The sequence below is a fragment of the Triturus cristatus genome, chromosome 12 (genome assembly GCF_964204655.1).
Source record: "Triturus cristatus chromosome 12, aTriCri1.1, whole genome shotgun sequence".
Lineage (NCBI taxonomy): Eukaryota > Metazoa > Chordata > Amphibia > Caudata > Salamandridae > Triturus > Triturus cristatus.
This window is the reverse complement of record NC_140595.1, coordinates 143,710,005-143,782,093: the sequence shown is the minus strand read 5'-3', so window position 1 is coordinate 143,782,093 and position 72,089 is coordinate 143,710,005. Positions and strand designations below refer to the sequence as shown.

Below are 72,089 nucleotides of genomic sequence, written 5' to 3'. Positions count from 1 at the left end.
CATCTGAAAAAAAATCACGCAATCCAGTGGGAGGAGCACCTTCGGCGCATAAAAACTGGAACCATTGCTGTTGGTGGGGATAAACCAGTAGAAAGTCCACTCACGGTGGAACAGGAAGAAGAAGAAGAGGGAGACATTCTCTGTGGTAGTGGTACACAAAGTAGCCCTGTCCCCAGCACTGCAGTGGTAACGCCCACATCCTCAGCAACATCTCAGTGGCACAAGAGTAAGAGTCAGCCTGAGACACCAAGGAGTACTGCTTTTAAAAAAGTGTGACGTTGAGCGCAGGAAGGAATACCATGCAGCCTACCATTCTTAGCATGTTTACTAGGCTGGAGGGGCAGTACGAACGCAACCACCCAATAGCACGTTTGTACAATGCGAAGCTGGCTAAAATGTTAGCACTGGACCTTCTCCCTTTTTCTTTTGTTGAAGGGGTGGGTTTTCTAGAATTTGTGACCACCATCTGCCCAAAATGGAAGATTCCCAGCCGCTACTATTTCGCAAGAGTTGCTGTTCCAGCACTACATCACGACGTGCTGGAATTGCTTGGAAAAGTCTTAAAACAGAGTGCTGTTCAGAGTATCCACCTGACAACAGACATGTGGACCAGTTGCCAAGCCACTGGTTACATGTGCATCACTGCACACTGGGTCTCTTTTTCGGGTGTTAAAGATAAGATATCTGAAGGTGTTGTTGACACCGCTGAGATTTTTAAAGACACTCGCAAACGCGCAACTGTAGCCATGTTTGCTATGGAGAAATCTCATACTGCTGCAAACATTTTGGATGAGTTTAACAGCAAGGTGTTTGAGTGGCTGCGACCAAGAGGGCTTAACATTGGTTTTGATGCCACGGACAATGGCAGTAATGTAGTTAGGGCCATGAAAGATGGTGGCTATTTCAGGGTCCCGTGTTTAGCACACTGCATTAACAGTGTTGTTCAAGACTTTCTGAAAAATGAAAGCAAAGTCAGCAACTTACTGACCACCTGCAGAAGAATATGCACCCATTTCAACCATTCTTTTAAAGCCCGGAAGCAGCTGAGGGTCATTCAACGTGAGCATAAAATGCCAGTCAAAGCACTCATCCAAGAGGTGCCAACACGTTGGAACTCAACTTATTACATGCTTGAGCGTCTGTTTGAGCAGTACATACCACTCAATGCTTATGTCATGAAAAGGTCAGGAGATCCTACTGTGAAAGGCATGACCGTTGAGATGGCCCAATGGGACCTCGTTAAATGCCTAACAGAGATGCTACTTCCTTTTGAGGTCTTCACACGTGAAGTCAGCAGGGAGGACTGTACTATGGGCCACGCTATCCCATTGTTGTACATGCTAGAGCAAGAGCTGAAGGAGGTGTCAGAAATGTACGCAGGTGTGGATGACAAAGTAGACGCATATTATTTGGCAGACACCTTAGCCGTTCGCTTATCTGACAATACAAGGATTCAAAATAACATTGTGTCACATCGACATTACATTACTGCCTCAATTTTGGATCCATGTTACAAATTATTGCTGAGCAGTAATGAAGCAATTCCTTTTTCAGAAGTGGATGTTGCCAAGTACAAAACTTTGATCGTTGAGGAAGCCACTGACTTTGAAAACGAACGGATCTTAATTAAAGGCCCGCCACACCAGGGCAGAAAAAGTACTACAGGGCACCCAGAGTCAAGTTCTACTTCAGAGCCCAAGAGCAGTGCGTTTGCCTCCCAGCAGTCAACAACACTGCCAGCAATAACATCAACAGCACCAACAGGATCATCAGCCACATTTAAAAAAAAACGCCAGGTGATTGGTTTCTACGGAAAGGGTTTTGTACGTCCATTACTGATGCAAAGGCAAAAGAAGCCAAGCAAATCGGAGCACCCCTGAACATTGAGCGGATGGTTCAGGCCTATCTAGATGACACAACAAAGGTCTTCATGGAGCAAAGCCCATTGGTGTATTGGCATGGGAATAGAAGCCAATGGCCAGTGCTCAGCAGGCTGCCGATAAAGTATGTGGCTTGCCCTGTTGCAAGTGTTTCTTCAGAGTGTGTTTTCAGTGCTGCTGGTGCCATTGTTACTGTGAAAAGGACCAGTCTCTCACCCAAAAGTGTGGAGAGGTTACCCATGATCAAAATGAACCAGCACTTTATACCACCGGAGTACAAAATACGTGAATCATAGCAGGAAGAGGAGAGCGACTTCGATGACATAAGTAGTGGGTTATTACATGACGTACTTCTGTCCGAACCACCAGAGTTTGAGGACGAGCTCCTCTTCCCTGACAACTAGGCTTTCAAATTGTTCTTCCTTCCTTTATTTGTGTGTGTATCTGTTTTTCTGGTTCAAATCTAATCACAACAAATCCATCAACAGTCTCCTCTTTTTATTTCCCTATTGGAGTTGCACGTCTGTGCATAACTGTCCACTCCACTCCTCAGAGTCCTGCTCCATAGTCCTTACTCTCCCTAAATACATTTCAAGCAAGCCAGACATTGGATGGAGATGGAGAATAGTACAATACATGTTGCCTCTAACAGTCCCTCCATAAGAAGTGAAACGTGACTACAGCTATATTCCGTTTTGTTTCCAAGCCGAAAGAAACTCATCACTGACTGTCAGAAGGCTAGGCATCTGATCTGACAGCCAAAGAGAAGAGCAAGACAGGTAATGATTATTATGAATGATGGCATGCGTTGCATTGGATGCTTGCTGACTACCAGTGAATGCGCATGAAGTTGAACTATACTAGTTTATCTACAAAGTAAAAGTTACTCAGGTGACAGTCAATGTTTCCTTGTTGTTTAATAACCACATTGTACTCCTACCACTGCAGGTGCCGGCCAATATCCGTTGCAATTTTGTAATATGGAATATATTATAAACTTAATCAGTCACTACAGACTGAGTTGGTGTTGGAGAACACGTACCACACGGTCATGAAGCTGAGCATACTATCTTTGCACACAGTCAGTCAGTTGGATCGGATATAATTGATGGAATAACTGCGTTTCATGGACTGCCATAAAAGGTAAACAGTTTCAACAAGAACCACAGCAGACCTAGGCTACATGTCCGTGTAGTGGTGTGGACTGGAGTAGAGTATAGTGGTATGAGGGACAGTGGCGCATTGATTTAGTCACTTCAATTGGAAAATGCAAGGTTGCTGCAGTGCATATGCCTTTTGTCTGGCTCTGTCAAAATTTAAGGTAAATGGGGGTAGGGTGCCTGGCCTGTGCCGTAGGTGGCCTGTTCTGTGGCTGTGCTGGCTCCTGTCCTGTTGTTGTTGTAGCTTAATGCTGTAGAGTAGACACTATGTATCCAAGCCGCCTCAGTCTGAAAGTGTTCTCTCAAGAGTCTTGTCTTCTTGCACTCCACTGTATTGAGTTTATTTTTTTTTATTCAGGTTTTTTTCAATACCCCTTTTGTTTTTCCATCTACACTTACAGGCCGGCCTTTAACCTGTGCTATAGTGGGAGAAACAACTCACACTTACCTTACCAATCCGCATCAGGCAGGCAGTGGTACCCAAGATTGATGTGCGGAGTGTCCATGGAAGGGAGGACCAAGAGGAATGACGAGAATGATGCAACTCCACATTTGGACCAGGATAATACAGTAACTTTAGTATCATTCATCATTCGTCTTTAAATTTATTTGATTCCTTTTTTCTCTTCAATCATTATGACTGTGTGTTGTGGTTTGTTTGGTAATTGATCCCTACAACTATTTTTTCATTTCCTTTGCTAGCTTGAAAAATAAAAGTAAGCCTGGTACAGCATGTAATTTGGTTTGGCCTGAGGGCAGACAGGCAAGGTAAATTTCATATTAATAATTTCTGCCCTGTTCTGTCTAATTGTGTAGTAGTAGTTAGTAAGTACAACTCATTATCATTAACCATCAAGTTCTCTTCATCAGCAAGCATGCATTTCCTTTTTCTCACTTTATAGATTTCTTTGATAATGGATCATGGTCATCTTCCAAGATTGTGTTTTACTTTTGTTGTGTCCATGCATACTGTCTGTTTTTCTTTGTCAAACCTTTCCCAAAACCCCCCTTCCCATCCATTCATCAATCCATAACCCTCTTCCCCCGGGCTGTGTGATTTATATTGAGGTGTGATGTGACTACATTAAATGTACACCAACAATTGATCACACGCTTGCTGGGGAAGATGTGGTGAAAGCAACACTAATTGAATTTCAACTAAGGCAGGGCAAGGATCTTCTTCTGCTTTCCCACCCATGCTGTACTTTAGTTTGTTCTACTACTCCTCCCACAGTCTGTCTCAGTCAAGTGACTTTCTCTTTCTTTTTTCAAATGCTATTGCCAGTGTCTACTACTACCACCACAATAATGGCATCTTCTCCATTCATTTGGGAAACCAGCCATGCAGCCATCAGTGTGGCGAACTTCATCATCATCAATCACAGGTAAGATATGTTTGATGGGAGGTATAATGGACTAGGAGGAGAGACTGGCAGTACTAGTATGACAATTAAAAATAACTCAGTGAGGGGTACCGCATCTATCTGTTTGTGAATATAAAATGTAATATACCTTAACAAAAATAAACTATCCCACTCTGACCTAACCCACCGCCCTCCCTAACCCCAACCAATGTCCAAATCGAAAGTCAAAGTCCAAAATGTCCATAAGTGAAACCCCAATGCCCAAATCCCACCCACCAACAAAAGGAATTAAAAAAGGGGCAAATGAAAAGGTCCTAAAGTCGGCGGGCCTTCAGGTGTTTATCCACAAGGATTTTTACACGCTCCTCTAGGTGCTCCTCCAAGCGGGCCATCTGGCAGAGCAGCTGGCGGCAAAATGCCCTGCAGTTACATGCAGGGTGGGGGGCAGCAGTGGTAGATATCGAGGCATGGCGGCGGGCGGCTGCCGGACCACGGCGCCGTAAAACTGGAGGCAGGGCCTGACTGGGGCCCGGGGCATTGGAGGAGGCTGCAGCTGCAGCCACCTCCTGCTCCACCTGAGCCACCAGCTGGCGATATTCATTGCAAATGGCCTCCAGTTTACGGAGCCGGGCCCTGGCTGCCAACTCCTTCCTCGTTGGTTTTGGTGTGGAAGGTGTATCTATATCAAGAAAGAAAAAGAACATGTTGTAACCAATACTCTTATCAAAACAGAAACAATAAATTCATTCAACACATAGTGGCACAGTATCACTAGCAAGCCCAGTACATAACATTTGTGATTTGGTGGTAAGTATCTATACTCCTACTTCCTCGGACTCTAACATTTGTGGGAGTTTCAGACATTATAATCGTACTATGTACTCCGGTACACACCAGTCGTGTTGTTCTTATCTCTAGTTTAGCGCAATTACATAACCTTGTTGTTACCGGCATGCCAGCTCAGTCAGCTAAGCTTGCACCCAAGAGAAACAGATATGAGTCACATGATGCAGACTCACGTTAGTTTTATTTACTACTACTGTCTGCAGGTGGGGAAGCTCATATTCTTGTATTACGGCCGGTGGCACTGGCCATACTCTGTCTGTTACATGAGGGTAAATGATCAATTTCACTTTCACCCTGCCCTGGGTACTACAAAAAGGCTGATTATTTATCGGATCCAATGATCATTGCTTATATTATAGATGGTAATACGACATCAGGTCAGTAGCGGTCAGTGGTGGGAGTGCTGCCAGGCGGTGACGTGGGAAGGTGCAGGGTGGGGGTAGTAAACTATGGATTATGGACTATCACAGGTAATTAAAGAATACATATAAATAAATAAAACAAATTTCGTTACACGCACTGCATCGCATTTGGTGGTGCAGTGCGCACAATGAAAATCATTTTATTTATTTTTATGTTTACTTACCTGTAATTGGCCGTAATACATAGTTTACTTTTACTTGCCACCCAACCTGCCCCTCCCCATGTCACCACCCGCCAGCACTCCCACCACTGACCGCTACTGCATAGGGTACTTTGCCTTCATTGATAGTGTAACCAACAGATAGGCCACCCTTTGCAGGCTGGCTGACACAATCGAAAATACATTAACATAGGTAGGGAGTGGTCCTCGGAGTCGGAGGAAGGCGCTTCGGCTTGATAATATATATATATATATATAAGACGTGCTTGCAAACTACTGCGAGTCAACTGTATTCTGAAAATACTACTAATATTGCCCTCCGCTTTTCTACTCTGGCGCAGTTTCTTTTACATTTTCTTCAAAGTAAGACTCTCCAGTGACAGTCTCCACCTATGCTGTCTATTGATGATAGTGCATCCAGGCATACATCCATTAAAGTAAACGTCTATCCTTCTTTTTTATATATCTCTTAACAAACCTTAGTTGGTTTCACCAACAACCACCCATGCGTCCGCTCCTTCCTTGCTTGCCTTGGCTTTGAGTTTGAACCAAACACCGCTGATTCTTGCTATCTAGTACTATCCACCCATACTGTGTTGCCCACCCAGGCAGGCATCCTCTTTCACCTTCCACCCATCCTTCAACAACCCATGCATCTGATCTGATTACTATCAGCCACCTATGCATGCTTCCAACATATCCTTCTCTGCCAGTCAGTCATATTATTTATCTCACCCGTCCTTCCACCCTTCTTTCCCTCTTTGTTCAACACATCCATCAAGGTCATCTGATCTGAGTTTGTCTTCTCCATAAAACCTTCACAGCTGAGTTGGAGTCAAATAGAAGAGGCCATTGGTTACTCAACTCAAGCTGCTAATGCTAAGTAAAGGGTGTCTTCTTCAACTGTTGTATAATGTTCACCACAACTTAATAAGTCGCACAGTACAGTGAAGTAGTGAACACACTTCCATCTAGTAGTAATGTCAAGAAGTAATGAATATAACTTACCACCGCCGGCCACTGCTGCTGGCTCCCCCCTGTCGCTCCTGCAGGTGCCGCCAGTTCTCCCGCCCCCTCCGGAATGTCCGCATCGCCTACGCCGCTGGCCCCGCCGGCACTGGTGGTTGGTAGTATGCCTAGAAAAAACATGACACATTTTTAGATGCCTGGAAACCTTCCCCTATTTTATTAGTGTTCACTTGGAACATTGAAAAAAAAGTTAATACAACATACATCAGCACTAGAGTAGTACAGTCAGTAGACAGACACTAGTAGTGATATGGTTCCTAGGGTCATATAGTACTACTCTACTCTTTTGAAAGTTAGCCTGAGCCATGTGTATCCCTTTTAGATTCATCATGTCGACTACTACTCTTTTTGCGCATATTTAATTATACCTCGCAGCTTATTGACATGTGCAGTAGACGCCTTTGAGGCCACATAACGGTTGCGTACAAGTGAAGAGGTCGAAAAACAAGGCACTTTGTTATTGAGTTTGGTTAGTCCGTATTGCTTAGCCATCACATACATGTTACACTTTTTGCCATGACTGCGAAATGCTTGCATTCAGCAGTATACTATCTAACGGCTAACGCGCAGCATTTTTCTCATATAATAGGCAGAAGATTCCCTTCTACAAACCAGAGATTTACAGAGCTTATGATGCATTATGTAACCAGTATTTCTACGTTCTACGGTGAGGGGTCTTCCACAATTCAACAGATCTTTTGTCTTGTTCTTGTTGTCCTGCACTTGTAAATGTTTACTGTTTTAATCTTATGCTTTTTGCTGGCTTATTGACGATGGCTGTAATAAAATTTCATATAACGACGTACAGAGCTTGTTACTTGTTTCAAATAAACCTTTTGAACTTACACATAGACTTTGTGGTATTTGGTGTGGTGGGGTGGACTTACACAAGTGAGTGAGCAAAATGGTGTTATGTTCTGGGTTGTCTGTCTCGGTCATCATCATTGTGTTTCTTTTCGTGGGGGGGGTCGGGAGTGGGACCCTAATGTGAGAAACTATAGTTAGTCGGTCAGGGGATCGTGGGTTCTTCGGACTGAGGTGTGATGAATAAGGTCCAACCTCCCATCACCAACATCCTATTTTGTTGTGCATAGTTCTGTATGTGGCTCTGCAGAATCACTACAACAGTAGTAGTATCATGTACTGTCCGATCCAAAATACTAGTCAAATATCTGGTTGGGCATTTTGTTTGTGGGAATTGTCAATGCATCAACATTGAAGACTAGAAGAGGACTACCCAAAGGACAGGACACAGTGGCTAGAGCTGTTGGTCAATCTGAGTTTTATTATTCCAAAGAAAACCTTCAATAAAGAGTGGGCAACTGTGCAAGCTTCGCTACAGACAGAATAATAGTAGTAGTAGTAGTACAGAGAGTCAAAGCAGAGGCAGTTAGAAGTAACTTAGTTAGAGGCAGGGATAACCAGAATTTGAAAACAGATAGTCAAGGTCAAAGAAGCTTTTGTAAAAAATAGAATTAGAAAGTAGAACCATAATTTATAGTTTGGAAAAAAAAGATGCAGTAAAAGTTAGGGAAATATAACTGTTAATATAACCACTGGAGGACTTACTGGGGCCAGCAGCAGGAGCCTCGGTAGAGGAGCGGTCCTGTGGTTGTCCCGCCGACTCGGACCCCGTCTTCTTGCCCCTGGGTGGTGCTGATGATCATGTAAAATATAATAAAGAAAGAGACAAACATTACGGAGTGCTGTGAAACAAATAAATCATTTGGAAAAATAAGTCAAAAAACATTTTAGGAAACAACAATTGCAATAAAATTGACCTATCTAATGAGATGGATCGACTACTGGGCTGCTTGCTGGATTCACGGATCGTCTACTTATTTATAAACACTCCAGTGTTCCATAATCATTCTGATTACAAATACTAACAAAGCCTAGTAAGTACCACCTGACCTACACCACCTATTCCAGACGGGCCAATTGTTCACTAAGTCTGCATTTCCATTTTTTTAGCCATCAAATGCATAGATGAGATGGAGGACACATGCATAAATGTGTGCATACATACAACAAATTGTGGGTTGGTTGCATGATTCTGATCTAGTTCTGCTACTGACTGACCATGTTAAGCCTACCACTCACTAAACAAACTACAAAAGGTTCTGCAGAGGACTGGGGTAAGCAGCACTCAGTGACAGAGGAGGCGTCACGCAGACCACGTAAACAATTATTAACTAATACTAACTAAACCCTAGTATCCAATATCCATCCACCACTATTTCACAGGAGGACAATGGAAGGACTAGAGTCTCTCTAGCAAATCCCATTATCTAACTTCAGTTCTCTAAAATAAACTCTTACATTAATCAGCACAAGCTAGCGCAAAGTTGCAAACAAGTAAGAGTAGCACCGAGCACCTGGGTCCTACAATCACAGAAGATTTTGATTTTTGGAAAGTAATTTACCAGCAATGCGTAGCACGCAGCAGTAATCTTGTTATTCGTCAAAAATGTAATTTATACACAATAAGTTACTCACCAAGCCCAACGACCTCGACAACTAGCAGGTCCAACAGGTCCTGCTCCCGGTCCAGGATGTCGGACCACCAGTGGGCCAGCTGATTATGGGTGCACCGGACCCCTGAGCACCAGAACACTGCCCGGCGCACCTTCGCCCACCGACGGTGACGCTCCTGGGTAGCGTACCCGGAGCCGGGCCTGCCGCCTGCTGCCAAGGTCAAGGGGAGGTGGTGCTGAATGAATAAAACAAGGGCGGCCACCTCCGCCTCCCCAAAAAGTTGCTGGGCCTGCACCCCTGCAGGACGCATTCTGCCGCAAGGCAGGCGGCTCTTGTCCGCAGGCCCCTTGCCCTTTGCGCTAGATGATGTGCCCTTGGCCATGGTTCTGGGGTGGGTGGGAGGCGGAAAAGAAAAGTTAGAAGGGGAAAAAAAAGTTAGGGGGAAGAAGTAAGAAAGAAGTAATAAAAGTAAAAAAACACAGTAAAAGTAGAAATAAAATGCAAAATATAAACTTAGGGAAAGAGAGAGATAGATGATAACTAAAAAAAGTCAGAAAAAATGTTTTAAATACTAAGGATTACAAAGATTAAGGGTGGATAGAAAAGTAGGCCCAGAACCATAGCATAGAGTGAAAAACAAGATGGCCGCGCCCATTCGCAACCGCGTGGGTAAGTTCACGCAATATTTATCACAAACATGCAATAATCGTCGCGAACAGGTAAAATGCGCTCCCGAACACGACATGCACATCACAAACACGCTATACGCGACCCGGAACAGGAAATAAGGCATCGCGAGCGGGCGGGACAATTCAAAAACAAGATGGCCGCGCCCATTGGCGACCGCATGGGTAAGATCGCGAGATATTATCCCCCGAGCATGCAAACAGTTTCCCGAACACGCTCACTGCGCTCCCGAAGTAGAAAAAGGAATCGCGAACGGGCGCCCCAAGCAACTACGCACGCTCGCGAAGCTACGCATAGCTCGCGTAGTGCAAGAACATCTTCGCGTAGCTTCGCGAAGCGCGACTACGCGAACTACGCCCAGGCTTAGCATATATCCTTATTTTGTGAACAAAAAAGTGGTAAATCCAATAACATGACATCTAATAAAACATATGAATGCACAAAGGTAACTAGTCAAACACACTTGATTTAAAATGCGATGAGCAGTCAGCTGTCTGCCAGTGGGGCAGAGGTACTGACCTCCATTGCCCAGGCCGACTACCGCATGCTATATTTACAGCCCTACCCCATGGCAGCTCCTTTAAAGGCATTCAGAGTTTGCAAATCAGCCACCATGTTTCATGTGGCAGCTCAGCAAAAAATTAATTTTACAAATGCAAACTACCAAAGCAGGAGTTTGTTTTTGTAAAACAACAAAGAAAATAACCCTGACACCATGAGAGTTTTCTTACAGCGTGTCAAGTAACTTTTCTTTTTACTTCTTTGTGACCACCAGGTTTTTCCTGGCGGCCCAAAGAAGAAACAAGCATTGGCATCTGCCTTCAGTTTTGCCTATGTGATTAATAAACTATCTTCTGTTGTAAGTTGTAGCTTGCCGAGTATTTGTACAATATAAGTTACAGAAAGTACGTTAAAGTGTTACGACTTGTTTATGTAAAAAAGGCAATTTATTGTGCAGTTATGAGTGGTATAATGTGGGTAAGTAATAACAACATTTAAAAAAAAGAAAGATGGAGGGTAATAATGTAATTGTTTGAGGTAATAGCAATATTATGTGTTTAGATGAGCTCTGACAACTTTTGGGCCTGGTGCCACTGCACCTGTTGCACCATCCAAATCTAGCCCCTAGTGCTTGCAAGATAACTGCCTTTGTGACTGTCTGTTAGTAGTAGAATATAGCAATATTAGGTGTTTAGAGGAGTCTTGACAACTTTTGGCCCTGGTGCCACTGCACCGGCAGCAACATTGAAATCATGGACCTAGTGCCTGCAAGGTAACTGCACTTGTGAATGCCTGCTTACTAGTAATGCTTAGCAATATTCTACATTTAGTGGGGTCCCTAGAGCATTTGGCCCCTGCAAACTGCAACTGAGGCACTATTCAAATCAAACTCCTTTTAACTGCAAGATAACTGCAATTTGTCCGCCTGTATAGTAGTAAAATGTAGCAATATTAGGTGTTTCGAGGAGGCCATGACAAATTTTGGGCCTGGTGCCAATGTACCTGCTGCATCATACAAATCATGACCCTACTGTCTGCAAGGTAACTGCACTTATGACTGCCTATTTAGTAGTGAAATTTAGCAATAATCTGGGTTTCGTGGGGTCCCTAGAGCTTTTGTCCCCGGTGCCGCTCCACAATTGAAATCAAGTTCCTTTTAACTGCACGGTAACTGCAGTTGTGACTGCCTGTTTAGTAGTCAAATATAGCGACCTTATGTGTTTAGAGGAGTTCTGACTACATTTAGGCATGTGCTACTGCACCTGCTGCACCATTCAAATCAGGACTCTGTTGTTGAGATAACTGCATTTGTGGTTGCTTGTTTAAGAATAAAATAAAGCAATATTAAGTGTTTAGTGACTGCACCTGCTGCATTATTGAAATCATGACCCTAGTGCCTGCTAGATTACTGCTCTTATGACTGCCTGTTTAGTAGTAAAATATAGCAATATGTGTTTAGAGGAGTTCTGACAACTTTTTGGCCGGGTGCCATTGCACCTGCTGCACCATTCAAATCTTGACCCCGTTGTCTGCATGGTAACTGCACTTGTGACTGCCTGTTTAGTTGTAAAATATAAAAATAATCAATGGTAAGTGGGGTGCCTGGAGCTTTTGGTCCTGGTGCCACTGCACCTGCTGCACTATTGAAATCATGACACTAGCGTTTGCTAGATAACTGCACTTGTGACTGCCTGTTTAGTTGTAAAATATTGAAATAATCAGTATAAAGTGGGGTGCCTGGAGCTTTTGGTACCGGTGCCACTGCACCTGCTACCCTATTGAAATCATTACCCTAGTGCTTGCTATAGACCTGCACTTATGACTGCTTGCTTAATTGTAAAATATAGCAATATTGGGTGTTTAGAGGGGTTCTGAGAACTTTTGGGCCCGGTGCCACTGCACCTGCTGCGCCATTCAAATAATGACCCTGTTGCCTGCACGATAATGGCACTTGTGATTGCCTGTTTCATAGTAAAATATAGTAATTTTTGGTGTTTTGTGGAGTTATGACATCTTCTGTCCCCGGTGCCACTGCACCTGCTGCACCATTTAAACCAAGCCCCTTTCAACTGCAAGTAACTGCAATTGTGACTGCCTGTATAGTGGTAAAATATATTAATATTAGGTGTTTAGAGGAGTCCTGACAACTTTTGGGCCGGTGACACTGCACCTGCTGTACCATTCAAATCATGACCCTGTTGTCCACAAGGTAACTGCACTTGTGATCGCCTGTTTAGTAGTAAAATTTAGCAATTTTAGGTGTTAGGTGCCATGAGCTTTTGGTCCTGGTGTCACTGCACCTGCTGCACCATTGAAATCATGACCCTGTTGTCTGCAAGTTACACGCACTTGTGGCTGCCTGTTTAGTTTAAAATTTTACTAATAACATCGACTTAGTGAGGTCCCTCGAGTTATTGGACCCGGTGCCACTGCACCTACTGCACCATTCAAATTAAGTACCTTTTAATTGCAGAGTAACTGCAATTGTGACTGCCTTTTTAGTAGTCTAGTATAGCAATATGTGTTTAGAGGAGTTCTGACAACTTTTGGGCCTGGTGCCACTGCACCTGCTGCACCATTAAAATCATGACCCTGCTGTCTGCAAGGTAACTCCACTTGTGACTGCCTGTTTAGTAGTCATATTTAGCAATTTTAGGTGTCTAGTGGGGGTGCCAAGATCTTTTGGTCCTGGTGTCACTGCACCTGCTTCACCATTTCAACCATGACCCTATTGCCTGCAAAGTAACTGCACTTGTCACTGCCTGTTAAGTAGTAAAAATTAAGCACTTTTAGGTGTTTAGTGGGGTGCCAAGAGCTTTTGGTCCTGGTGTCACTACCTGCTACACCATTGATATCATGACCCTGTTGTCTGCAAGGTAACCGCACTTGTGGCTGCCTGTTTAGTTTTAAATGTTAGCAATAACATTGGCTTAGTGGGGTCCCTAGAGTCTTTGGAGCTGGTGCCACTGCACCTGCTGCACCATTCAAATCATGACCCTACTGCCTGCTAGATGAATGCACTTGTGCCTGCTTGGTTAATAGCAAAATGTAGCAATAATCTGGGTTTTGTCGGGTCCCTAGAGCTTTTGTCCCCAGTTCCGCTGCACCATTCAAATTAAGTCCCTTTTAACTGTAAGATGACTGCAATTGTGACTGCCTGTTTAGTAGTCAAATATAGCAATAGTATGTACTAAGAGGAGTTCTGACAGCTTTTCGGCCTGGTGCTGCTGCACGAATCAAATCATGACCCTTTTGTCTGCAAGGTAACTGCACTTGTGGTTACCTGTTTAGGAATAAAATATTGCAATATTAGGTGCTTAGTGGGTGTCTGGAGCTTTTGGTCTGGGTGCCACTGTTCCTGCTGCATCATGACCCTAGTGCTTGCTAGTTAACTGCACTTATGACTGACTGCTTAGTAGTACAATATAGCAATATTAGGTGTATAGAGGAGTTCTGACAACTTTTTGGCCCGATGCCACTGCACCTGTAGCACCATTCAAATCATGACCCTAGTGCCTGAAAGATAACTGCACTTGTGATGGCCTGTTTAGTAGAAAATTATAGCATAGCTCTTCTATATTAACTTTATTTTGAGCGCGCAGTTTATCACAACATTTAGAATTTGATAATAATAACGAAATAGAATATGCTGAAAAAATCAATCCGATAATTCCTACAAAGTGCAAAGAAAGGTACTGAGGCATGAATAGGATATGCCACAAATGTTCTAAGGCTAAAGCATTTGGTTTAGACAACTATGTAATGAAAAGCAAGCATTCCAGCATACTGTTAGAAGCTGTCTACCTTTTCCGTGGGAAGAGATCTTATCTTGACAGTGAGTGAGGCTTAAATAGTGTGGATGTGTGCAGCCAGGGAAGGTTTTTAAAAAGTGCCACACAAAAGCGAATGAACACGGTAATTCGACATTGAGAACTAATAAGAGCCCCCTTTTAAGACATATTGAATACAAGAGATTACACAAGCTGTGCAGGCGAAACCTAAAAAGTGCATCAATGCATCTGCTTGTCTGCAAGTTTGGCAGGTCATCGGTGTGAGGTGTCCACCAGCAGAACCATCCATGAAACACTCTCCTAGCTATAGCAAACCTAGAGAGAGAGTGCCAGATGAGAGCTGGCCCAAATGCCAGTCTTTCTCTCTACTTATTGTAGTTTTTTTGACGAGAGGTCCTCCAGATAACTTAAGTGAACTGTAGCCATGCCTAAAAAACAACTATACATCAACACATAACTCTAGGGCCTCTAAATTGTTATCCTTCATAATTGGCCTCCTAATGTCCACTAATCCTCTCTGCCTAATTCACTAAATTGTTAAACTTGTTCACTGACATCTTTTCTGTCAGATTCTACATGTAATACTCTCTTTGAACTACTCTTATGCCCTCAGGAACTTTAATGGATATAGACAACATGTAATAAATGAAATCCTTCCAGCTGCCTGTATGAGCCCCATTTTGATGTGAAGGAAAGAGAACAGCACGTAGAGGTCAATGGAGTGCCTCTACTTCTGGTGAGAATGGTACCCAATCTTGGTGTTCTCTGACTTAGACACATCTCTATTTTTGAGCAGCTTTGTGCTCCTTTCCGGGTTTTTCTTTCTTAGAACTCTTGGGGTTTACATTTCTTAGTGCACAATTAGATATCATATTTATATCATTACTGTAACTGTTTACCACACTTTTGCTGATATTTTTTGTCTGTTTCTGGTTCATCTATTTATAAAACTCAATAGAGTGTTTTAACTAAAAAAAGAAAAAGGCCTCTTGGGGTTCATGTCTTGTTGCTAACATACATAGACACAAAACTTCCCTTATGTTTGATGAGAAGCCTTTGATGGTTGCAGACTGTCTCTGTTGCTGCCGCTTGAAAGCCGAAGGATGGTGATGGTGCGAGCCCATGTCTCCCTCCTTCCACAAACTGCAGGTGTCCTCCATTACCTTTTTACTGAATTCAGGTTATCTTCATGATATTTAAATTTTTGAAAAGATTCACTGTTCTGTTTTGTGCCTCATTTGACACACCCAAGGGTTGTCGCTTTAACCCATGGTTTATGGGAAGCTGCATTCTAACCAGAGCGATGTGGTAACCAGGTTACGAAGTCACGTAAACAGCAAAGTACTGTAACATAGGCAGCCACACATGCCAAGCCAAAAGTCCTGGATTTCATTTACTGTGCTAACACATGCCGTGTAAACACATTAAAGTCAGCTTTAATGACAGGGAGAGCTATGGTTGTAAAGCAGTCCCCTGTGCTGTTCATTGCACCCTATCAAGTGAAAGCGGTAGGATACACCCTAGCAACCACTAGCTTGTTAGGAGAGCGACAATTAATCCACTAGGCTGAGCCAAGAAGTGATTGACAAAGTCTCCAGCCAATGGTTGAAAGAGGCTGGTTGAACAAAGCCAATGATAGAAAGGGGCGGTCCCAAAGCCCGCTCTATGTACATTGTAAGAAATAAATCTGTTCACTGCATTGTAAAAGCCCAGACCTAAAACGCCCCATGCAACTATGCTTTCGGGGTGGACAACCTTATATTCACACATCATCACTTCCATACCACTGAACCCTTAAGAATCACCAGTAAACACTTTTCAACCAGACTAATCCTCACTGATTGCATGCAATGACACCAAAACACCATGTGTACAATCAATCGCTGTCTGAGTAATCCTTGAGGACACTGCGCATGCGCGCGTGCATGCGCATTTCTTCGGGTAATGCGCATGCGCGGGCGTGCACTCATGCGCAGTTTTCTGAAGGATTACCAAGACAGCAAGGAAGAGGAGGAGGGCAGCCCAGGGATGCTGCAGTACAGGTAAGTGGTTTTTTAATTTTACTTTTAAGTAATGTAGAATTACTTGTTAATATGGGGGGATGGAGGCGGGGGCTGGCCAACTTCGCTCCGCTGCGGAGTGTGCGGAGATTTGCCTTTCTCCGCGTAGTCTATACATGCACACAAACAAATTGCACCCACTACTTCGCCTACTTTAGTGGCTGGCATTTTTTAAAATAAATGTAGTGATGAGGAATTTTGCCCTCACTGTATCTCTGCAGCTGCTGCCCCTACAGCCTCCCAGACCTGCCAATTATACCAGGAGGGTGGATCGGTCACCACACATTCCAGGGTGGTCTCAGCGAATTTAGGATGACACTGAAAAGTGGTCAATACCAAGTGTCGCAGGTTTGCAAAACTAGCTCTTGATTCTCCTCACTGCAAAATCTCTGTGCATCTGGGTCACCAGCTGTAGGGAGTAACAACTTTTTTTTTTGCTCTTGGAAACCTTTGTTTCTATCACCTGGAGGGTGTGGCCAGCAGGTTTAAGAGCTTTGCAAATAGGAGCCAAGTCAGCTAGGGAGGTACCCCGTGCAGCGAGGATAAGAAAACCACGCAGGGTGGTGTCCAGGCGGCGCTGGGACTCCTCTGGGCTGCAATCTGCCTGGATCCGCAGAGGGAGGCGCCCACCATGCAGCCAGAGCATAGGGCGGTATAAAGGTCCTTGCACCCTCCGCCCTTCACTCCGGTCTCCCTGCCGCTGGCTGAACAAGGTGAGTGCAGAGCAAGGCGTATGCAAGGGTGGCAGCATTTGTAGGGGTTTGGTCGCACCCCATTAATAAGGTGGAAGAGCATGTTACGCATCGGCACTACTATTTTTGCACAGGTGAAGCAGCATTCACCATATGTCACATTCATGCATTGTCCTTAAGACACTTCTATTTATTTTTTTGCTTGCAGTTTTATATAGCGCCAACTCCACCTGAAGGTATTGGGGCGCTTTACATGAGCACCAGTTACCTTACACAAGGACACGTTCATTTTTTTTAGGCACGGGGAGATGAAGTGATTTGCCCAGAATCACAGGATGCTGGAGCCGACGCCGAGACTCGAACCGGGTTCCCGAGCTCCAAAGTCGGCAGCTCTGGCCGCTAGGGCCGCCTGAGAACGACTGTTCTTAACCTTTGATTGATTAGACTGTGTGCGTTTGCAGCTCGCAAATTGCAATCCCAGATTAAAGTCTTGGAGCAGGATTATATGTATTGTGCTGCGGTGGTACAATTTTGCACCAACGGATCTGAAAAGCATTATTTTCAGGCTGCAAATTTGGACCAATATTGCTGGATTACTTAAAATGGTACTACTGTCGTTGCAATTCTGCAAAAATATTTATGGATGACATACATTGTACGGTGCCATTGTAATAATGCACCACATGTTCCGCATTATGTGTATTGTGCCTGTGCATTGGATTTGTGCTCTAAATTATACATGTTACAGAGATTGCACCTGCGCCAGTGCAAATTTACACTGACATTTCTGGATTAAATAGTTGTACCAAGGCCTTTGCAATTGCATATTTTTGGACCGAATAGATTGGACTGGTGCCAGTTTAAAGGTTTATTGGATTTGCACAGCATGGAAACAAAACTGACAGCTCCTCTTAATCACCAGTGCAAAAATTAGATTTTACACTTGGTTGTTGATACGATGACAGGGGGCATGTGCGTGAAAATTGCACGAGTACAATCCGCATAGCCAGAAATATTGGTGTAAAATAATCAAAGTCTTGGATTTGTGCTTTTCCACATTTGTTCCCCAAAAGGCAGATATGTTGGAGCATCGACAGGTGAATTTCGGGAAAGAGGCGTGGTGCCGCGGCCAGGGCCACTGACTCTGGAATCTGGGGATCACGGTTCGATCCCCAGCACAGGCGGCAAATTATCCCAGCACCATGTGACTCTGGGCAATAGCTCGCTTAATCTTCCCAAGGGCCCCCAGCGCCTAGAGACCCTTACGGGTGATTGGTCACGCTTTACAAATGTGGATAATTCTTATTACATGTGCGAGCAAATTTAGAATCTGTTTAGAGGTCCGAAAAATTGGAATTCATTTGGCACAAGTCCAGATGTGTATTCAAAAACAAAAAAAACGATTTTCTGCCCTAGTCCCTAAGAACTCTTCTCTCCTAGCATGTTATGACTCGTCAACTACACTCAGGATTACTGCTATCTGGTCTATGCTACCTGTTTCTACACTGTGGTGACGCAGACCTTATATGGGGTGTAGCCTGATCCCGTACTGTTCTGTATTGTGACATCACGATTATTGCTCGCTTGTTACGTTCATGCCTTTTCTCATCTATCTGTATTAACATTCAGTTGTCACCACCTTCATGTGGGGTGTTGCCTTAACCTGTACTGCGCTAGTTTGTGTAGCTATTATTATTACTCGCTTGCCATGCTATTGTCTTTTTGACCTCCATGTCTTAACATTGAAGGGTCAACACCCTCTTCTGGGGTGTTGCCTTATCATCTTCCTGTTTATGAAACTATGGTTTCTATACGTTTCTACTCCCTATCATTTGTAAAGTGCTCTGATACCCACCAGGGTCTTGTTCGCGCTTTATAAAACTTTTCAAATAAATAAATATAATTTGTGGGCACCTCTGAGAGAAACGTATCTCAGTGGCACACTCCAGTGGTGATCTCAGGCAGAGTCGGACTGGTTATAGCAGGCACCGGGCGTTTCCCCGGTGGGCCGGAGGGGTAGGGTCCATTTTTGCGGCCGTGGGGGCCAGTTTTGTCATTCGGGAGACAGTTCAGCACCAGTGCTGCAATATCGGTCCCCTGTAACAAAATAAAAGCAGCAGCGGTGCTCGCGACTAGAACTTTTCAATGCCACAAACCCTCCCCATCCCCTCACCCTCCCCCCCCCACCAAAGGCCGGCATCATGCCCGCACATATTAGTATCAGTGGTGCAAACTGTCACTCTAGGGCAGTGCTTTCCAAACTTTTCATGTTGGTGACACACTTTTTAGACATGCATCATTTCGCGACACGGTAATTGAGTTTTACAAGCAAAATATATGATTTATAAAATAATAACATACATACATTTCCAAGACTGCTGTCATTTTGGGGTCACAATATGTAAATATGTGCAAGAATTAAAACAATTTGAATATAACCAGCAACACTCACTATTTTAATGAGACGTATGAAGTTGATAGCGAGCATGTGGAGCTGCAGGAGCCACATCACTGGTGTTGATGCTGTCACCTTCCCCCTGTGTAAGCTTGAATAGGTCTGCGGGGGGCAGCAGCAGCGAGCGTTGCAGGAGCCGCAAGCATGTGAAGCTGCGCCACTAGTGATTCTGCTTTGGCCCCCCTGCCTAAGCTTTGATGGGTCTGTGGGGGGCAGGAGTCTTCGGGGGCGGCAGCAGCGAGAGCTGGAGCAGCCTTTACTCACCGCCGGAGGTTCCACAGGTCTGCGGGAGGGCAGCAACAGTGATCGCTGGATGCCACTGGTGCTGCTGGCCTCCCCCGGACCTAGATTGAACGGGACTGCGCGGGGTGGTGCAGAGCACTGCACTGCAGGAGTCACCAGCAGTCTACTCACCGCCACTGCTGGATGCTACAACGGGTCTGCAGGAGGGTGGCAGCAGGCAGCAGCGAATCTCCAACTCCAGTCACTGCTCACTGCCCCACCACAGGAGACTCCTCCTCTTTCGCAGGAATAGGTAATGCGTCAGTAGCAAGCGCAGTACCGTCCTGCATGATGGCTAGACTGCATTGCCTAGACCAAGTTGTGTGACACACCTTCAGACGGCAGCCGACACACTAACGTGTCGTGACACACCGTTTGGAAAGCACTGCTCTAGGGTCTTGGGTTAGCAACAGAGACGGGTAAAAGATTGAACTCTTCTTTCGACTCTACAGAGAAATCTCAATGAGAGAATGGGTATGGGAGCCTGGTCATCACGAAAGAAGCCAATGATGCAGACGAGAAGCAGACGCCTCCCTCCTTGTACAGTGGTGAACCATTTAGACCAGGGTGTTGGAACAAGGGCGTGGCTGTGTGAGCAATCTGTGCCCTGCCCCGCCTGTCTTGGGAAATGTTGGTTGGTGTTGTGTTATACTGTTGTGTTGTTAATTGTATAGCAAGTAATGCAACCCTAGGGTGGCTTCAAAGTTCTGATCTGCTGACAGGAGGTATCGAAAAGGAGAAATGGGATAATACGGGGTGACCCGTGTGGGTGGAGAGTGTCTTCCACAAGACATTAGAGTCAGGCTGGTTAGAGAAATAATGTGCTGTGGGTAGCGAGCCATAGGCATTTGGCCTTTGGTTGGGGAGGTTGACAGCCGGGGTGGTTGAGCGCAGGAGATGTAATGGAAAAGGGGACGAGGAAATGGTGGAAAGTGGTGATTGGAAAACTCACTGTGATCCAGTTACCTTGGTAGGCCCAGTGTATTACCAGCAATGCACCTTAATTCCGATTTCTGGGTGTATGGACACTCCTGAGCACTCTTTTCTTCTTTATTTACACTCTTGTCCATGCCTGGTGTCGGGATATAGCATTGCGCAGTGGCACACCACGTGTGTGCTGCGTTAAGCAACAAAGGAGGGGCCAGTGGAGGGAAGCAGGTAGAAGTGAGGATGTGAGAGGGGACAGATATTGAAATCTGGGCACGAAAGACCGATATGAAGGTATACTGTTCCAGCAGGCAAGAGAGAAACCCTATGAGGCAAGAGATTCCCCCTCGCTACAGTACTTACGGTAATACCTATTACTACTCAGAATTTTTTCAAAGGCATACGGTTATAAATGGGCCCACAGATAAAGAGGGAGTTGTGGGAAGAGCTATGAAAGCTACTGATTTCTAAACTAACGCGCTTTCGGGATGACGGGCGGCTCATGGTTAAGGTGCTGAAATCTTGACCCTAGAACTGGCCTGGCCTGGCCTAGCATTGCTCAGATAGGGCTTTCAGTGCACAAAACCCCACCCTTGGTTGCCCACTTGGGTATCTCTATGAGTAATGCCCATGTGCTCCTAGGTTGGGGGGCTGGAGCACAAATTCAGGGTGCTAAGCATGGCTGCAGAGGCTGGAAGACAAGAAACAGCCAAATGATGATTTCCTGTTCCTTCACATGCATTAAACATGCAAAGTGGGAAAACTCAATTTTTGGAAAAAGCCTGACTTAGCATTTCTGTAAAACTGAAGCAAAAATGTTGCCCACCCCCAGCATTGAGGCAACCTGGAAGAGCCAGTGATCAGAACCCTGCCTGTTTCACTCTAGAGCTTCAGGAGAATTTCTGAAGCAATGTTAGAAGGACAGATCCACAGATGTGCAGGTTCTGGTCTGTGACTATCTTGCTGCTACGACTAGAGTTAGCAAAGGCTACGCTTTAACCCACAATGGTATGGAAAATACGCAGTATCCTAGTAAGGAAGGGATCGACAATGTGGGTCATGGGGTACCTGAAATGTCCAAGCATGATGGTTTTGTGCCTTTGATTTCCTGACTATTTTGTGCAAAATCTTCTTTTTTTCAAACGGTCATAGGTTGAGTTGGCGTGCATAAACTGGCAATGCTGCCGAGTTCTAAAACCCATATATTGCACATGTCCAACATGGCCGCCTTCCCACAGCACATACGCGCTCACAGCCCTGCACAGATAGCGCCACACACTCACATTTTCTTTTGCTCATAGCTCAAATCACCTGGTTCCTGAGAGTCTTCACCTCACTTTCCACTGCATTGCCCTCTTTGGCCACCAAGCACCTGTGCCCACCCTCCAGTGTTGTGTCTTTATCTGTTGGCCTTGGAGGGGTAGAAGGGCAGATGCCGAGAACACAACAAGATGGCTGACTGACAGTGGAGTGGTTTACAGTTAGGGTGACTAGAATTTTAAAGCCAAAAACTGGGACATTTCCCAAAAATAGAAGAAGGACTACAGTTTTACTTCAAGCCAGCGCACAGAATGACAGTGCTCCTCAGCTGAGACGTACAGAACAGGCAGTAAGAACATACATACATAAAATACAATTTTTAAACCCAGTAGCAGGCCTGTTAATGAAATTGCTTTCTTGAAACAACTGCTAACTATCACTGCTTTGTAAAATATAAAAAAGCACCTCCAGCCGTTTTCAGTCGACCCTCTCTAAAAAACGGGACATGAGCTAAATTTCCTGAAATCTGCCGGGACAGCTGGTGAAAAACCGGGACCGTCCTGGCGAATCCGAGACGCCTGGTCACCCTATTTACAGTGTACAGTAATGGACAACTTTGGATAGTGGCTTGGGCTGTGTTTTCTGTCAATTGAGTGGTCCATAGTAATGGTGTAAAACTATAGGATGGCAGGGGTTGAGGGGGAGGCCTCACTTGGTCAGGAGAGTTGTCATCATGAGACGAAAAGGAGGCCCAAGGAATATGACACAACTAAAGGCAGATCAGTATAGGAAACGCTCCCAACACTAACTCTACAGACACACCCAAGCACCTACACATAAGTGGCATACATTTAAATGTCCCTTCTTCAGGACATGATGGACCTAGTGAAAGGCAGAGTCAGACACAAGAAGGTTTTTAGCTCTGCTAGAAAAAATATATATACTTGAGGACAGGAAGACAGTTCTGAGAGGTCAGAAGGACAGACATGGTCAACAAATGCGTGGTTAGAAGGAAATGGAGACATATCGGGAAACGATTGGACTTCTGAAAGACAGAGAAGGCTGGGTCAGCATCAAGCACAATAGGAATAGTAGTGATTTTAGAACATGGCACGTCTACTGTACGTTGGTAGGTCTAGGGCAGAGTCAGACACAGTAGGGCTTATTCACAAACTGCACTTTGTAGTAAGTTTAGTAGTACTGCAGTGGTAGTACCCACATAATACAAAATGCTATTCACAAACCAACATGAGGAGATCTCTGTTGCCACCTCACCTATCTTTTTTATGTGCCGGTCTCTGCACATCTGGGTATATGTTTTAGTAGTAAATGTAGGAGCTCCCGGGGGAAGCATGGAAATAGAGAATACTCACTACTAGATGGGGGGGGGTAATAGTGAGGTGTGAGGAGGGGCTAACAAATGTGTAAGAAGGGGCTTACGGAGGAACAGGCAACTACATACACCCACCCACAAAAGAGTAAGCCTGTTGGTATTCACAATCTGCACTTCTAAAATGACCACAGTCAAAAAAGGAACCAAAAACTGTTGTAAATGTACTCCTGCCCAGCCTTGGAGTTAGTCCAGCACCACAAATGGCTACTCACAGGTACTGCAAAATATTTCTAGAGAAAACAAGGGAAGCGCAGACTTGAAAAATACCCCATGGAAAATAATGTCAATTAAAATTATTTATTTCAAATTTTATTTTACATGTACATAGATAGATAGCTAGATAGATAGATAGATAGATAGATAGATTTTAAATGTCAAAAGGTTTATTCAAATTACACGTATTTTATTTAAAATTAAATACATTAATATGCAATTGAAGTATTAAATACAATTTTCAACTATTAGTAAAAATATTAAAATACAATAAAATTAAACAAATGTCTTTTAAAAATAACTAAATATAAAATGGTAGAGTAGGTTTATTGTAATAGTTTAATGAGTTATTATACATTAAATTAATATATTTTATTAATTTAATTATTGTAAACAATACATTTAATGAGTTAATGTGCTGTAATTATTTATCATTCTCAAATAATAATTATTTTAGGTTATTTTAAATGTTTAATTTACAATGATATATTTCAATGTTATGTAAATAAAAAGTTTCAAATCTGATGTATTTTAAATGTCACCTGGTGTTTGATTGGCAGGCACTGCAAAGAGTTCAAGATGCTGGCAAACTGGTCAGAATTTTGCACAGCTGCCAATAGTTGGACAGCCGTATTCTAGAATAGAATGGCGCTGTAAAGTGCTTGAGCGCCCAGATATATGGCATAGCTTTATTGAAAGTTGAAATATAACATCAACCCCTCCCAGAGCAGCCAGGGAGAAATTATTTGATGACCTTAACTTCAAAGGAAGGGACGATACTAATTTCCTCTTCCTCTTGACAGAAAGGTGTACGCTTGCTTTGACATCTTGATTTCTTTTTATCTGTTGTGTTTCAAATTTGAGAAGTCCGCCAGGATGCAGAGATCCAGGTGTTCTTTTCAAATCCCTCTTAGTTCAGTTTTATCGGCGATCGATTGACATGTCTGCCCATTCTCTGCCTGGAATGCATTCAACGCTGTCAGAGTTTCACATTCGAAACGGCAAGTCTGTTTCCAAATCTGAGGTAGACCTGACCGTGATTGGTGAATATGTAGGAAGGAGGACCATGGGAGCAGGGAAGACATGTCAAAGGCCGCACATAAACACTGAAGAAGATGGGTGACACCAAGGAGCCGCGTGGTACCCAACAAGTTATAGAGTAGGCATGTATGAAGCATCTATACCACAGGGAAGCTACAGGAAACTTGTGTTGTTTCACAGCTATGACCTCCATTGGCCAATGGTTCCCCATGAAGGGTGGATCATTGGTTATTTTGAAGCAGATCCAAAGAGATCCAAATTTGATGCATTTCCCAACAACCCGAGTGGGAACTTTTGCCAGTCATGTTATCCGGGACGTGTGGCATGAATATGAACATATTTTGGGCACTCCTGCTTCAATCAGTAGAGTGTTTACCGGTTATTCTAGAGAAGCTCTGCCAGCTAGGGCAGGCTCAAGGTTTGTGAATGAGAATGAACTTGTCCAATGTCATCAAGGAGGTGGAATGAGTGATGTTGAAACATAGCTGTGATCAATGGGTGGCGCTGCAGCATCAGGATTCTTGGTAAACCGTGATTACTGTGCCTTTGATGCGATCACGCCTTGTATTTTGGAAACACGAAATAGCGTTGTGGCAGTGAATTGGTATTCAGTCAGGGCTTAATTTGAGCGGGTGGTTTCCGGTGCTCGGCACTTAATTGTCAACACCAGGATTCATGGTAGTCTGCCACATGGTGGCACTGTTTGTCAAATTTAGGGATGAACACATTTGCAGTTGTTTATTTATTCAACATACATTCAAAATGACTGTAACCTGCTGACCAAGCCATTGTTATCGCTTTGGGTGCCTGGAATAGTCTCACTTGTCACTCTTGTAGGAGTGTGATGGTTAATAGTTGTGTTAGTACAGACATTAGCAGCGCTAACAGGGGAAATGGGTGGGGCAAGCTGCAGTTGCCTCCTGGCGAGGGCCCTGGCACTTTTATTTTTTTTTTTACAAATAAAGCACTGGTTCTCTATCAGATGGTTCTGAAATCTAATCTTAAAAAGTGCTTGGAATGTTGCTTTGAGTGTTATAGATATGGGCTCATCTCCATATCCCATTATCATCGCTGAATGCGCAGAGAACGCTGCAGCAAATACTGCAGGGATGCCACAAAATAAGTGGTGGCTGGCTTGTACCGAGGGTGGTGGCACAGGGGTTTGGGGGGCACAAAAAATAAATTCACTCACCTCCGTGGTGCTATGTCAGGACAGCTCCCGATGCAGAAAACTGCACTACCCAATCCTGGTGCTGCTTTCACAGCATGAAAGTAGCTCCACAAGTGGGTAGAGCAGGCCTTCCCAGCACTGGCGTAACGAAAGTTGTGGGGGCCCCATCTGCAAGGTATAAGGATTGAATCCGGAGCTCTCAGGCCTGACTACTGTGCAGAGAGGGCCCCCTGCAGCTCGGGGCTCCCCCCCCGCATTGCGGGGCTGCGGGTGCCTGTGTTAGGCCACTGCTTCCCACATTCCTAAGTGCACTGGAGGCCTTTGCTTTCTGTAACCCAGCTTTCCAAAACAGCTAGGTTAGAGAACTTTAAAATGTTGATGTCTGGCTGGCCGGCCCAAGAAGGTCGGCCAAACAGAAATGCACATTTTAAAGCACACATCTGCCAGCAGCTGCCTCTTCGCAGCACTGGCCCAGCCCCGTCCCTTAGTTCGGGACGGGGTGCTGAAAAATAAAATGGTAATAAATAAACTTTGTTATCGTTTTTTTTTTCCAGCTCTGGGGCTTATGGGGCAACGCTCCACCACTCAAATGGAAGGGCCACCCCTGCACAGAATATATTCCTGACCTAATGTATAGAGCACAAAATACCCGTATTCAACATCATTTCTAAGAGCTCTCATTGTTTGAAACATAGGGAAACTCTGGGAGTTTGAGATACAGTGATTGGGAGGGACAGTAATGTAACCACAGTACTTAATATCTCCATAAACACTAAATAGGGTAACTATGTAGGTCAGATTTAGGACAGAAAGTGACGCAAAGTCTTGCAAAGGTATCAAGTGCAAAATAAGTTTTGTGCTGGAATGGTTCCATCTTATAAAATCTAAAAACCCCTTTGTGCTGCTTTGCTTTACAGGAGCGTTACTGAGACAGATCAGCTCAAACACCCAACGTTTTTGGGGAATGCCCAATCTATTAGGTTAAACAGCCTGGGGTTGCATCAACAACTAACAACTCCGTCAAGCAGGCTTTAACAAGAGGAAAAGTGTTTTATTCCTCAGAAGAGCCCACACTACAACACTCAACCAATGTATGGGAGTCTTCTGAATTTATCTAGGTATAATAATTTGCACTAAATGGGTATGCTTCCAGGACAAATCTTGCCCTATACAGGGTACACTCACCTTTGCACCACGATAATAATAATAATAATCCACATTTGTAAAGTGCAAACAATCACCCGTAAGGGTCTCTAGGCGCTGGGGGCCGCCGGGAAGATTAAGCGAGCTATTGCCCACAATCACATGGTGCTGGGCTAATCTGCCGCTGGCAATCGAACCATGAACCCCAGATTCTAGAGTCAGTCGCCCTGGCCTGGGCGCCACACCTCTTGCCTAAGCGAGACTGTGCATCGCACAAGGCATCTGTGCACCAATAGAGGGGACGACACCTGCAGCAGTCCAAGCTTAGTACATATGGGTTTTCACTGTTTTTTCTATCCTGCGTATCGCAGCACATCCAGGGCTGTACTGGGAATGGCAACCAGCCCTGGCAGGTTGCCGCTCGACCGGTCCTGGGATGGGGGGTGTGCTAGCAAAAAGCACCGCTCCTGCTTTTTTTACCGGGGTCCATATTGCACCGCTGCACAACCGGACCCCAGTAACAAAAGCGCCCCCCGCGGGCACAGAACCGGCCCCCGATCCTCCGGCCCACCGGGGAAATGCCCGCTATGGGTAGCCGGGCCCTGCGCACATCGAAACTGGCTACTGCATTGCATGAAAGGTTAGTAAATCCGACTCCGCGAGTTGTACTCTGTGGGGATTCGCTTTCTGATGTGGAGACATCCTCTCGTGATTATGGTGATGACTTGTAAACTGAAAGACCTGAACAATAATCAATAATTTGCCAAAATTGACTTATGCATGTTGAATTTCCCATTCTCCCTGCAGCTCAGTTTATTCGTCTGCAGAAAGGGGCTTGCGTAGGGACCTGGGCTCTTGAAACATGGCCTTTATGTGCCAAATGATGGCCCAGTATTTTTTGGGTAGGCAATTCAAAACATATGTGGTGATGTTTTAATAGTAAAAAAGGACAGCGACTTTCAGCAAATATCAGTGGTATCAGTGATGCACGTTGGCGTGTCCAGGAAACAGCTTGGCAGCTTTTTGGAATAATGAGGAGTTATTGGAAACCCAAAAAACATGGTAAATATAGAGGCCAGATCATGTACTTTCATTTGAGTTGAGTCCAAGTGTGTGTCCATAACCCTGGGCGTAGTTTGCGAAGTAGCGCTACGCGTAGCTACGCGAAGTGCACTTCGCACTAAGCGAGCTACACGTAGCTTCGCAAACTGCATAGTGCACTGTGCAAGATGCTGTTCGCACTGATTGCACAGTGCCGGATGCTTCTCCGCACTGTGCAATTAGTGCAAACTGCATCTTGCACAGTGCAAGTGGGCGTTTTCTGCCGCTCGAGTAGATTTCTACTCGAGCGGCAGCTTTCTCAATGCGGACTGGTAGTTTCTCATCGCGAGCGGTCGCGAACATACACGACCACTCGCAATGAGAAACCTGCCCTCCCCGCGTTGAGAAGCTCGCCGGGAGGTTTATTTTCCACGCTCGCGATCGGCAACTTGATGCTGCTGATCGCGAATGAGGAAAAAGTCTCGCCGGGATGTCATTTTGCTTGCTCGAGGTCGCCAACTTGACGTTGAGGACCGCGAGCAAGCAAAAAATGACCGCTGCACTACGCTACGTGTGTTTGCACTGTGCTATGTGCAATTCGCGTAGTGCGAAGTAGCGCAAACTTCGCAAACTACGCGAACGTAGCGTAGTGCTTTGCCCAGGCTTAGTGTCATGTCGATTCAGTTTCAAAAACTTTATTGGGCACAAGGCCATAAAAGAATGAATATCATACATACTGGTTGTTAAAATAAATAGAACATCACAGGGGAATCTCAAGCCATTCACAATACCGTTATCAAATTCCATCAACAATACAAAGTGTGTCATGCCCATCCCTCCTAAATAGTAAACCCTAGCTACAGAAACCTAATTCTTTGGCACAAGACAAATTGGGACAATTGTTTGTATGGATAATCAGAGGCGTGTTTCCTAATCCCAGTAAACACTGTGTGGTCTAGTTTGGTGCCAAAAGCAGATGGAGGACTGAAAGTGTTGATACCTGTCCTTCCTCTATGACCTCCCTGCCCGCAGGCATCTGACGTCGTCACACGTGATCGCTAGGGTTGCCAATCAGATTTTACAGAAACTTTAAGCACAGAACCGAGAAGTGTAAAATCTCAGAAAGGCGTTGAAGAGATGAAAATCGTTCATGAGTCTGAAGGACAACTTTGAAGACTGACTTTGAAGCTGGAGAACCGGGTTCGAGTCTCGGCAGGGGCGCCCAAACATCCTGTGATTCTGGGCAAATCAATGAATCTCCCCTACCTGAAAAATGAGTGTGTCGTCCCTAGTGCAACTGGTGCTCATGTAAAGCGCTTTGATGCCTTCGAGTCGAGTTCACGCTATATACAACTGCAAATATATATATATATATATTGAATATTTGACATGGATGTGTCCTCGCACTTAACGTATGCTTTAGAGACTTACTCAGAGAACTTACTTAGTTTAGTCTTTTTGCTGAAAGCCTTTGAAAACAACGGCCTCTTATCCTGAGGCGAATGGCTTAATGGCGATTTCTTGACCATTCTGCAGGCTTCAGGCAATGCCACGGTAGTTGCTTTTATACACTGCTTCCTCTGTGGCAGTGGTTGAAGGTGGTGGGTACCGGCGCTCATTTTTGAAGACTCAAACGTTTTTTTCATCGTCAGATTTTGACCCCGAGCAAGAGGGAGAAAAGAGGAAGGGGAAACAATTACGAAAAGAGTGACAACGGGAGAAAGTAGGGACAAAAACGAATCTGCAAAGGTGACATAAAGAGAACTGAAGTTGAGGGTGGTGGCAGGCAGGGGCATGTTGTGCTTAATCTGAACCAGTGGGTAGAATTGGGGCCCGCCCACAATCATTTTTGGGGACTGGTACATATTTCTCCTTATTACACTTTCACCCAGAGCAAGAGAGAGAAAAGCACAAAAGGGTGAAAGAATTAGGAAGAGCAGGACGGTAAAAGAATGACAATGCGAGAGCGCATTGATGGAAAACAACCTGCAAAAGTGAAATAAAGGGGCAGGGAGTGCCTGGTGATGGATGAAAGAGGCATGAGGGGGAATCAAGACTAGCCAGCTAAGGTATGTGGCACCCCAACATTCCTTAGTGCCAGCGGAGAGCATCTGAGAAAAACTTTGGCTCACTGCACTTATGTATTTGCAAATTGAGCACTTGAGGCATGAGATGGAATCAAGACGAAGTAGCCATGGATTCTGGCAGCCCAGCATTCGGCAGTGCAGACTGGGGGCTCGTAAGCAAAACTTTGCCCCCCCGCTTATTTGTTTCCAAGTTAAACACTAGTTTAATGAAAAGAGAGTTGTGCTTCTACTCAGATAAGCACATCCCACACCATGCACTCACACAGCCACAGCTCTCACCATGCACTCACACAGCCACAGCTCTCACCATGCACTCACACAGCCACAGCTCTCACCCTGCACGAACACAGGCACAGAGTTGGACTGGACTATAGCACAGTCCGGCAGTGCCTGATGGGCTGACCTGACTGATCAGTGTGTGGGCTGTTTTTTGTCAGTTGTAGACCAGTTTTATGAACAGTGGACTGGCTTCCCTAATATTGCCACTTTTTTTTTAACAATATGCTTTGCTAATGAGGGTCACTTTTATTTTGGTGCCCGGGCCTATTTTTCATCCCAGTTTGACACAGCACAGGCACAACTCCCACCTGACACTCACACAAGCCCAACATTCATCTTGCACTCATACATGCATAACGCTTTGTCACTTAGGCACACTGCTCACCCTTCAATCACATGGGTGCACCGCTCCCCAACACTTCCATGGAGCTACTTCTGCACACTGCTCAGCCTGCACTGACAAAGGAATTGCACTATTCACCCTGCAGTCACAGTAGAACACCACTCACCCTGAAGTCCCACTTTCACATCCCCAAGGCAGCCCTCATACTGGTGCACCACTTGATACATACAGGCATGTTGTTCACCCTACACTCACACTACTCACTCTGCACTCATCCACAAGCAACCCTCAAACTGCATTCTTGCAAACACATCACTTCCCGTTATCAGACAGGTGCACTGCTTACCCACTTACAGGAGTACACCTCTCATCCTGCACTCATCCTGCACTCATGCACTCATGCACTCATGAGGTCACATATTTTATCCTGCACTCAGATGCCACTCTCCCTGCACTCACACATGCACAACTCTCACCCTGGGGCAGATCTACAAGGAAGTGCCGCAGCGTGGCAACGCAAGCCTTTTGGCTGTGCCACGCTGCGGCACTTCCAAAGCACAGGAATGTGACATATTAACAATAATATATCGCATTCCTGTGCTCTTCCCTGTGCTGGCACACAAACAGCTGCCATGCGCCGGCGCAGGCACCCTTGCACCATGGTGCAAGTATGCCTGCGTCATGGGTAGATTGTTTTTGTGCAGGAAGGGGCACCTTCCTGCACAAAAACAATCACTACAGGCATTTTCCTCTTTCAATGCGTGCTGTAGAATGCAGCACGCTTTGAAAGAGGAAAAAAGGAGGAGAAAATTTCTCCTCGTTGCGCCTCGCTACAGAGGCATAGCATTGACACACATTTCCAGATTTACGATTACTCGTAAATCTGGAAATGTGTCTTCTTCCATGGGTGTTGCGTGGGAACACCCACAGCAACAGCTATGGAACGCCCCTTCCACGCAAAGTGCTGCGTGTGAAGGGGCCATATTTACAAGGAGAGGAAAAGTCGCGCAGGGTGGCTTTTCCTCTCCTTGTAACTATGGAGAAGTGAAATACGCCTCCAGTACGTCACAAATAGTGACGTATTGGTGGCGCAGGGGCCCGTAAATCTGCCCCACAGTTCTTAACAGTTCTCACCTTTTAACTAGCATTAGTGTGCAGAACCTTCTCTGGGATTGCCCTTTTTTTACAGGTATCCCTTTTGTCCTCCCACTAGTGGCACCCACTGTCACTCCCTTTTACTGGCTGGAGATGCCCACTGCCCACCTCTGCCTTGATACCATCTCCCCTTTAGCTTTTTTTCTGCCATACTCCTGGCCTTTCATTTTTAGGTCGAGCCTACAGCACTTGCACTGCAGGATGGTCCGTATGCACTTTGTGGGCTCTGGAGTATAGCCGCAAGGCTTGTCTGCTTCCACTTTTTAGGTCGAGCCTAGAACAGCGCATGCGCTGTTGCTCAACATTTAGTATACGGGTTTCCAAAGGGCTGCCAGACCTCGCTGGCCTAACGCTTGCGTTCATGCGAGCGTGCACACGTGCAGTCGCCAATCACTGCTGCGCTCGCATCACTCGCGTGCTTAACACACAGCGCATCCCGTGATCGCGATCACTTTTGCTTTGATCGCGATTACTTTTGCTTTCACGGCTGCGCGGCCGTTACTTTTGCGGCCGCGCGGCCAATGCTTGTTATCCTTGCGCGCGTGCCCTAATCCATCACTTCCTATTCCCTTCACATTCTGTTGAGATAATGACCCAGCTCCTTAACTGCGCGGACTTCTGCCTTAATATTGCTTCATCTCTCTTTATTTCCCCATTCCCTACACTTCCTTTTTCCATGCATGCTTGAAGGTTCCTCATTTTTCCTCAGTACTTGCATGATCCAAACATTGCGCCACTCAAGGGCTTCCTGATGAGATATCCTTCTCTTGTACTTGCAATTTCGGCAACATAGCTTTCTCTGGGAAGAAGCATGCTCCAATAACGGTCGTTCCCTTCGTGAGAGGTTCAAGAGAGCTCAATCGGCTCGTCCATTATCTTTTTCAAACCCCCGAGGAAACCGATGAACCCCTGTGTCTCGGAAGAAATGTGTTCGAGGCTAAAGGCAGGGGGAGTTTGAAGAATGTTTCCCCTCAAAACCGGCATGAGTCACTCACTCGAGGGGACTTTGAATACAAGGGAATTCATTCATTAACTGTAAATCGTAATCTAAATGTATCATCCTGGCTCTCTCAAAACATTTATTACGATCGAATTTTACAGATCGCAAAGCAGAGTTTTTCTTCTTTACGTTTTGGTGTATTCTTGGAACCGTTTTTTGTTTGTGTGCATTTAAAGGCCAAATTGTACCTACAAAACTGGACATTTCACTGCTAATCTTCTGATTACTCAATTTTCAATATTGTGATTTCTTTTTGACGTAAGTGCTTCGACTAATGTTTAGTTTCTCTTGTCCGAAGTCGAACAACACCAACAGGTTTTTTTTTCAACCTGTTTGTTCTGTAATCTTGTGCAGGGGGGGGGGGGGGGTTGCTTCCCCCTCCAGCTGCTGTCTGGGTCAAAGCGAAGTTCTGCAGTCAGTGCCATTTTACAGTAACGAATGAATGAAAATAAATATGGTCGCCCATACAATGAGTTTCTGGAGACAATTTTCCTTAATTGTGTGAAGTTTAAAAAATATATATCTATCTATCGGGAAAATCAAGTGAGGGTCGATTTTTTTCACATTAATAAATCCCACGAATGGTTATTTGCTGGTCTAAATACAATTAACAGCAAAGGGTCTGACCATTTACTTCACTCAAAGAAACATACTCTGACTTTGAAGAACACATCAGCCTCGCAGGAAACTTCAAAAAATCGGATGCTTGTGGTTATTAGAAGAATGAAAACAACGTGTTCGAATCGCTTCTCACAGCTTCTATTTGCACACTTTTCTCTCTCCTTGGACCACGATTCAAAACGAGCACGATTTGCCTGTTCATTTCATAAAATGGAAGTCCACTCTAGCATAAAAACTCGATGCCTTAAACTAAGCCAACCATCTCAAATCAGAACTACAAGTCCCAGCATGCAAAGTGGGCCTGGCCGGACTACCCTTTCCTCGCATGTATTGAACTGGGAAACTGATCTGACTTGTTTTGAAGGACAAGTAGATTTCTTTCCTACATAATTGCTTTCAGGACACTGTCTAGCACATGCATCAAAAATGCCATTTGCGATTCCTTATTAGCGAAAAGTAAGGATTCGCTAATAAGGAATCGCAAAAGCCTATGCATGTAGACATCGCTTGCAAAATAGCGATTTCTAAATATTTCTTAATTGGGAGTCGCAAATTGCGAGTCGCAATTAAGGAATACCTCCCCATTCATTCCTATGGGCCTAGAGGCCCACAGGAATAAATGGGAGGAAGTTCTCAATTTGCGATTCTCAATTAGAGAATCGCAAATTGAGAATGCAATTTCAAGGGTGCAAGGGTGTCAAAACGACACCCTGTTGCACCCCTGAAATCGATCTGTGTACAAATGTTGCGCACACACATGTCCAAAGGACATGTGTGTGTGTAAACTACCACTTTAAAAAATGTACTTTCGTGCATTTTTCAAAGTTTTCGCAAATTACCATGAAGTTCAACTTCATGGTAATTTGCGCCCCCTATCAGCGAAATCGCTAATTATTTTACTTTAATGCATTGCATTTAAGGAATCTCAATTTGCGATTCCTTAAATGCAATCGCAATTTGAGAACTCGCAATTAATTGCGAATTCTCAAATTGCGAGTGCCTTGACCCTTCATGCATCGCAAATGCTCTTTTTGCGGGCGCAAACAGCCGATTTTTGCGAATCGCACCGTTTGTGCTCGCAAAAATGGTTGATGCATGTGCCCCTGTGTTTCTAATCCAGGGATTTCATGTTCCACTATTATCAGGTGGGTGAGTTCAAATAGTTCGTTATTATTGCCTAGGACTACAAGTCCCGCTACACTATAGGTTGCAAAATAAAATCAGAGTACTAGAAATGAGGCGTCCTGATGAGCTGTGTGGCAAGCTCATGGTCATGGCCGACAGTAACAAGCACGTGTAGGGACTGATGCGTGTTTTTACACAAAAACTGGATAATATATGGGAATGTTAAAGACTACAGCTCATGGCTTGATATTTTGTTGAAAGTTTTAGGGAACCGTCCATTTTAAAGTACATTGCACTGGCAAACTTGGTCAAAATCAGATACGATTCTACAAATGGGTGGGGTGATGTTTATCCAGCTCTTTCTGGTAAATATATATAGCACATTTACAGTTGTAATGCACGTTTCGCCAATATCACAAATGGACATATCTCCAGTCCTGGGTTTTCGTTTCTGTAGGTCATTGTTTTTAGGAGTGCGTTTGTTCGAGTCACTTGAGCGGAGACTACTCACTGCATGCACTAGTTTATCAAAAAGGGCATTGGACAAGGAGTTCCAACAGCTACAAGTGAACTGGTAACCATAGGCTGGGGGGTTTCCAACAAGTAATACAAGGAAAATTGGGTAAATAGTGCTTTACAAATTACATGGAGGGCATGCGGGTTCTGCTCAAGGAATATGTGAGAAATTGTTCCATTTAGAGCACAACATTAAAGGAATATTGGACAAACTCAGTGTTGTAATTCACAACTGCTGACTGGCTTCCAGGTCGAGTGCAAAGCACCATGAACATACTCTCCTCATCCTTCTTTCTGTGCCTTCGGCGTACACAAACGCAGTCTCTTTATACGTCTATAATCTTCTCTCCCCTTCATTCTCTTTCTTGCACACCATTTCTCCTACGCTGTCTGGAGTTCATTCACCACTTGATGCACAAACTACCTATCCCTCTCAATCTTCCTTTCTAACTATTCTATACAGATCTCACCCCCTATCTGTTCACCATGCTACATAATTCCTGTACACAAATACACTACACCCCACACAATTTGACAACTAACAATTCAATTTTAAACCACATAATTCCACTATAAACAACATGCATCCACTCCACTGCAATAAAAAAAATAAGTAAAAAAAATTGTAATTTACAACGCCAATAGCTCTAACTTTCACCAATGCGAGACCAATTTGCATTGCAAATGCTTGTTTATTTTCTGGTTAGGTACTTTCTTTTCTTTTTAACAACTGCTCTTCAAATGTGCGAACGCTTGTTGTTTCTTCTCTCTCCTCACTGGTCTCCCTGTGTTACTGCTTTCCACTTCCACCATGTGATGTCCCTTCGCGCCCCCCCCCCCCCAATCCTTCCCCATCCTTGCTTGTTTTATGTGCCGCCAAGCACTTCCAGCTCGGCAAACCGCGCTTTGGGGCTCCATTTTGCTAGCCACTTTCATATTTACAAGGCAGGCACTGTGATTTATGTTTGAGCACAGTGCCAGGGTTCATGTTTTTAGGTCTCGCCTGACCCAGCGCATGCGCTGGGTCAGTCGAGACTTATTGAGAGGGCTCCAAAAAGTGCTACCAGGCCAGCCTAGAGCTACAGTGCATGTGCGCGGGCGCGCGCGCCACTTTTACCGCGATTACTTTCACTTTCGCGGCCGCAGGCCGCTTTGATGTTTGATCGTGATAGCGATCACTTACACTTTCGCGGCCGCAGGGCCGCTTGGCATAGCCAATAGGTCTCGCTTTTGGGACCTTATAAGTATTTAGTTATGTAACTGTTGCATGGCTAAACACTTATAAGGTCCCAAAGGCGAGACCTATTGGCTATGCCAATGCTTGTTTTTAATACCATGGTGGCCGCCATGCGCATAGCTTTTATGTGCACGGGCGCCGTGCTTTGTTTGAGCACGGCGCCCGCTTTTATGTTTATAAAAGTGTGGTGTTCTGATTACGTTTCCACATGAAGCAATTGCTCTAAGTTGCGTTTTTGCTTGTCAGCAGCTTGGGGAGTGCCTGAGTAGCATGCAGGCAGGGGGGTTACAAGTCAGGGCTATAGGTAGGTGGGAACTCTCAGCCCACCTTAATCACACAGTTATGGCTTCCTCCAATCACCGCGCAGCTCTCTCCACAGACACCTCACGTCCTCGGCGCTATTACAGGGGACGCCAGGCATAGAGAACACCTCCCCAGCCCCCCAGAGTAATACAATCCGGGAAGGCGGGGGAGGGGGGATCTCCCCTCATGTGTTTTTGGGGGGTGGGCAGCAGCTGCAACACAACAAAATAGTTGTACACCCATCCAAACTGCATGAAATGGTTTGAATTTGTGCTACAATATTGTGACTTGCTTTGTGAGCACACCTGGGTTGTAACAATATAACCACCTCTCGTCGCCGGGCCTGGAAGAGCGGTGCTCCTTGTCGCGCTCCTGTGTCACGATTTCATCCTTGGCAACAGAGGAGGCTTGCTCTTGACAGGCGCCCTTCTGCACTACCCTCGCGCGCACACATCTCAAGGGCCGTCGAGAACCTGGTGCTGAGAAGCTTAGCGCTTGACGTCTTTCTCACTCCACCATGGTTGGCTTTTTAAGCTTAAACTTTGAATATTTTGCAAGCTAATTTGGCAGCTCCTGTGCAACTCTGCAACAGAAAGGGCCATACCGTCTCACGTAGAACAGGTTAAAAAACGCGCTCACTTGGACTTTATCCATTCATTCATTAAAATGATTTATTCCTGTATTTACAAACGGTATCGATGGGAACCAGGCGCGCAACACCCATTGGGCTCACCGGGCTTCAGCCCCCCCCGTCGTGTGTGACAGCCCGGCCGAGACAGCCTCGCGGGCTGGCGTCCGTCTAATTGCAGCCGCACCTGAGTACTTCACGGGTCTTTAAAAGACCATTTTACTCGTTAATGAGGCTTTTGTTGTGTCTTCACCACTTCTTACAGCCATTCTGCCTATGGCTGGAAGACTTAGCCCCCCCCGAAATATTTTTCAGCCCCCCCCGAAATTTGGCTCTAGTTGCCTGCCTGATGGGAACAGAGGTCCAATTTTAAAGTCTTACAAAGAAGTCCTAACAATCGCCTATTTACACGGACCTGTTTTATTGTTGCAAAATAATTTACAGCTTTAAGGAAAACTGTTTGCTGGCGCTTCATTGGGAGCGGCCACGCATTGATTTCGTAATAGACTGTAAGTAATACAACCAGATTAACCACAAGCAATGCCCACGCTCGTCCTACATACAACATTTTATAAAACAAATCTTCAACTGCAAAGGGACGGAAGCGAAAAACCTGACAGGCCATTCGGGATGCTAGGCACCCCTCGTTAGGTTGGAGCGAACTGGGCTGCTGGAGGACAGGGGTCTTAGTCCCACTCATGACGCAACCATGAGGGACCAATATTTACACATGTGCTGCGCGGAGACAGTGCTATAAAATGCCATGTCTGAGGAACCTGTTTACCTTCAAAATTGATGAATGTTTACTTTTTTTTAATGTATTTATTTTCTGGTGTAGGCACCTATATTTATTTCCTCCAACCCCAAAAGACATTGTCATTTACAACGCCAAGAGCTCTAACTCTTCCAAATGCGATACCTATTGCATTGCAAATGCTTATTTGAAATGTTGCATCCGTCCTGTTCTATGGAAAGAGGGGGCAGGATGTGACCCATCCCTCCTTTTTCACTTCATTCCACCTCTTAACCTTTGCTCCGACAGACCTAGGCCAAAGCAGGGTCTGCCATGCCTAAGTTGCAGTCTCCTCCAAGGCCCACAAGGCCTCTTCCAAGACTCGCAGGCAAGCTGCTGCGGTTTCCAGATTCCTTCATGTGTGGTCCTCTCCGTTGAGGCCCACAGGAGGGGTCCCCAGGATCCAACGCTCCAGCATGCTCCTGCAACACTGTCTCTGCTCCCCCCGTGGCCCCAAGGCAGGGTAAGCGCTGTGAATTTGGGTGGTGGTGCACAAGGGTAGCAACTCTAGGATGGGCCGGTCTACGGTATAGTGTTGACTCTGTCAAAAGCCCCAACAACTGGCAAAACAAGCCCAACTGAAACCACGCCCTCACATTGACATAGGCAGGCATAAGAAAGTATGAAATTGCTAAGTTCATACTTAGTCCGCAGTTAGTACCTGGAATCTGTCTACTAAAGATGCAGCACCAGTGTTGTTTTGGAGACATCTGTCTGCCGTGAACACCATCACATAATAGGGGAGTCCTATTTTGTTACTAACAAAAGTAGGCCTTCTGTGCCAGCATGGCTTTCATCAAAAATGACTGCTCCACTTGCATGGTTCTTTAACGTTGTGTTAATTGCAGTGCAATTAACGCACACAGTCAGCACGTCATGATACTTCTTCCACCCATACTGCTACTGGCTGATGTGAACTGTTGAGGGGAAAACCCTTTCAACCAATACTATTACTGTAAGGTGAAGCATGTTCCCCTTGCAAGCCACAGCATCATTATACTTGGGTGGCCATGTTAGGGGAGGGAACACTACTCACAAATGTATAAGAATGTAGCAAGCTCTCTTTTTCAGAGTAAGCACACAATGTTTCCCAATCAAATGCTGTACTCAAGTTAAACAACATGTGGGTGGAGTCAAAGACGCCTTTTAGTAGAGCTTCACAATAGCTGCCTTCACAAGTGAGACGTAAAACTGATTGCTGTGTAAATATAATGCATCTACGAGATACGGAATTTAATACATCATGTTTCAGTGTACTTTGCAGATGTAAAATAGTTCTTCATGCACTACAGTGAAAGTACTCAAAAGGAGGTGAAATGATACACCATCAACAGTATGAAGTGAGAAAGAAATATCCTTCTTTTGGGGCCAAAGCCTACCGAGTGCATATTTTAAATAATTGGCAACAATTGGTAATGCAAATAGCTGTACTGCCAATCCAAACTTAAAAAAATCAGCTCTGCCTATAACTTTGGGTGGGCGGGGAACTCCTCACCGCTGGTGAGGTTCACAGAGTTTTGGGCACTGCAAACTCTGCTTGGAGCGCGGAGTCTGGCCAAAACTCCACTACTGCAGCGTAGCGGAGTTTACCTGCATCAATTCCCTAATATTAAAGCTGTCTTGTTAAACAGCATGGCACCCATCGCTGTCACAGTCACTTTAATGTGCTAGCCATCTAGCTCTTATTAGAGCTTTTGACCGGCACATGTTTGTTTTGTGACGCACTTAAGACCTTCCCGTCTCCAAGAATGCACGGCGACACAGGGTAAAGGCTCAGGCTGCTGGAGCTTGTTAGGTATGGGAATGTAATTGAGGCCGGGTCACTACTTGATGCTTAAAGGAAAAAGGAGAGTAACGCATAACACAACTGCTAAGGCTTTCCGTTTCTTTCGGCTGGGTGGGACGGTTAAGTGTTGCACCAGACCATTCTTTGCACCTTGTAGCAGTGCATGACAAACAGCCCAAACACAAGCAACCCACTGTGCCAGGTCTTTGCTTCAGGTTCGAGGAACTTGGCAGGTTTTGTGATTTTATTTCATTTCATGCTTGCAGGTGAATTTTATGTTAAGTGTTACAATGTTTTTTTTGTTTTTTTAACCAATCAGCTCAGTACATTGCAATGTAGCGCATACTTGTCAACCCACTCTCATTTAGAGATTGTCGCTATTAGCTCTACTTCTACCGCCAAACAGCAAAATGTCTTCCATAGTTTTCAGTTACTAGAAAACCCCTTACCCTACAAGATGTTTATTAATTATTTATTACTTTCCTAAGCAATCACGCCCCAAAACAATTCATTGTTGTGTGTATTTCATTCCCACTTCCTTGAACACTTTGAGAGTTATGATAACACTGAGGAGGGATGAGAACGAGATATGCTTGGGAGTTGAGACACTTGGGCCGGCATACACCATGTAACTCATGAGAGCTCCTTCCTGTGCATGGTGATGCTGGACAAATGTTTGTTGTGTTGTTGTAGGGTAATACCATCATGTCCTCGGTAGTAGTTGAGCCGCAGCAGGTGAGACCAGGCCACTGGCATGATTAATGATCATTATACATCTTACTTATATCCGTGACAAGCGCATTGTCAGTTATCCCGAAGAGCTGAAGTAATCAATGGCAGGATTAATGGGGAGACTGAAGATGAGGGTTCCACTTAGAGGAGGGAGGTACAGGCCCTGCCTCAGGGCTGGGGTGAGATCAGCCTTCCTTTCCTAACTGTGCCATTAGTTCAGGATTGTCAGCCTTTTTAATCCCCTACACCTTGGAGGAGGCCATAATCAGCATGCTCTCAGTGATGGGGCTTGGAATCGCTTCACAGCAGCGCATGTCTCCCTAAAAAGAAAAGTGTTTTCCGTGGAACGTGTTTTGCAGCCAGCCGGCCTCTCTGATTTCATAGAATGAGATTACTCCTTCATTAATGATGTAAATTAGGCAATTTATATCCACTGAACATATGGCAAGAATTGCCTCACAAAGCTGTTTAAGATGACTTTTCACAACCCAGTACTTAGGATGTTTGAGTGGAAAAGTGGGTAGCCTTGTTCTTTTTTTGATAGTTGTGCAGCGTCATCGTTCAGCAGCACCTCACGCATTACTCCGCCCGCTCACGGAACTCCGTGGAATTCGGCAGTGTTTTTCGGTAACTCCGCGGAATTCCACGGAGTGAAACTCTGTGAGCTCTGCCCAGGCCTACCCACAACATAAACAAATGCACAACTGACAGATCTATTGCCCGACTAATGTTTAGCTTATGGGTGTGAAACATTTTAAGTGTATCTCTTGCAAACTTGAGTATAACTGGGTCATGCCTGTCTGGACTATGATGCACAGACAGTCCTCTTCCGAGCTCACAGTACTGAAATAGTAGGGAGACACCGAGCTATGGAGGGCAGTGACAAATGGAATATCTGTTTTGAAGGCTGGAATGTCCGAGGAACCTGCTAGAAAGTATCAGGGAGCAACAGGAAAATTCTGCATGGAGAGAGGCACTGATTCATGATTTTTTGCGCATTACAATTGGGGTGAGACAATATGTGAGAATAAAAATTCTAGTGATGTAACTTTTCTTAGTGAGACATATTGAGGAAGCAGTCTACAGAGACAACAGGGGAATATCAGGAGCTGACACAAGTCCAGATTGAGTTGAGTTGCTTCTGTAGACTCTTTTCTGCCATAACTGCTGGCTAATTCCGGTCAGGGAGAAACATGGTCCAGTGATGTAGTTAAGCTAATGTCTAGTAGTTTTGTAGGGTTCAGTTAATTATTTAATTGAGATGTGGATGAATGGCGTGGCTGAGATACATTCTTGTAGTTTAGTGTAGATGTCTTTGAGTAGCGTAGTTCAGATGCAATCTTGTGGTTTGGATGAGATGTGGTCTTGTGTTTTAGTTCAGCTGTGGTCTGATGGTTTAGTTAAAATATGGTGTAAAGATATAGTTCAGGTGAGGGCTTATGGTTCAGTTGAGAGGTGGTCTAATTGTTAATTAGATGTGGTTCAGTTGACCTGTCCTCAACTGTGGTTCTAGGAAATCTGACTCCTTACACCAGTTTATCCTCTTTAGTAATTTTACTCAAATTGAGTGGCAGTAGTGATTCTCAAAGACTGCACTGGTTGGTGTTACTAATTTACATTCCTTTGTGCACACTCCCATTTGTAAGAAACTAACTGTAGGGCAGGACAACAATTATCACATATTTTTTGCAAAACATCAAAGGAGTCAAAGCTGCAATCAATTGTGATCGGATAGTCATAGGCTCAAGCCCATTTCTGTTGGAAGCCTTGTACTCCAAGCCCTGGATTTTTCAAATATTCTTTGTTTTCAAACCAGTTTTCCAATATTGGACAGAGCCAGCCAACGCGTTGCGTTCCAATGAAGGGACTTCATCAGGGCAAGTGTTATTTTATATACAATTCCAGTAATTTGCATATCCTTAATTCCGAAATATGTATACTCATTCAGAGTTCTTCGTATATTGGCCAAAGCAACAGCCCCACTTCTTGTTGATATCTTATCGAATTAAGGATATGCAAATTAACAGAATTGTATATGCGATCCAAATTCCAAGTAATACATGGGAACAGTACCACTCATAAAAATGTGTTCATGAGAAATGAGACTGTGACCAACCATGCTGTGCATGAAAAATGGAAAATGATACAATACTTCTATTTCAGATCGGTAGCAGCAGACGAGAAAAATGGCGAGGTTGCTCCAAGCACTTAAGCTCATCATTGACACCTTCAGCAGCTACAGTCGCCAAGAAGGCCACCAAGACAAGCTAAACAAGGACGAGTTCAATCGTCTGATCCAGAATGAGTTTGCTGATATTATCGAGGTATGTTTAGGACAAGACATAGTTACAGATTTGGCTCTGACCTCAAGCTGACGACCTGCTCCTGGCATAGTTCAGCTGACACGGTCACGAACATGGAGGCAGAGACACATCCCCACAGCTAGGCATGTGTATATGCTGCAGGGCAATGGTTCATTGACAAGAGCATAGTACAGGACCAGCTGCTTTGAAGGTTGAAGCTGTGACACAGTTACTGATGAGAAAAAAACTATCTGTAAAAAAGTATGTTTTTCATTTGAATCAGATTGTATACTTCCTTTAACTTTATAGCTGCATTTAAATAGGAGCAGCAGAGATGTTCCTATATTAGAATAGATCTATTGCACCCTTTTAAAATGCTTACAGGACTCATATTCAAACAGTGAACCATTTAAATGTTATGTTAGAGTAGCCAGAAGACCAAGCAAAAAAAGATCCTTTCCTAGAGACTCCCATTGTGCTGCAGTGCTACATGGTTTCAACCCACATTTTCCTTTGCTTTCAGCCTGGCCTCTCACCACTCCCCTGCTGTCTCCCTTCCTCCTACCCCTGAAACACCCTTTTTCCGTGCCCCTATAATCTCACCCCTTGCCTTTTATCTGTCTAACATGTCTTAACCTTTCCCGTGTCAATTCCTCCTTTCTGTCCCTCAACTCTTGGACCTGTTTCTCTCCTTCCATATATTTTTCCCTTTCTCTCCTTTGCCTTACCCGTCTTATCCCGTTTAGGGCTCTTCTTACATCTTACACCCCCAATAGAACTCTGAGGTAAACTAATACTGGTTTTTTAAAGGTCCCTCGCACTCAGAAGACCAGATGGGGTGGAAAGTCCTTTTCCTACATATCCCCCCAGACTGTGGAATTCAATGCCTATCGGCTTGAGAACAGAGCCAATGAACTTAAACTTAGAAAGTTCCTCAAAACTGGCTCTACTCCAAATAACTCCTCTATCACATTGATAGATAAGAATAATGCTTACTCTCACAGTGATGGGAAGCCTTTGGGTAGCCACGCGCTCTACAAATCCGCACAAGATAAGTCCTACCCTCTCCTGTCCTGTCTCTTCTTCTCCTAGTTTTCTCTCTCTTTCACTTAGGTGCTCTTCTTAATTCTCTTCCTCTTGTCTTTCTAGAGGTTCTTTCATCTCCACCTCATGCTTCTGCATTACTCTATCTCCCCCCTTCCCCATGCGAGATTATCTGATTCTGCTTTTTTCATGAATCCAATGAACACAATCTTGTTTCTGTTCCATTTTCAATACTGTTTGCAATGTCTTCTCTACCTCTTTTGTGTAGGATATCAGGTCACACATTTCCTAATCTGGTTTGTAATTCAACAGGGAATTTACTAGCCGCACAGAATAAATTAACAGATTGGCTAGCTGCAGTCTGTGTGCACAAAGCAGAGTTTGCTCTCTGTTTGCCAACAGGTGGCCTACTGCTCATTTAGAGCCTCGGAGGACCTAACCTCCGCACTGCTGCTAGCTTCCTGTGAGAACTGGTACTCCCTGTCTAGGGAGAAGCTCCTGGACTCCTGGAGAGAAAATTAAAAAGTGCCGGTACTCATTTAAAGCACTGGGTGAATGGAGAAAGGGAGACTCATCGCAAGGGCCTCTAAATGCATTTGTACACTAATGTATGGATTATGTGAAGTTGCCAAATTTGAGACTGCTTGTCAAAAAAATCATGACATATACACAGACAAAAGAAGCCAAAAAAGGCAACAAATAATACATTGAGGTCCAATTCTGGAGAATGCAATATGGCCTCACATTGAGTAATGATCTATTCTTTTTTAATAAGAGGCTGGTGTTTAAAATATTTTTGAAATGGCCAACATTTGCTTGACCTCAACGAAGGACCTTTACAATTGCTCAACTCATTTTGAGTAACCCAACTCATATCACAGAGGTCTCCGTTGCCACGTGAGAGGTTTGAGTAACTTTTCTGATCCAATGTATTCTTCCTGGTCCTTCATTTATGAATGCTGGCCTGTCATGCCATTTATGGAGTTTCCTTGTTCAAGCAGGGACCAAGCATAACTCAAAATGCATCCATTCTGAGCTAGCTTGTAATAGGGAGCACTTGCAGCTCGTCTATCTAGGTGACATGTCATTCTGGAAACCCTTCAGGCTGGATCTGGTGGATGTAGCTGTTATGGAACCCGAACATATAGAATGATAACACGCCAATGAGGCGAAGCAATACTTTACGGGGTAAACAGCCATTACAATGCGGCTGTTACTACGCATGCCGTTACGTCGCATGCGTTACAACGCATGCGACGTAACCACGCGTACACATTACGACGCAGGACATTACATCGCATGCGCTTTTAAAACGCATGCAATGTAATGGCGTCGGAGCGCAGACAGCAATGCGGGAACTGGGAGCAGAGGCGGCGACGAAACGGGAACGGAACAAAGGAAACCGGAACAGAGACGACCATGAGGAAGGAGACAAGTAAGGCGGATTAGGGTTTAGGGTAATGTCAGGTGGTAGTAGTGTAGGCTTTAGGGCTTACGGTAGTCAAAAGGGGGTTGTAGTGTATGCTAGTGTTTTAGGATTTAGGGCTTAGGGTAGTGTAAGGGGGTTGTAGTGTATGCAAGTATTTTATGCTTAAGGGCTTAGGGCTTAGTGTAGTGTCAGGGGGTTGTAGTGTATGCTAGTGTTTTATGATTTTGGGCTTAGGGTAGTCTCAGGGGTTGTAGTGTAATGTAGTGTATTAGGCTTTAGGGCTTAGGGTAGTGTCAGGGGGTTGTGGTTTAATGTAGTGTATTAGGCTTTAGGGCTTAGGGTAGTGTCAGGGGGTTGTAGTGTATGCAAGTATTTTAGGACTTAGGGCTTAGGGTAGTGTAAGGAGGTTGTAATGTATGCTAGTGTTTTATGATTTAGGGCTTATGGTAGTCTCAGGGGGTTGTAGTGTAATGTAGTGTATTAAGCTTTAGGGCTTAGGGTAGTATCAGGGGGTTGTAGTGTAATGTAGTGTATTAGGCGTTAGGGCTTAGGGTAGTGTAAGGGGGTTGTAGTGTATGCTAGTGTTTTTGACTTTAGGGCTTAGGGTAGTGTCAGGGGGTTGTAGTGTATGGTATTGGTTTAGGCTTTAGGGTTGTGTAAGCAGGTCCAGTATGGTAGTGTTATATTTTTATTTTAGTGTTAATATTTTGCAATTTAAATGCATGTGGGAAACTTGGATGCGTTGTAAAGGCATATAGTATGCATTTAAAAGGAAATGCCAACTAATGCCATCCGTAGAAAAAACATGCGTTGTGACGGTACATGCAAACTAAAAACTGCGATGTAAAAGCACGCGTTGTTTTAGTTTGTGATATATCGTCATACAACCCTTTATGGTGTATGCTACAGATGAAGCAGTTGTGGGATGTGGAATAGGCTGTCACATTCTCCTAGTAAAGGCAGGCAGTGTTTCTCTAGCCACACTATGAATTTCAGGAGCTCGAGAGAGCAGTGGAATAGTTTAGGGTTTTCAAACAAATAAACTTCATTCAAAGGACTTTGATCCACAATATCAAAAATCACCTGTAGTGAACAGAACCTCAACTGCTGAAGTAGAAAAAAACTTCCCAGTCTGAAGATGGTAAAACAAGGCGAGTAATGGAACAGGCTTCTGCCATTCATGTAATATGGCCGACGAGAACCAGTATCTCAGAGTTCACATGTTTGCATCCAATAGGTCACCGCACAAGTTGACCACAAATAGCTTTCCTACATCTAACATGATGGCTATAGCAGCTCATCTTACCAGTGTCACACAAATTAAAGAGTAGACAAATGAACAGGGCAATAAGTCGCACTACCAAAAGGTGCGTGCAATAGCCTGTAAGTGCACTAACAGAAACACCTGGGGGCATAATTACAAGCGAATGGGAAAGAGTGGTTTTAAGCAAACACTCTGAAAATGCAGGGATGCGCCGTATTCACAAGAATGTGGCGCACCCCTGAGTTTCCCCTAGCGCTGGTGCTAAATCTAGCTGCCTAGTGCCAGTGCAGGCACCCTTGCACCATAGTGCAAGGGTGTCTGCATTGCAGGGAATGATTGTTTATGTGCAGGAAGGTGTCCCTTCCTGCACATAAACAATCCAGAATGGCGATTTGTAACTTCTATGTGTGCAGCAATGTGCAGCACACATAGAAGTTGCAAATGGTCATTTTTTTAATTGATGGTTTATGTGCAGGAAGAGACACCTTCCTGCACATGAACAGACATGAACAATCATTCGTTGTGATTTGCTGTTTCTATGTGTGCTGTACAATGCATCATACATTCAAAAAGCAAAAATGAGGAGAAATGAAGCCTTTTCCCCGGTCCTAATTTTGGCGCTGCCTCCTATTTACACCACCCATGTAAATAGGGGGCAGCGTGAAAATCAAAGAGTGTTGCGGCAGAACGCCCACAACACCCATTGTCAGCCCCTTTCCTTGCTAAGTGTAGCGTGAAAGGGGGCCTTATTTACAAGGCAGCGTTAAGTGGCTTAACGCCGCCTTGTAAATAAGGTGAAGGGTTTTTCGCCACAGAAACGTCTTAAAAAGGTACGTTCCTGTGGCGATAAGGGCTTGTAAATATGCCCTCTGGTGTATGCATGGTAGAGTGTATAGCACAGAGATGCACTATAGTGGTTCACTGGCAGTTTGTATGCAGGTGCTTCCCCAGCCTGGAAGGGGGGCCTTGGTAGCAACCTACAGGACTCTTCTCAAGGAGCAAGGTGCTTCTGTTCATGCCCCCACATAGCAAACCCTGCTCTACCCTAGGGCAGCTCTTCTTAACCTGCAGTCGTTGAACCCCAGAGGGTCCACAATCCATACTCTGGGTGTGCAGGATTGCTTAGAAAATTAAATAATATTAGCAGATTAATAGTATTTATATAAATAAAGAATCAAAATTGAAAATTGGGGGAAATGTTCTGTAAATGTGAATCTTTAATTGGAGGCTAAACATAAGTTGGTATGCTCAGACTGATTTGTGGGAGGACTGCAAGTGCATCAAACAGACTACAGTATGGACAGTGGGTGGCATCGCCTGAATTTAGAAACTCCGACCTTCTCATTAAAATCAAAACTATGAGTTTTGTATATTTGTTTGTGAATTAAAGAAGTCATCATTTGTGTATTAGTGTGACAAACGCTTGTTTCTGTATTTTTGTGTACTGTTTTGCAGTTCAAATCATCGAAGTTGCTTAGGCTGGGGTACCCCAGCTCTCAGTGGTGATTCAATAATGATTCAGTGGGGGTCCCCGGATTCCAGTAACGATGAAGTAGGTCAGCGGAAGTCAAAGGGTTAAAATCACTGTTTTAGGGCCCTACATATCAGTTGTGTGGAGCGGTATCTCCAGGGGAGGTATTGGGCTGCCACATTCTGAGGATTACCCATTGTTGGAACACACCTGACCAAATCAAATGGGTTTCCGTGCACATTTTCTGACTTCTTTCAGCAGACTTAAAATCTATGTAGAAACAGTCCCTGAATCGGGAATTGCATTCGTAATTGGCCCTGACAATTGAATTGCGGGTCCAGCACGTAAGTCCCAATTCTGGGCCCAACATTATCAGTAATGACACTAACAAAGGGGACCGGAAATTGAGTTACCTGTTCCAATTACCTACAAAGCATGGCGCCATGTTGTGTAAGTGGCCAGATGATGTAGCCTGGGGCGTCCTTCCATTGTGCTTTTCATCCTTGGCAGGCTGTAGCAGATCACAAACCTTTGTTGATTTGCTCAGTGATCCATTTACCAGAACAGAAAAAAATGGTTCCGCCCACCCCTACTACTCAGCGTAGAATTCTGACTCCTTACGTTGCCCCTGTCCAAACGCCCAACCCGGATGCTTGCCCCAGTGTTTCCTTATTTCCATGGGCCTTGCCCACGTTCAAATGAGAGCATCAGTCTGCCCGTGAGAATGGTCTATTTTACTGATGCAAAAAAGTCCTCTGGAAGTGACCTCATACTGGAAGCAGTGAACGTGTACCATGCCCCCACGTGCCGTTTGAGGGAGACTCAGCAGACTGTATCCTCACTCTTCTTTGCAGGTGGGCCAAACGCAGGTCTCCACCCTGACCTGCACACACATTTAGGTCCAAATCCCGAGATGGCCGGTAACCACAGGAGGAGATATCCAATCCGGAGTTACCACCTCTCGCGCGTTACTATTAGCCAATTAAAGCTTCAAAGTGATTCAAAACAGGCAGTGCTTTAAATGAGCCAGTACTGTCCGGTATGTAGTACCGGCACTTATTTATTTTGAGGCGGAGAATACCGGCACTTCTCAAGAGAAATGCTATACTTTTAATTGGATCATAAAACGGGATGCGTAAAGCATCCAGGGCCGGACTGGCCATAGCGGGCACCAGGCGTTTCCCCGGTGGGCCCTAATACATGAAGTAAAACGAGAACTTGCTATTTTGATTCACCGAGTACATCACAGCTATTACCAATCGCATACTGTACGAGCAACAGGAAAGCAATCAATATTAAAGTGCGGGAATCACTGTTATACAGTGCAATATGCAATGAAAACAACAATAAAGTGATCAATTTTGAAAAAAGTGCACAAATCACTGTTTTAATATGCAAAGAAAACTCCAATAAAACCAAACATGTCCAACTCACAGGGTAACATTAAGAGACACAAATATCACTCCTTTCAACAAGTCAATAGCAGCAGGGCTTTAAGTGGGATGAAAAAACTGGAGGGTCTCTCAAAGGGGTGTGGCCAATGTAATTAAGGACGTGGCTTAAAGTGGGATGAAAAACTGGAGGGTCTCTCAAAGGGGCGTGGCCAATGTAATTAAGGACGTGGCTTAAAACACTTAATCTAAAAATCTGTGCAGAGCATAGTGTGCCGTCCGGCTTGTATTTTGCTGTTTATGTCATTGCCATCAGATATATGATACAACAAGTAACATCATACCTTCAACAAGTCAGGACTATTGGCTTTGTCAATGTTTGTTAGTTGCATAAGATAAATAAGCAGCAACTATGGCTTGTATATAATATTGAAAAAGCTTCCACTTAAAGCCGTGGTGACACCACGACAATGTTGCTGCGTCTGAGTTTCAAAGAGAGGAAAATCCAGAGAGAAAATGACTCTCTTTAACCCCTTGCCTGCGGGGGTAATTCCCCCGCGGCGCGGGGGGGCGCTGCGGCGCTGTGCTCGTGACGAGCTCAGCTCGTCATGACTCAGTGGAGCTGTGCTCATGACTAGCTGAGCTTGTCACGACCACGCCCACTGATTAATTCTCCCGCACAGGCGGGGAATTAATCGCGCGTGGGCGGGCCGCGGCCATTATGGCGAGCTCAGCTCGTCATGAGCACAGCTCCACTGTGACTCATCACATCGATGTGCCTGCTGTCACTGCAGTCCGGAAAAAAATGGACCTCCTGTGCCAGGGCACAAAACAGAGCCCGATAGAGACCCGTTTCAAGGCCCCCTTTTAAAAAACTGCAGGTGCTCAGACCCGGTGAGACTTGGCCCACTTAAAGCCCTAAATAGCAGCTACTTCAGTGAAAAGGGACAACATTAACAAGTTGTTACAAGGAACATTTTATGAATATTCCTTCAAAAATGCAAAGCTGAGGTGACGAATGAATGTCAGACGGTGGTGAAAATCTTCATAGCCATGTCACCTAGGAATGTGCCCTAGCAGTCCCGCTAGATGACTGACTTTCAGTCAGAATTCAATCCTATAATCCTGTTTGCCTCGGGAACCGGTTTCGAATGCATGCTGGGCTTGGTTGTGGAAGGCTTTTCACTTAAAGACAGAATTGTTCAATGTGACAGTCATGTCACCCAGCCCTGTTATGGTATTCTTTTGATGCACAAACTACACATAATGGAAATGTGGTAGCTGTGACCTGTGGAGAAGCTACTTTGGCAAAGTGAACTATGGACTGGACTAAAAATTAAGCAAGCTACTGCCACAGTACCACTGCGTAAGGCCTTTGGGCAAGTCCTGTGCCAAGTTCCTATTTGGCACAGTTGTGCCCTTCAGCTATGCCCCACATCTGTTGACTAGTACACCTTCTTCCTTTTGCATTAAATTGTTTTTAAAATGTGTGAATTTAGATGCTAATAGGTGGATCCCGAAAACCTTTTGGGCACAGGAGCGCTATATCAGTGCCCACATAATTGTATACAGAAACTCATTGCAGTAGCATTTGCCCACATTTTTACTTTTGTTGGTAGAGGCAGGAGGGCATTAAATCAGAGACTTTCTAAATATCCTTCAAGTATCAGATCCCTATCGGCAATCTAACGCACAACCAAATTTATGACACACACCCTTGGAGGACAGGAGAGGTTCGAATCCCTCCCCTAATCAGTGCAAAAAAGGATTCCACTCTGTCTGGAAGTCTTTGTGTCGATCCACCAGAACTCTGGAAAGCCTCACCATGGTCATGAGATCCCATAGCCTCTGGTGTCATTCTGCTGTAGAAGTAGGGCTCTTCTTTGTCCACTCTGGTGCAGGTGTTATGTCCCGGGCCGGCTTTAGTGCTGGTGGCACTCAGTGCGACAATAATTTTTGGCGCCCATCTATGACTTCTTACCCAGATTCCCTCACTATCACCAAGGCAAAAGTTCCACGCATTTCTCCATAGCCCCTCTTTGAAATACATTTACTTTGTTTTAAAGCGCTTGTAAAGACGAGCTTAACTATTCCACTCAGATATACACATAAAATACAGCTCTGTTCTTTACATCAGGCATATTAACCCTCTGCGCTACTTTATGGCGAGTCAAAACTGCCACTAGACACAACTCCATCTCTCTCTCTCTAGAAGGAACATTAATCACAAGAGCCATTATGACATTTTTATTGCTGCCTGAAAGCTGGGCGCACAAGGAACTCTACAGCAGGTGCTTTTAAACTGTACATTATTGATGAACACAGCGCCCACCAGAGGTCAGTGCCTCCTTTCAGATCAGCGCCCTGTGCGGCTGCACAGGTCGCCCTGCCCTCGTTATGTCTGCAGCCTCTAAAGAGCTTCTCATAAGGAAGATAGGGGGCCTGAATGAGCCTACTCAAGTGTAGGGACTCCCCCTAAATGTCAAGGATTCGCAGACACGTGGAAAGAGGCAGGGCGTAAAAACCTGCGCATTTCGCTCTAAGATTTCAGGATCTTGGCCTGTGATAGAAGAGCGACTAGGCAGGTAAGAGTGGGGGTGCAGTGCTATGCAGTGTAGTGCAGTGTGGATGTTTAGTATTTCCATGTAGATTTATAGTCATATATTTGTAATGTTAATGTTTCCGGTGAAGACACTTTGAGTTTGCCAAGCCAACTATGGTACATCTAGACACAAACACGGTGGCTCATACAGAGATCTCCTGCAAGCTAGGGTGTAGCTCTCCCGCTGGTCTCTCCCTTTCTTAATCACTGCAGACAGGAAAATAAAAAAGATTATTAAAAACACAGACGGACAGGGTAGGGCTGGGCGATGCCCAAGAAAGGTTTTATAATGAATCCTGGACTGATGCAGTTTTGGGAGGGGTGATTCCTGTGCAGGAGACACCACTGTTTCAAAGTCGGAACATTTACCAGGACTAAATGTTCAGAATCACAACCCGAAAGGGAGTGTACAGACTTGGAACATACCAAATGATAGCACTGTGTAAACAGACACCACAAGGAGGAACTAGGACTCGACTTTGTCAAACGTTTATTACTTTGTACATGCACACAAATAACTCTACAGAGGCGTAGATACTGGGGCATATTGCTCAGAGAACCAAATTAAATGTTTCTTGGCTACTACATTTGAAAAACACTCACTCTGATGTACTAAACACACTAAGTAGAGCGTTCATTGCAGTGCCATGGTTCTCACACTGATGTTGACTCAGTCATACTTTGCACATTCTATAAGGACAGAGTCATTCCCCATTGCGTGTGGCACACACACACTCACTCACTCATTCACTCACTCAGTCTCACTCTCTCTCAAGAGGGAAGGGGTTTTAAAAAAGCTCCTCTCCTCAAACAAAATTCAGAAGTACTTTCAGCCCCCCCCCCCCCTTATTGTGAGAACATGCCATATTGTCTAGGCAACCCACAGTCATAATCGTGGGGAAGGGGTTTGAGGTATAAAGCTATCATTGGAGCTGTGGGGTTAGGTGCCAAAAATATAGCACAGGGTTTGGGACTCACAGCTAATGGGCAAACAAAAATGGACCATATTGATGTGGTAAACCTAGAATAATGTGAAGCTAGAGACCCCCCTCGATCCAGAAAGTAAGGTGGTGAAATTTGGCATGTGGTATGGTGCATCGCATGTGGTGAATGTCATGAAGACCCATGTCAGGTGTGGGATTTTCAACCAGTCCTTGCTGTTTAGCATACTTTGGTTGAATTTCTGGTATTGCAGTTATACAATTTCTGTTACTAGTGCAGGGCTGAGAGTAACACAATACAGTGGCCTAGTCGCAAATGTAAATTTGGTCGCAAAGTATGTATAAAACAAAGTTTATCTTAATGACACCCATGAGGACATCACAAGTGATTCCTGGCTGATGTAAGGCCATTTATATGCGTTGAGATATCCGCCAGGAGTATGTCGCTCCCCACACCAGTAAATACCACTAAAGAGCTGGGGCAGTGGGCATTTCAAGGAAAGGTTACCCTTCAGGGGCGTAACACAGGCCCCCGCGGTGTGGGGCGGCCCCGAGCTGCAGGGGGCTCCCTCAACACAGTACTTAGTCGTGAGCGCTCTGTATTAAATCCGGAGCGGGGGCCCCTCCGTGTACATTGCAGGGGGGCCCCTTAAACATTCGTTACGCCACTGTTACCATTGGAAGTGTGTGAATGTCAACAAATATGGACATTTGTCAGCATTCATTCACTGACTTCTTTCCTTCCCTTTCCACCCTAGAAAGAGTTGGATTTTTACTATCACCAAGTGCTGGCATATATTATTTTGCAGGGTGAAAAGGTGACTGGATCACTTCCAGATTCACTGTGGATGTAGGAAAATGTCCTTCTTTAGGCTGAAATTATTTTCCAGATATAGAAAAAAGGATGAATGTTTGAGTTTAAGCAAGGGATATTGGGCCAGAAGTACGATCACTCACAATTTGCGACTTGCAAAACGGAATGTACTAATATGTCTCAGAGACATTTGGCGATTCCCTATGGGGTCGCAAATGACCCGCCTCATCAATATTCATGAGGCAAGTAGCAATTTGCGAGCCATTGGGAATGGGCTACAATCACAGGGATTGTGGCCTGCTGGGGACAGCAGAGCACCGTGTCTGCGTTTGCTTTTAGAATAAAGCAAAAAAAAAATTCAAATCAGCCCGTTTTCCTCAAAGGAAAACGGGATGCATTTAAAAGAAAAGTTTTCTATTCATTAGGTTTCTCCTGCACAGCACTTGTGCATGTGAAATCTACTGTTTTTAATATAAACTTAAAAAGAGCTTACATTCTCCTCTCTTTCTTGGATTTTCATTGGTTCCTGTGCGTGCCACTTACTTTTCCTCCTTTTCTATTGGCTGTAGCATATTTCCCTGCATTTACCTATGTGTGTTCTTCGTTGACTTCTCTTATCAATTTCCAATAGCCGAAATACTGTTAACATCCGCTTTGGTGAAGCTATCTTTTATTAAAGTGTTTCCTTTTTGCTTTTCCGTCTTGCAGCAGATTTATATAGCAATTTATGGAGAGATTAAGTGATTTGTCCAGAATCACAGGACGTTGAGCCGCCGAGACTCGAACTGGGATCCCAGCTCTTGAGTCAGCAGCTCTGGCTGCTGTACCACATCCTCTCCCCTTTAGCATTGCTTGTCAGGGAGCTCTTTCCTTCGTCCCAGATGATGATTGATAAAACCAATTTTTATTAATCACATAGCAGAAATCAATGCATTACCAATGCTGGTTTGCAATTTTTTAAACACCGTTTTAAAAGTGTCTTTTCAGAATCGTGGCGCCATTTACAACCCACCCCGCATTCAGCCTCACAGCGAATACCCTGACCCTCGGTGGCATTACCGACCATCGCTCACTGTGCCAATAGAGCCACATCTCCTCATCTGATCTCTTTCTAGCATGGCTTGCAAAAGCTGTTCCAGGAGGAAACCTCAATCATACCATGTGGGTGCCCTAGCAGCTGCCAATAAATCAGGTATAATCTCCCTTTGACAAGCTAAGATGAGAAACTGGAGCTTTAAAGCCCGAGATCTTTCCTCATTAGATAGCTGCAGCATTACAGTAATTTTTTGTAATTTTTCTTACAAAAAGAAGATACTTTGCTGCGCATAACTCAATTTGCCCTTCAAATGTGATTTGCTGCAGCGTGATTCTCTATGGCTCACGCAAGATTCTTTTTTCACCTCTCTATTTGATAAAAACGATAAAATAAAGGGTCTTTTCTTCCACCTCAATTAGATTAGGTTTGTAGGGCATCAGCTGAGCAGTGGCAGCTGCCACGGAACAGAGGTGGTAGGGCGAGAGGTGGATTAAAAGTAAACTTACCTTCTCCGCTGCTTCACCGCACCGCTGCACGCCTATCCTGCCACACGCCTCTCCTATGTCTGTTTTGCTGGATGCACTGGAAGCACCCAGGATTCTGGACTCTCCCAGCCAATCGCAACGCAGTGTCCTGTTTGGATGCTGAGGCAGTGCCTGGGGAGGCTGGGCATGTACTCCACAGGGCTGTGCAACACAGCCCAATGGAGAACTTGCCAAGTGCGCATGAAGGTTTGGCAGGCCCTAGAGGACCAGCCAACCCATCATGTTCAGTTAGAGGAGTGCAAACCACTCCTCCAGTGCTCTGGCGTCACAGACCCCAGCCCCGCACCGACTCCCGCATAGAATTGTTTTGATAATAATGTCCTGTTCTCATCATTTTCTTTTTCTTTTTTGCACTGCAAATAGCAGTGGGGCGACACTCCTCCGCCACTGCAGCTGAGGTCATTTATTCTTTCTTTTTCAACTTTCTGCTCTGCTTATATGTTACGGACAATTGCATCATACATGTACTTTGACCTTTGGGCGCTATGCTTGTAGTATTTGGACTCCAAGCATGGCCAGAGATGAGCCAATGCAGGGATGTCTCCAGGTATGTTAAGGCAGCACTTCACTGCATTCCATGCCTCTGGCAGTGCGGTAACTAAGTGCACAGCCATATCAAGGGGTGCTTGCACTTCAGTGACAGGTTTGTAACACATTAGGCATTAAAATAGAGGAATCTACTTTATTCCAAAGCCACACCAAGGTGAGCGCTTGTACAGCAAAGACATGATTCTGCCGCGGTGCACCAATACATACTAGGATAATCTCACTGCAAAGCGTCTCCAGGTGCCAGAGTGTGCACTCTACACTCATTTGATGCAACAAGATATAGCTTGAACACAGCCAAGCCAGTATTTGAGTGTGTAAAATAGACAATACTGTCTCAACAGCACAACCATCTGCAAATGAGTCCATTTCCTCATTGTAAGTCTCATGTCTTTGACAGCTCAGATTTATTTAGCACAACTTATCACCCAGAGAGATTAAGTGATTTGCCCAGAATCACAGGATGTTGCACCGAAGAGACTCAAACCAGGATCACCAGCTCTAGAGTCAGCAGCTCTGGCTGCTGCGCCACTTCATCTCCACTCCCATGATACTTGTCAGGGAGCTCTTTCCTTCATCCCAGATGATGATTGATTAAAACAGCTCATTATTCATCACAAGCGAAACCGATCCCTTACCAATGCTTGTTTTTCAAGAACAGGCAGTGGTCCGTGGGACTACTGCCTGCTCTTTAAAAAAACAATTTGTTGTCAAATACAAAGGGGCAGGGGTCCCCTGGGGACCCCTCCCCGTTTGCGACTGGCTTACCACCAATTTGAAAGTGGAGGCAACTGTAATTGTTTTGCGACAGCATTTGGGGTCGCAAAACAATAATACCGCCCCCTGCGACTCGCTATTAGGAAGGGACACCCTTGGCATGCCTCTTCCTAATAGCTACTCGCAAACCCTATTTTATGAGTCGGTAATTGGTTACTGACTCGCAAAACTGGGTTTGTACATGCTGCAACCATTTAAGCTGTCGCAAACTGCCTGATTTTCCGTTTGTGACCGCTAAAACGGTTGTACATCTGGTCCCTTATTCTCTGCCATGGACAAATCTGCTGATGGGACTGTAACATAACTTCACCACTAGTACACCTGGAAACCTGTGCCTAGTGCAGCTTTCAAGGGTACTCTTAGGAATGTGTGAATTCCAGAAAGTATGAAAAGTACATGTAGGTGGCGATCATTAACCGTACTTTTCCCACCTTCATTGTGAATGAGGCCCACTGAGAGTGTAAGTTAAAATGCCAGGACCGATATGGCTTCCCTTTCAAAGGACACTTTGAGAGTTAGCAGGGAGTCATGGGTCTGTAGGAGGGCAGCAGGGTAGCTCTTCACTTCCAGTATAATCCCTTAGTCAACTGGTTAGGTTAGGAGTTCTTCTTTGATTGCATACATCATATCATTGGAACATCTAGGTTATAGGGCTCATGTGATCAAAGGTTTAAGGATATGTAGAATAACTGCCTGTCATCTTGCCAGAAGGTTGGTATGCAAGAGTGGGCAAGATTATATGCCATTCACTTTAAAGTAGGCCCCTGAGCATATTTCTGTGGCATCAATTATACATGTGCACTTGATAAATACTGTTAGTTGGTAGCATTACCTTGAGAGGCCATTATTTCAGAATGCTATTGAGGATAAAGAAGGTCTCGGTGGAGTGCACATCAGTCATATTATATAGTAACACTTTCTTAAGAGTGGTACCTTTGAATAAGTACCTGATAATAGCTCATGTCCCTTTGATAATCCCCGGAGAGCACTTGCGTGATAGTGCCTTCCTGGCACTAAGTCTCTGTGTGCAACATCCACAAGCTTTACTCCCTGCGATTGATAAATGACACTGATTAACTAACAATGATGGGAGAGCTGAGGACCACAGGACAGCTTCTAGATGTTTAAGTCATGTAGAGAGTATATAGAAATGAAGACAGTTTGTTTGTAAAATAGTCCTCATAGAAGATTCTATTACAAATCACAAATTGTAAAACAAAATGTAAAAACTAGATATCACTCATCTACAAAAAATACAGTATAAAAAATTATTATGGTACCCAACAGAAGATAGACGGAATGTATTATGATGTGTTTTACTAAATTGTTAGTGAAAAAATAACCTATAACTATGTCCCAAAACATGCTCAGTAGAACAAGTATTATTACATAAGTTCCTTTTCCAACACCTTCTTCAAAATGTGTCTGTACATTAGCTATGACAATTCGAATACCGGAGTGTAAAGAACATTTCTGTAAATATGCAAAATAAAAGAAGGCAATCTAACAAAGATGTGATTTTTTTTACAGAATTCAGAAAATCCCCAGACAATTGCAAACATAATGAAAGCACTGGATGAAAATGAAGATGGAGAAGTTGATTTCAAAGAGTTCATGGCTCTGCTGTTCAAAGTCGCCTTGGCGTACTATGAGGCAGTGCAGGAAGACCAACCACATGGAACACAAAAGCAGAAAAAGGAAGAGAAACAATACTCAGCGGAATCAGAGAAAACTCAAAAGGAAGATCTAAGTAAAGTACATAAACCGAAACCTGCAAAAGAAGACCCATTGCAAAAAATAGAGGAGGTATATGTGAAACAAACTGCACCACAAGAGCAAATATGTCCATCAAAAAAAAAGGAGGAAGATAAACAGGGAGGTCTGATCGCCAAAACAGACCAATTGCAAAAACAGACTCCACTTAAAAAGCAACAGGAATTTCAGACATTGGAGTCTCCTTCTTGGAAGCAAGATTTTCCTAAACAAGGAGAACCCATAAATCAGCTAGAAAAGGGTGTGCCAAAGACACAAAAGGAAGAATCACTCCCAAAACTCAAAGAACAGTGTTCATCACCTGAGAACAAACCAAAGCCACCCACAAAAATTGAATCTTCTAAAAAGTCAGATGAACCGAAGCAAGTTTCATCTGAAAAACAAGGTGATTCAACCCACAAGCAAGCATCATTCGATACCAAAAAGGATGAAATATCAAAAAAGGATGAGGTACAGTTGAAGCAAGAGCAAGTTACACTAAAAACCCAGGAACCTTTAAAACAGGACCCTCCTCAAAAAGATCATGAGACATTGCTGAAAGGCCAACCAAAACACGATGCATCGCAAAAGCTAACAGATCTGCCAAACAAGGAGAAAAAAGTTTCCACAAAAGAAAACATTACAGACGATGTGTCCACCAAACAAGATTTACCAAAAAAGGATCTCGCTCAAAAACCTGAGTTGCCAGGTGAGAAAAAAGTTCTTCAGAAAGAACTACAGAAACAAGATTCCACAAAGACCCAAGAGGTACAGAAAAAACAAAAAGATCCATTGGAACAGCAAGCACCTTGCCTAAAGGAAGATCCCTTGCAGAAGCAGCAAGTACCTTCACAAAAACAAGCTCTATCCCAAACAACTGAATATAAAGGTCTAACAAAGGTGCAGGAATCATTAAAACAACAAACATCTCTAACGCAAAATGTTTTATCCCAGAAGGAAAATTCATCACAAAGCCTACAAGATAAACTGCAAATACAAGAGCAAGAAAAGAACACATCTTCCCAAAAGAAACATGACGCACTCAAAAAGGACGATTCAATAAAGCAAGAGCAAAAAGATGATAAATCACTAAAACAACAAGATCCAATACAAGCAGGCAACAAGTTAAATAAAATAGATCAATTGGCACAAGGTCCTTTTGAAAAGTATGATTCGGCACAGTGGCAGCCATTATCTCTCCAAAGTGATCCTGTTTCCTCTGGTAATCAAAAAGAGCCATCTCCATCACAAGAACCATCACAGAAGGAGAAACCACAAAAACAAAAAACAGAACCTGAGAAACAATCAGAGGCAACCACCCAAAAAGGCAATGATTGGAAATTCCATGGTTTACAATCAAAACAAGGTGCACATGAAACAACAACAACACATGAGCATCCATTACAAAAGCCAGATATTTTGCAGAAACAATTAGCATCGCAAAATGAAGACACGACAAAAAGTCAAGCACTTTTAACAAAAACAGACGTATCAGAAAATTTGGCAAGCCAAAACAAAATGGTAGATATGTCACTGAAACAGCAGAAATGTCCTTCTGAGAAACTAGATGAATCAGAGAAAAAAGAACCTACTAAAAAGAAGGATGAACTTAAAACACAAGGTCCAACTCCAGAGCAAAAAAGTGTAAGTCAAAAGCAAGACTCGACAAAACAATTAAATCCATCACTAGAAGACAACCAGTCACCAAAAGCTGGTTCATTACCTAAACAAGATCTGCATGATGTGCATGGCTCTTCCCTGAAACAAGACGATAAACCGAAAAAGCAAGATCCCTCAGCAAAACAACATTCAACAGAGAAGGTTCCATCACCAAAAGAACTGCCAGCTCAAAAGCAACAAGACAAGCATCATGTATTGCCAGATCCATTGCAAAAGGGGGATCAATGGCAGAAAGCAGACCTTTCACAAAATAAGGACCTAAACCCACAACAACAAGAAGTCTCTCATAAACTAGATTCTCCAAAAGACAAAGAACCATTGCCTGCACAGAAAGGAGTACATAAAAAGCAAGGATCTCTAAAGAAACATCGATCATCACAAAAAGAAGACCCATCCACAAAACAGAAAGACCAGTCAGAAAAGTATGAGCCCTCGCAGAAACATGAATTGTTGCAAACACAGGAGCTGGATCAAAAGCAAGAAGACCTCTCAAAGTCCTTACACATCCCAAACCAAAAGGCAGATACACTGCAAAAGAAGGATTTACAACAGAAAACAGAAAGAAGTGATCTTTTCACAAAACAAGATCCATCAGAAAAACAAGGTGCATCTCACAAACCTCAAGACTCATCCCCAAAACAACTGCCAGACAAAAAGCCATCAGAAAAGCATGGCCATATACAAAAAGTAGAGAGCCCATCTCCTTCATTTCCTTACCCAATTAATACAGTAGATAGCAGCAAAAAGAAAGAGTTGTCACAAAAAACAGATCTAAAACAGAAGTCAGATGTATCAAAGGATCAACAGATTCCAGAGGGAAAACACGACACAGCAAAACAACCATATGATATTGTAACACCACAGTTTGAAAGCCAAAAACTAGATACATCACTGAAGGATCAGCCGTCTATATTAATACCTCATACAGAATTAGATAAACAAAATCAAACACCAAAGGATGACATTCCTAAAAAACAAGATTTGTCACAAAAACAAGGACAACCTATCAAAATACAAGACCAAACAACAAAAGAAGAAACACAAAAGCATACATTGAAATGGGCAACCTCAAAAGATGAACCCATCCAATTAGCAACCCCAATGCAAAAACCAGATCAATCCAAAAAGGCAGACACATATCATACACCAAAGGAAACAAATAAGAAAGATGAGCTGCTAAAACAAGACACTTCCCAAAAGATGGATCAATTACAAAATAAACCCTCATCCCCAAAACAAAAAGATCCTTGGGGGCAGGATTTCCCGAAAACTCAACAAGAACCAACTAAAATACAAGATGTATTACAAAAGCAACAAGCGGAGTCATCTGCAGAAAAACATGTCTCCGAGACACAACCATATCTTTCCATGAAACAAGATATACCAAACCCATATGGTATGTTCCAAAAACACGACCCACAAGAGAAGAATCAAGACTCACTGAAGAAACAAGCCACATTTAAAAAAGACGATCCAAATAAAAATCAAATCCCTTCAGAAAAGAAAGATTTGTCAAAAGAAGTATTGAAAGAAAGTAAATCTAAAATTACAGGTCCAGAAAAAAGCCTGGATGTCACACCAAAATATGAACCAAGCACAGAAATGAGTAAATTTGAACAAGATCTATATAAAAAGCAAGCTACATCAGAAAAACAACTACATTTATCCTCCGATCAGTCCATCTCACCAAAAGAAAATGCAGTGAAGCATGAGTCCACACAAAAGCATGGTCTGTCTCAAAAGCATGAAGCTGGATTTAAGCAGGAGTCAATCAATAAGCAAGACCCACTGTTGCCAAATTCCTCACAAAAAAATGATCTACTGAAGAAAGCAACACAAGACCAGAAAACAGACTTTCCACTGAAGCAGCAAGATCAATCCTCAAAGCAAGAGCTATTCCCAAAAATGGATATGTCTTCAAAAAAAGAAGAAACAACTCAAAAAACATGTGATACATTGCACAAGTCACCCAGACAGCAAGAAGGTAAGGAAGATGACCCAACAAAACAATGTTTTCCTTTCCGTCAACCCTCTCCTCCACCTCCTTATCAGCAAGTCATTGCCTCTAAGGAGGATTCAACTAAAAAACAAGTTGAGTCAAAGACATATGATTTACCAGGGAAAAAAGGTGGATTATCTGAAATTCAAGAACACTCTAAACAAGACAGTGACAAAAAACGTGATTTACAACAAAAGCAACAAGATCTATTACAAAAACAAGATGCAAACAAACAGGAAGTAGCAAAACAGTCTTCTTCAGAAATACAGAAGCAACCAACAAGTCCACATGCTTCCACACCGGTGTTATCTCCGAAACAAGGCCCAATCAATAAAAGGGAGTCTTTCAAGAAAGCTCAGTCTGAAGAATATTCCCCATTTCAACGGCACAATACAATACAAAAGCAAGAATCATTAAAAGAAGATCTTTCACATGAGCATGGTAATGTGCAATACATAGACACGCCGTTCAAGAACTTGGAACTCTCTAAAAAAGATGAAAAAGCAAAAGGAAACATATTAGAAACACAAGATCAACATAAAAAAAATGATTCAGTTGAAAAACATTCAAACCAAAAGCAAGAGCAATCTCAAAAGCAGGATGAGTTACAAAAAGGACAGTTAAAACAAGGCCCAACTCAAACAACAAATTTGCAAGAGGTACCTTCTGAAAAGCAAAATACAGTGAAACAAGGTTCCACACAAAAATGTGACCTATTTGAGAAACAGGATGTAACCAAAAGTGTGTTACAAACAGATCAATCACAAAAGCAAAGTCCATGGAAAGAGGATCCAAGTCAAAAGACTCCACAGAAAGGAAGCTCATGTCCAAAACGAGACACACATGAACAATTTAAAAATGAAGATCTAGCTAAACAAGACACATTTAAAAAACAAGATCTAGTGAAAGATGGCTCTGGTCAGAAGGAGAATTTAGGTAAAAAACAAGATCCATTTTGGAAACAAGATCCTATAACAGAAGATTCATCTAAAAACAAAGAACCAGTTCAGAAATGGGATCCAGCTAACATAAAGGATCCTGTAAAGCAAGAACTACAAGCAAACTTAGATTCAAAGGAAAAGGATCTGAACAGTAAACCAGATGAAAAGAAACAAGGCCCAGACCAAAGTTCAGCTAAAGGGAAAGAAAATCAATCTAAAGAAATGGATAAAATCGAAAAAGATGTTTCCCAAAAGCAAAGCTTTTCCCAAAAGCAAGATGCTCATGTAAAATCACAGCCATCTCAAACAAAGCATCCAGAAAAACAAGACCAATCACAGAAGTTAGAGTTAAGTACACAAGAACTGGCGAAAGAAGATCTGTCTAAAAACAAACATCCACTCACAGATCAGCATAAAACAAATGATACACTGAAGCAAGACCCATCTCAAATTAAAGATCCCCAGGAACAAGAATTATCTCATAAAAAAGATAACTTAAAAAAGGAGCATTCTCAAAGACATGACCTGGAAAAAGAAGACCCACAAAAAAGACATGATCAAATGAAGCAAGAAGCATCTCAAAAACAAAATAAATCCCAAAAACAATCTACAGCCCCAAAACAGGGAGAAATTAAGCAAGAGGCTTCTAAAAAAACAGATCAAATCAAACATGGTGTTCCTGAAAAACAAGATTCAACCACTGAATCAGCAATTAAAAAAGAAGTCTCTGTGACACAGGACTCCACAAAAATATCTGACTCAGCAAAAAAAGACTCTATTAAAATGAAAGATTCAGCTCAAATTCAAGCTCCATTAACATATGACACTTCACCCAAGAAAGATGAAGCTAAAACACAACCTAAAAAGAAACCAGAGTCACCTGTAATCCATGATCAAAAGCATGATGCATTCAAAACAGGGTCATCACCAAAAAAGGAGCCACTGCAACAAGATGCATCTAAAGAACAAGATCAACACAAACAAGATTCAGCTGAAAAACCACATCATTCAAAACAAGATCAATCTCTAAAATATCTAAAAGGTGACTCTGCTCAAAAACATGATCAGAAACAAGATCGCTGTGAACCACAATATCAATTAAAACAGGATTCATCTGAAAAACAAGATCCACTGACACAAGATCCTTTACAGAAAAAAGATGAACTTAAACAACAGGCATTGCAAAAGCAAGAACCTTTGAAGAAAAGTTCCCAACAGACAAAAGATGATCTAAAACAAGGTCCATCAGAAGTAAAAGATGGAATAGAAAAAATTGTGTCTCAAAAACAAGATCTAGTGAGAGAAGATCCATCTCAAAAGCACCTGCTAAAGCAAGATCAGTCTGTAAAACAAGAACCACTGACAAAAGATTCATTAAAAATAAAAGAGCCACTAAAACAAGATCCACTTCAGAAACAATATGACACTCAGAAGCAGCAAGATGAAATAAAAAAACAGGCTTCAATAGAAAAACCCGACCTATCCCAAAAAACTGGCATGTCTTTTGATAAAGATCTTCAAAAGCCAGCTGCATTACTAGAACAAGACCCATCTAAGAAACAGCCAGACCCTTCCAAACAACCACAGGATGTATCAAAAATATTGCTGGCTGCAATCCAAAAGCAAAACACACAGCTCAAAGAATATCCATCCAAAACACAGGATGTCTCTGAACAAACACTGCAGAAAACATCATATGGGTATAAAGAAGGTTCATTTCCCAAACAAGGCCAATCTCATGACTTTGGTGATACAAAGCAAATGCACCAGGAAAAGCCAGAACAATCATATGGTTGGCGGTTGGAGCTTCTAGACCCACCAGTAGACCCTGAAGGTAAACCAAAAGAACTTGATTCATCTCAAGCAAAAACACACAAGACTATACCAGCCATGCACGAGAAGCCACTAAATCCACCAACATATGAAACAGAAATATCTAAACAATTTACACATCATGTTATCGGGCCCCAGCTAAACGATCAATCATTATATTCACTGTCACTGCAGCAAGTTCCAATGCCACAGCAAATACCATCCCCAAAATACCCTTCATCACCAGAACCAAAAGAACATCATCAAGAATTGCTAGGGAATCAACAGTCTTTTAATAAACCTGCTCATCAAAACCCTTTAAACCAGCATGATGCAGCAAAGCCACATTTACCTACACCTCCACATCTTGGGCTGCCCCAACAGCCACAACCACCCTTACCCTACCTTGGGCCACCTCAACACAAGCAACTACCATCTCCACACACAAGTTTACCACAACAGAAACAACCACCATCATTGCTGCTTGGGCCACCCCAAACAAAGGAAGCAGCTTCACCAAATCATGGACTTGCGCAACTGAACAAGCCATCATCCACACATCCTGAGTCACCTCAGCACAAGCAACCACCATCCCCAATTAGTGAGCCAGCCCAAGCCAATACAATGCCATCTCAAAAGCTGGGCCTAGCCAAACAAACAGAAACATCATCTCTAAATCTAGGGTCAACCCAAACAAAGGAAATACCAACTTCAAGTATTGGGTCAGCCCAACCTGCACAAACAGCATCTTCAGATCTTGCCCTCACCCAACCAAAAGAAACACCATATCCAACTGCTGGACCAGCCCAGTTGAAAGAAAAATCAACATCAAGTCTTGGATCAGCACAACCTGTAGAAACACCACCGTCAACTCTTGGTCCAGCCCCACCAAAAGAAATACCATCTTTAAACCTTGGGTCAGATCATCCTAAGGACTCAGCATCTAAAGATCTTGGAAAATCCCAACCTAAGGAGCCACCAACTTCTCCACATCTTGGGTTTACCCAACCAAAGGAAACACCACCTTCAAATATTGTGCCGGTCCCATCAGTGGAAGCCACATCTAAAAATCTTGGGTCAACTGAGGCATGTGAACAGAAGCAACCATCACCTCTGCAACCCCCTAAGTCACCACAAAGTCAGAATTTGCCCCAACAACAGCAGGAAAAATCAAAGCAGTTTAGATGGCCATGGCAGTCATAAAATATATCCTACTGGGAAACAAAATGGGACAGCAGAGCAGGACTAACCAAAACCAATGGAATGGAACTTCAGTGAAACTATAAATACACCAGTTGCTAATCACAATTATTATGCAGAGGGTTTAATCTGTCAAAGTTAAATATTGCTACATACACATGCATAGAAAATATGTTATTGCTATTGGACATGTTATGTCTGTTGTATTTTTCACGTTTAATTAAGAAGTGGAGTCTATATCTCCACAGGATACGTTACATTTTGTATTATTGTGTAAATTCTTTTCATTTCCAAGAAGACAATATCTCCATCCCCTTTTAAGGAGGTTGAAGTTTAGGCATGCCAGGGTGGCAATCTTGTATTTACAGCTGTTGCCAAATGTGTTTACCTTATGCAATGATAAGCTTTTTGCAAGCGGCTTATAGATCTAGACTTTCTAGACCCGATTGAATTGTGCTCGGTTTGTACCTATGAGGTACGTTTTATATCTATAGTATGTACTGTTTATGAACCTGTGAGGGTTTTTGATTTGCTCTTCACTTTTTTACGGGTTGTGTAATAGTCTTTCCTATTATCTTAACTTATGTTGTGTCTTTTTAATGTCTTTTGAATGTATGATTGTATCTTTTATGGTGGCATTTGCTTCCGAATAAAGAAAGAATTATTAAGAAGTGGAGTCAACAATATATGAAAAATTCAACAATGTATGAGGTTTGCAGTGTACTCTGCCGGACCAGCGGTTATAACGCTTAGGTCTTAGTTTTGAAAGGAATGTTTTGTAGCAGCACTATAAAGACAAAAAAAAACCTCTGTGAAAAATAAATACTCCAAGAAAATGTGTTCTACAACCCTCAGGTCACAGCTGCAAATGTTTCAAGTGTGTTCTTTTTTCGACACAGAACCTTGCAGTCTGAACCACCAAAGACTTCCAGAGAGAATGAAGTCCAGTTCATGAATCTGTGTATGAATGAATGTAAACACACACTTTTCGATGAATAACAGAGGGAATGTGCTAGGGTAGGGCAAAGATCTACTAAACAGCTGCCAATCTTAAAACTAATTGAGAAGTTAGCATAGTTTTAGTTTTATTGCTGTTCAGAAAAGGAACTCTAATGAAAGATGCTGCTTTGGCCACCTCAGTAAAGCTATTTGTAAATTAAGAAACTGAGATCTACGGCGATGCAGGGTATTTTAAATATTGCATCCTGACACATTTTTCGAAAGTGTTTCATCCATATTACAACCTGTAAATCGCAGTCTATCCTCGGCAGCCCTGTAAAGGTGATTGCTTCTGAACTTCCAAATGCCACAATTCTGCACCCCGCCATTCTCAGGTTGAGGCTGGTGCTGACACCCTTCTTCTGGCATGCACGTGAGCAGTCTCAACGGGTGTGCAGGTCCAGGGAGATGAAATGCTGCATACAATTTATTTTGTAAGGTGTCTTTAAGGAACAGTTTTTATAGGTTTGCATCTTGTGCTTCTTATTCGGGCTTGCTGTGTCCCTGTTAACTAAAGTTTGTGTTTCCTCTAATATGTAGGTGTTATATGGACATGGTCAAATCCGTTCCCTGTACTGTACATATACATAATAAAAATGTGTGTGTGTGTGTATATATATATATATATATATATATATATATATATATATCCAAAACACAGTTTCTCCCGTTGCTGGAGCCCCCGACCCTTCAGGGCGGCCTCTTACCAATGGGCACGGAGCAGCCCATCAACTTTAACCACACAAAACCAAGAGGCCCATTGCTGGTAGGACGGCATTTATTTCAACGTCTGGCATCGCAGGTTCCTTCCCATCACCTAACATTTCGGCCCCCAATCGCCCTTGCTCACAGGTGGAAAGTAAAATTCAAAATGCTCAGTGCGCTCCTGCGTGCTTTCAAAGTTCCTGGTACATCACGTGACTACATGCAAAAATACAAGTCCCACAGTGCACCGCTTTTATGATGTGATATACAAACTGGAAGTCCTCGTTTAATACAAGTGAAATACACAGTGTAATGTTAGTACCTTCATAGCGGTGACACTGTGTCAGTGTGGAATTCAAATGGTAGCCAGGTGAGTTGATGTTCCTCGCACATTGCTGTAAATAATCCAATGACGTGAGCAAAACAGCATCCAGCCTGCACGATTGTCGATAAATATACTTTATCTCGAATCCCTTCCAAAACGCGCACCATTTCACCACACTGGATTCCTATAGTAGGCTGGGGCGCGTCGAGTGGGTCATGCTCCTCATAAAGTTCCAAAACACAGTTTCTCCCATTGCTGGAGCCCCCGACCCTTCAGGGCAGCCTCTTACCAATGGGCACGGAGCAGCCCATCAACTTTAACCACACAAAACCAAGAGGCCCATTGCTGGTAGGACGGCATTTATTTTAACGTCTGGCATCGCAGGTTCCTTCCCATCACCTAACGTTTCGGCCCCCAATCGGCCTTGCTCACAGGTGGAAAGTAAAATTCAAAATGCTCAGTGCGCTCCTGCGTGCTTTCAAAGTTCCTGGTACATCACGTGACTACATGCAAAAATACAAGTCCCACAGTGCACCGCTTTTATGATGTGATATACAAACTGGAAGTCCTAGTTTAATACAAGTGAAATACACAGTGTAATGTTAGTACCTTCATAGCGGTGACACTGTGTCAGTGTGGAATTCAAATGGTAGCCAGGTGAGTTGATGTTCCTCGCACATTGCTGTAAATAATCCAATGACGTGAGCAAAACAGCATCCAGCCTGCACGATCGTCGATAAATATACTTTATCTCGAATCCCTTCCAAAACGCGCACCATTTCACCACGCTGGATTCCTATAGTAGGCTGGGGCGCGTCGAGTGGGTCATGCTCCTCATAAAGTTCCAAAACACAGTTTCTCCCGTTGCTGGAGCCCCCGACCCTTCAGGGCGGCCTCTTACCAATGGGCACGGAGCAGCCCATCAACTTTAACCACACAAAACCAAGAGGCCCATTGCTGGTAGGACGGCATTTATTTCAACGTCTGGCATCGCAGGTTCCTTCCCATCACCTAACGTTTCGGCCCCCAATCGCCCTTGCTCACAGGTGGAAAGTAAAATTCAAAATGCTCAGTGCGCTCCTGCGTGCTTTCAAAGTTCCTGGTACATCACGTGACTACATGCAAAAATACAAGTCCCACAGTGCACCGCTTTTATGATGTGATATACAAACTGGAAGTCCTCGTTTAATACAAGTGAAATACACAGTGTAATGTTAGTACCTTCATAGCGGTGACACTGTGTCAGTGTGGAATTCAAATGGTAGCCAGGTGAGTTGATGTTCCTCGCACATTGCTGTAAATAATCCAATGACGTGAGCAAAACAGCATCCAGCCTGCACGATCGTCGATAAATATACTTTATCTCGAATCCCTTCCAAAACGCGCACCATTTCACCACGCTGGATTCCTATAGTAGGCTGGGGCGCGTCGAGTGGGTCATGCTCCTCATAAAGTTCCAAAACACAGTTTCCCCCGTTGCTGGAGCCCCCGACCCTTCAGGGCGGCCTCTTACCAATGGGCACGGAGCAGCCCATCAACTTTAACCACACAAAACCAAGAGGCCCATTGCTGGTAGGACGGCATTTATTTCAACGTCTGGCATCGCAGGTTCCTTCCCATCACCTAACGTTTCGGCCCCCAATCGCCCTTGCTCACAGGTGGAAAGTAAAATTCAAAATGCTCTGTGCGCTCCTGCGTGCTTTCAAAGTTCCTGGTACATCACGTGACTACATGCAAAAATACAAGTCCTACAGTGCACCGCTTTTATGATGTGATATACAAACTGGAAGTCCTCGTTTAATACAAGTGAAATACACAGTGTAATGTTAGTACCTTCATAGCGGTGACACTGTATCAGTGTGGAATTCAAATGGTAGCCAGGTGAGTTGATGTTCCTCGCACATTGCTGTAAATAATCCAATGACGTGAGCAAAACAGCATCCAGCCTGCACGATCGTCGATAAATATACTTTATCTCGAATCCCTTCCAAAACGCGCACCATTTCACCACACTGGATTCCTATAGTAGGCTGGGGCGCGTCGAGTGGGTCATGCTCCTCATAAAGTTCCAAAACACAGTTTCTCCCGTTGCTGGAGCCCCCGACCCTTCAGGGCGGCCTCTTACCAATGGGCACGGAGCAGCCCATCAACTTTAACCGCACAAAATCAAGAGGCCCATTGCTGGTAGGACGGCATTTATTTCAACGTCTGGCATCGCAGGTTCCTTCCCATCACCTAACGTTTCGGCCCCCAATCGGCCTTGCTCACAGGTGGAAAGTAAAATTCAAAATGCTCAGTGCGCTCCTGCTTGCATTCAATGTTCCTGGTACATCACGTGACTACATGCAAAAATACAAGTCCCACAGTGCACCGCTTTTATGATGTGATATACAAACTGGAAGTCCTCGTTTAATACAAGTGAAATACACAGTGTAATGTTAGTACCTTCATAGCGGTGACACTGTGTCAGTGTGGAATTCAAATGGTAGCCAGGTGAGTTGATGTTCCTCGCACATTGCTGTAAATAATCCAATGACGTGAGCAAAACAGCATCCAGCCTGCACGATCGTCGATAAATATACTTTATCTCAAATCCCTTCCAAAACGCGCACCATTTCACCACACTGGATTCCTATAGTAGGCTGGGGCGCGTCGAGTGGGTCATGCTCCTCATAAAGTTCCAAAACACAGTTTCTCCCGTTGCTGGAGCCCCCGACCCTTCAGGGCGGCCTCTTACCAATGGGCACGAAGCAGCCCATCAACTTTAACCACACAAAACCAAGAGGCCCATTGCTGGTAGGACGGCATTTATTTCAACGTCTGGCATCGCAGGTTCCTTCTCATCACCTAACGTTTCGGCCCCCAATCGGCCTTGCTCACAGGTGGAAAGTAAAATTCAAAATGCTCAGTGCGCTCCTGCGTGCTTTCAAAGTTCCTGGTACATCACGTGACTACATGCAAAAATACAAGTCCCACAGTGCACCGCTTTTATGATGTGATATACAAACTGGAAGTCCTCGTTTAATACAAGTGAAATACACAGTGTAATGTTAGTACCTTCATAGCGGTGACACTGTGTCAGTGTGGAATTCAAATGGTAGCCAGGTGAGTTGATGTTCCTCGCACATTGCTGTAAATAATCCAATGACGTGAGCAAAACAGCATCCAGCCTGCACGATCGTCGATAAATATACCTTATCTCGAATCCCTTCCAAAACGCGCACCATTTCACCACACTGGATTCCTATAGTAGGCTGGGGCGCGTCGAGTGGCTCATGCTCCTCATAAAGTTCCAAAACACAGTTTCTCCCGTTGCTGGAGCCCCCGACCCTTCAGGGCGGCCTCTTACCAATGGGCACGGAGCAGCCCATGAACTTTAACCATACAAAACCAAGAGGCCCATTGCTGGTAGGACGGCATTTATTTCAACGTCTGGCATCGCAGGTTCCTTCCCATCACCTAACGTTTCGGCCCCCAATCGGCCTTGCTCACAGGTGGAAAGTAAAATTCAAAATGCTTAGTGCGCTCCTGCGTGCTTTCAAAGTTCCTGGTACATCACGTGACTACATGCAAAAATACAAGTCCCACAGTGCACCGCTTTTATGATGTGATATACAAACTGGAAGTCCTCGTTTAATACAAGTGAAATACACAGTGTAATGTTAGTACCTTCATAGCGGTGACACTGTGTCAGTGTGGAATTCAAATGGTAGCCAGGTGAGTTGATGTTCCTCGCACATTGCTGTAAATAATCCAATGACGTGAGCAAAACAGCATCCAGCCTGCACGATCGTCGATAAATATACTTTATCTCGAATCCCTTCCAAAACGCGCACCATTTCACCACACTGGATTCCTATAGTAGGCTGGGGCGCGTCGAGTGGGTCATGCTCCTCATAAAGTTCCAAAAC

The 72,089-nt window shown here is 44.0% G+C and overlaps 1 protein-coding gene across 1 annotated transcript; it reads left to right on the top strand.

Annotated features, from left to right (window-relative positions):
- The first annotated feature begins 16,899 nt into the window (after positions 1–16,899).
- LOC146772930 (uncharacterized) lies at positions 16,900–66,820 on the top strand. Its single transcript, XM_085637494.1, has 3 exons — positions 16,900–17,092; positions 42,766–42,926; positions 58,296–66,820. Exons 2-3 carry the CDS (start codon positions 42,789–42,791, stop codon positions 66,150–66,152), a joined length of 7,995 nt encoding a protein of 2,664 aa, XP_085493620.1. The 5' UTR covers positions 16,900–17,092; positions 42,766–42,788; the 3' UTR covers positions 66,153–66,820.
- The last annotated feature ends 5,269 nt before the right edge of the window (positions 66,821–72,089 follow it).

Excerpts from the sequence above, each read along its gene's own strand:
- LOC146772930 (XM_085637494.1), top strand. The coding sequence starts at position 42,789 with ATGGCGAGGTTGCTCCAAGCACTTAAGCTCATCATTGACACCTTCAGC. Across the intron at positions 42,927-58,295 it reads AGTTTGCTGATATTATCGAG|AATTCAGAAAATCCCCAGAC; the intron begins GTATGTTTAGGA and ends TTTTTTTTACAG.